Source organism: Protopterus annectens, chromosome 4.part0, assembly GCF_019279795.1.
Source record: "Protopterus annectens isolate FY-2018-M chromosome 4.part0, PAN1.0, whole genome shotgun sequence".
Lineage (NCBI taxonomy): Eukaryota > Metazoa > Chordata > Ceratodontiformes > Protopteridae > Protopterus > Protopterus annectens.
This window is the reverse complement of record NC_056733.1, coordinates 1,532,190,152-1,532,262,240: the sequence shown is the minus strand read 5'-3', so window position 1 is coordinate 1,532,262,240 and position 72,089 is coordinate 1,532,190,152.

Below are 72,089 nucleotides of genomic sequence, written 5' to 3'. Positions count from 1 at the left end.
CACAAATAAATCTCGCCCCATACATAGCTGTCCATTTCGCACACCTGTCAACTGGACACATGTAATCCGGTCTAATTGGCATCACAACATATTATTGTTGTCCTCACCCCTCTCTCAGGGGTTTGATTGTCCAAATCTACCTCCAAATTCAGTGTATATGCACAGCTGTTGCTGTAGAAGAAATGGGCAGCTATGGACCTTCCCTACACCCTTCCTGCACATCCCTAGCTATTTTCCCTACTGTCTTTCCCTCTTTGGGCCCCTTTTTCAACACTTTCCTATCAAACCTTTTTTCTTTTCTTTTAAAGAAATTAGCATGGGGTAAGCGGGAGTAAGCACTTTTAAGCAGCAGTAAGCAGGTTTAAGCCTGTTTGCATGGGTAAGCAATGCCTACACAGGTTAAGCAATTTAGAAGCTAACTGCGTATAAGAAACTGTAACCAGAAGATAGCAGTGTTTACCTCCGCACAAAAACACGTAAACATGCTTACAACTGCTTTAAAGTGCCTTAACCACTCTGCATCCAACGGCCCATGTTCTGTCCAGCAACAAAATAAACAACCTCTGCAAAGCTCAAACCTAGGACCCTGCACACCATAGACAAAGGGATTTACCACTAAGCCATGCCAGATATACATAACTTTGATGTTATCAGAAACATATCATGCAGCCCAGTCATGCAACAGTACAGAGAATGTATCCCAACATTTAGGTGTATGTGTGTGTGTAAATATATTCATATCTAAACAGATACAACATATCTATATATGTAGATATCTATCTATATATATATATATATATATATATATATATATATATATATATATATATATATATATATATATATATATATATATATATATATATATATATATATATATATCTTTAGAAATATATACATACATATATATGAACATATATACATGCAGATGCCTACATTGACACGTGTATATGTCTACACTTATATATCTACATATACACAGCCAGTTACATATATGTATGCAGATATATATCTATGTAGGTATATATGGACATATTTATATATATGTAAGCAGATATATATATATATATATATATATATATATATATATATATATATATATATATATATATAGAGAGAGAGAGAGAGAGGTATATATAGCCATATATCTGTAGATAGCAATGGTAGATTACCTAAAACATATATGTCCACATGCACTGTTACTGGAATTGAGAGGCCCCAAACAATATACATCTTGTATGAATAGGAATAGCCCCCCCCCCCCCTGCCAAACATGCCCTCCCTGCAATACACTACCAAGTGTTGCAGATCCCATAACCAGAACCTGACACGACATGGGCAAAAGATGTTAACAGTGCTACATCCCAACTGCATGATGTCAAGCTGGTTTTGGTAACATATCAGACTGTACAGTCTGGCTCCCATAGAAATTCTAAAATGTGGATGCTATCAACATCCCCAGGATACATATACACAGAGACATATATTCAAATACAGATATACATATATACATATATATATATATATATATATATATATATATATATATATATACATATATATACATGTGACTACACATACACACGCAGAGATATGTAAAGTAAGATACTCATGTAGTAGGCGCACACAATATGGAACAGCCACTATGCCTACCATTAACACCTTAAAAAATGGACACTGGATGAGCCACCCATACAAATGATATCCGTTGCCTGCAACATATACCCACAGAGAGGTCATAGGATAAAACACTGCACACAGGTTTGCAGAAATGGAATACCTTTATTTGTGTACTATTACAGATGTATATGCCATGCTGTTCATACACTGACATCCATAGCAACAGAGTAATGCAACTGTGAAACAGTTATACTAATACAGTAGTCTGGAAAGGTCCAAAACTGTTGGCAGTCCAGGCCAAGCCCTTCAAAGTGTACAATAGTAAAGACAGACTGGGCCACAGGATACCACACAATCAGCAGTAAGTGATGCAGGTGTACAGTCCAGCAGCCTCTATCTACACTCTGTACACAATCACTAGGTGGTACAGACTTCAGCTGGCCAAATGGGATGTAACTGTTATATAACAAGGCATAACTGACACCATCACAGGCACACTGGAAAACAGAACAGTCTGTATGGCAGGAGGCAGTAGGCTTGCAGTAACCCACTTTATGTAAGTAATGTCAAGATAGGTGAAATGTATGGTACTGTGCATCCAGATACCTTAAGGCAGCTCACCACTGATACCCCTACATTTTGTAACAGCCTAGGCTATGTATGGTGCACCCCCCCAGACTCAGTAATACAGGACCATATACCACTGTTATATACACTGGCCTCTGGAGTGCATATGGGCACGCATGTATTGTGTAGGTGAAGCCCACACATAAATAGCCCCAGCCCCACTGTATGTGTGGGAGATGCAACAGCAATGGACTGATGGCAGGAATGGCAGTGTGGTATACGTGTATGTGCATATGTATCACTATCTGTATATGTGTAGACATATAATGCTCTGTATATGTATATATCTGGGTGTGTATATGTATATCTATGTACATGTACACACACCCATCTATATATGCCGACATGTACATGTGTAATTATCTATATAGATATATGGATATTCATATGTACAAATATACTCACCATATGTCATGAACATGGAGTGTAGCCCTACCTCAGCCCCTATAGCCCCAACTCCATAGTGCAAGGGATGCCAGGTATGTATAGCAATTATATTAGTAGACTATTGCTACTGTAATAGGGATTGTCTTCACAGACATGGTGTGTGTGGGAGGTCACATCTGTTTTTCACATGTGTGCCATTGGCTACTGACAGACACCCTAAGGACATCATAATACAGTACTGCTGCAAGCACGTAATGTTCCTGTGGACTACAGCAGAGATATAGCCCAATAGATGTGGGCATTCTGACACACTCTGTACAGTCCAGAGGTATACACAGAACCCCTTAGTGCAGAACATGTGGACCAAGCCTGACAACATGGATGTTAACAGCCATGTAGATGGGTATAACACATAAAGACTGGTATACATTCACCCCATAGGTTATGCATTCACACACCCCTGTCTGTCCTGACACATAATAACTTCTGGCACAGAGGTGCCATGGCCACATACTACCCACTAGATATTGAAATACATCTGTACAGCATCCCACCATTCTGTCTGACATACATGACTGTTAAGGGAGGCCTGGCAGCAGTACATCTGGCAAGCATCTGCACATGACATCTCACTGGGTAAGTACACTAAGCTGCTAGGCATGTAACAAAGCACTGTGCAGGCTACAGGCAGACTGGCTCAACAGTGGCCTACATCTCCTATGGGGGAATGCATATGTACCTGCATATATAGCAGGCTCTACAGGGATGTCACAGCACAGGTTAAGATACACCTGAGTGGAAGTGCATTATCACAACCAATGTGAACACAGCCACAGCCACATATGGTAAGCTAGCATAATATTACAGTATATGGACTATCTGTTCAACACCATCCTAATATGTGCCACTCACACACTAACCCTACATATACTGGGCCACTATACAGTGTGGTCTGATGCCTGTCTGTGGTTTGGAACATGTGTGTATATGGCCCTACAAACATGTAAGGCAATAGGGTAACATATAGTAGAGCAGCATGTAACATCAGATAGGACAGGACCTAGAACGATGAAATCTACCACAGTCTGTACACAGGCCAAGGTACATATTGTCAATACACACACTGTCAACATTCAACATAAGTACACAGACCTCACTACTGTACAAACAACCACAGAATGTCCAGGTTATGTCATCAAATATAACCCCTACTGTACATAACATGATAGCAGTCTGATATCTCACTGGCCTGTTATCAGATATGATGACACTAATTATGGTGTACAGCACATATACACCTCTTAATGCATGACACATACAAAAGCTAACAGAGTTGTAGCTGGAAGCACATACACAGGGCCATTATTGACATGTTGCTGTGACAACCTCATACATTTACTGTTGTAACAGGGTTTGTCGCAACATATGTCTTATGAAAGATATGAAGTCAGTAACTGTCATGGCTTTCACCATATACAGACTGCAATCCTCATAGTACCTTCTGCAGTTCACAGATACATGCTCTGTGGGTAACACATGAAACCAATCACACCGCACACTGCCCAGTGTGCAGATGGCCCTACAGATGGGGAATCCTCATAAACATAGAACTGACATGACAGATATTCATAGGTTCATAGGTAGATACTAGGCTATTGGCCCAAGGGCCTACATAAGCCTAGCCAACAAGGTTCCATGGCTTACACCACCCAAGAAAGTTATTTTCCTGTGCCACTGTTGAGCAGTGACACAGAAGTGATCCCCAGGGTGTATTTCCTATTTCCCATCAGCTCATCAAGATCTTTCTTGAAGAGTGCTAATGAAGAACTTTGCTTGACATAAATGGGTAGCTTGTTCTAGAGTATAGGAAGTCTCTGGGACAGGAATCTATCCCTCCAGCATGTCCTGTTTACTGTGGTGACAAGGTTTAGCTCCCTAGAGCATGTAGCTCGGAGGGATTGGGATTTCTTTAGGTGTAACATGTCCAACAGCTCTGGGTTTGACATAGCTTTATATGTTAGGCAGTGATCACCTCGGAGTACGCGATATGCTATGGAGTAAAGCTGGAGTTTTTTGAGGTGGTCAGTGTACGGCATTTGTTTGAGGCTAGTAATCCTCTTTGTGAGGTACTTCTGTGGCCTTTCCAGCTGCTGCAGATGTCTTGTGATGCTCATGATTAGCTGGTGGCCTTAATTAATTCATGTAGGACAGCCATTTCAGCACACACCCTGTTAAACCAACATTACTCCAAATGCAGAATATCAGCACTTACAGTCTGTAGTCAGGTCAGGCACATTCCTCTCCTGTGTGTTGGCCTTTTTTCACACTGTATTTTGTCAGAGGTGAATCCCCAATCCATCTGAGATGCTGTTTTCCAAACAACAGATCAAGTTCCTGCTCCCAGTGAATGGAAAGGCCCAACAACAACATGGTGTTCCTAGATATTGGTGTGTGTTTACATGCAATTGGCTATGGCAATGTTACCATAGCTGATCCACTTGCAATCAGCTAGGTGAGGGCTGCAATTTATGCAGAGGCCATCAGCTAATCATGAGCATCACTTAAAATTGCACATGCTGCTGCCTAAGCAAAGCAGGTGTAGGTGTCCACATCCACCACTGAGGGAGTGAGAGAGGCAGATAGAGGCAAAGACAAGTCCGGGAGGGGTGGGAGAGTAAAACTTAAGCATGTTTGTGTCACATACCTACCAGCACATGTTATCAAACCCCTGACGACTATGTAGTACTTGTCCTCAGAACATATATGTGATAGTGAGTGACATCTGCAAAAGGGATATGGTAGCCATAAAGTAGGTGAAGTACACGTGCCTGTTTGCATGAACAGGTGCCAGCGTCAACACAGCCTCACTCTCACAGGGACACACACACATTGACACACTTGGCAGGGCCAGGGATACAGCTCATCACTAGTGAGATTGCCACAACACATTACTGTGCAGGTATCACATGCATCACACAGGTCATACGGAGGTTATATGGGCAAAGGGTATGGGGAGGTGTGTGACATCAGACAGCATACTTTATTATGCCACTGGGGGTTGTAGTGAGTGTGGATATGATCATACACATCATACAACACACACATAAACACACAGGGTGCCAGTACTGACATAAAAGGGTGCATTTCTGCATAGGTATGTTGTGGTCGACTGTGCCAGATGGCTATACAAGACTAGGTGATGGGTATACCTTGGCATCAGGCCACATGACAATGGTCTGCATTGTGGCTCAGGGCTGTGGTTTTTGCATTTGCCCACACAGGTGGGTATTGTATCCACCATCCAGTAACCTGGATGACTATTGCATGTGGCCAATGTTGTGCATCGCTTGCCATGTATGTGTTCCTTAGCCCATGACATGGATGGTGTCCTGGATATGCACACCTCCCACATGCATATACAGTGACTTGTGGAACTGCACCTGAGGTGTCAGGCCCATGTTGTGTACACAGATTATCAGCAGATGTGCCAGTCTTGGCCACCTGTGGCAGGAACTGGTAATGGACAGCAGGTTAATCCTGCACCTACATTGATAGTATGCTAACAGCATTCCCTGTTGTCAGTGGCATCTGTCCATACAGGACATGTTTTCAGGCATGGTATGTCCTTTGTGGGTCACATGTGATGGCACCACAGGTGTTGCAGGTGTCCAGTGGGGAACATGGGGAAGGTGCACTGTCTGCATGTATGTGCCTATTGGACAGATGGACAGGGTGACATGCCCTCTGTAGGCCACTGCAGTCATTCCATAGTAACTATTATTGGCCAATATGCAGTGTACTACACACATACTGGCTGTTGCCTCGGCATGTGTGTGTGTGTGTGTGTGTGTGTGTGTGTATATGAGACATGGATTGAGAGTGTGCTCTGGATTATATTGGGGTTGCTAACTGTGATTGCCTGGCCTTGATGTCACATGTATGGGTATGGATTTCCACCCCAGCCTCTCAGCTATTTCACATCTGTTATCCCTGTACAGTAGACATTGTGATATATACTAGGTCCACCATATAAGAAATTTGCAAACCCCACTCCACATTGGGCCTAGGTGTCACACACTCACCTCCACACAGGATATGAGTTACAAACACACAAACCTGTCATGTCTGGTAGAAGAACCCTTACCTAACTAGTTTATTACACTACAGCACTACATCGTTACAGTATGTGCCACAGCGATTACTGGAGTACTCTTTCCCCAAAGGTGTATATCACATTGGATGACATCAGCAGGATTGCCAAAGTAGGACATTCAAATTATAGTGAGTGTGGCTAGGCTAAAATGCATTGTTCCCTACACAGACAGTGACTCACACACAAGCCATCCACAACCAACATATGCATGCATAGAACCCCTAACAGAGGTCAATATCACGCTACAGTGTATAGCTGTTATGGGACACACCATGGGGATTACTGGGCTACAGCCTTCCCAGAGGTGTAATTCTAGGTGGATGACATCAGCAGCTTCACCAAAATAGAGCATATTAATTGTAGGGAGTGTGACCACCCTAAAAAGCATTGCCCTCTACACAGACAGACAAGGCTGGGGTTAGAACTCCTATTTAACTAGTTTATCACACTACAGTAGCACACAGTTATGGAACACGCTACAGAGATTACTGGGCTATTACCTTCCCAGAGGTGTATTTCTAGGTGGATGACATCAGTAGCCTTACCAAAGTAGAGCGTGTCAATTGCAGAGAATGTGACCACAAGGTATTGTCGTGTACACAGACAGACACACATGCAATTGCCAAGGCTGGGGTTAGAACTCCTACATAACTAGTTTATCACACTACAGCAATACACAGTTAGGGGATGCACCACTGAGATTACTGGGCTACAACCTTCCCAGAGGTGTATTTCTAGGTGGATGACATCAGCAGCCTTACCAAAGTAGAGCATTTCAATTGTAGGGAGCATGACCAACCTAAAAAGCATTGCTCTCTACACAAACACACAAACACGCAAACACAAACACACACAGTTGCCAAGGCTAGGGTGAGAACTGCTGCCTAACGAGTTTATCGCACTACAGCAGTATGCAGTTGTGGGACACACCACAGAGATTACTGGGCTAAAACTCTCCCAAAGGTGTATTTCACAGTAGATGACCTCAGTATGCTTGTCACAGTGGGGCTATGGGGAGAGCAGTGTGTGCATGGGCCATAATCCATTCATCTAGGGGTTGACCTGCCACATGTGGGCACAACATGGGTCATATTTCACAGGTACGTGTATACAGCTGCTAGATTACTATTTCCTTGAAGAGTCATGTTACCCAGCTGGCACGTACACCAGATACTCTGTAATGCTGACAGATAATGGTGGCTAGTATCTGCAGTGAGTGACATCTGACCCTTGTATGGTTGTGGCCCTTTGGCTGTGTGCTGGGTGGGACAGGCCTGGAAGGCTCCTTGTCACAGTCACCCTCTTCCACACATCTATAGATGTCTACCTTTGGCTTATTATAGTGTGTTGTCCTTACATATATGCCTGTATTCCTCTCCACTGTGTGTGGAAAGCATGTGTGGTGCATACTGAGGAGGGTCTGCACTAACATCTGCGGCTGCCAGATATGTCTGGTCCACTCGTGCTTGCAGACATGGCCTTCATGTGTTTAAGTGTGCATGCCCAGTATGACCTTTCAGTATGTTGTTGACTGACATTGCCTTCATTTCTCTAAGTGTGTGGGCATGCCCAGTATACCCGTCTATATTGAATGTGTGGATCGAGTCCAGGTAGTTTGTACTGCAGTGCTGACCTTTGTGTTGTACACCTACAGGTAGCATGCTGTCTCTGCAGGGTATCCGTTGAACATTTGGCATTGACTGTTATTACATTCCTGCATAGGATGGGGGGGCACGCCTGACTATTTCCACATTTCTACACAGGATATGGGGGGCATACCTGACTATTACTATATTTCTACATAGGATGGGGGAGGGGCACACCCAACTTTTTCTACATTTCTACACAGGATTGGGGGGCACACCTGACTGTTACTACATTTCTACATAGGATGGGGGGTACACCTGATTATTTCTACATTTTTACACAGGATTGCGGGCATACCTGACTGTTACTACATTTCTACAGAGGATGGGGGGGACACACCTGACTATTTATACTTTGCTACACAGGACTGCAGGGGCACACCTGACTGTGACTACATTTCTACGTAGGATGGGGGGGCACACCTGACACTTGTACACATTTGCTAAAACTGTACTGGTATGTCGGGTACTATATTTCATTCTGAGTCTTACCTATTGTGCTGACTAGAAGCATGCCAGTGTACTACAGATCTTAGCTTTTAATTACCTACATATTAATTTCTGACTTCCTACCCTTCAGAACTGACATCCCACTGCCTGACCTGCTGTAGTCTGCCTGTGTAGGCCTGGGGGGAGGTTACCCATAAGCATCATTCAGAGGCTATAGCACAGCCTTTTTTTGTATTTGTCTAAACCTGTCCTGCTGGCAGTGACTGTTGTTGGGTATGAGAACCCCCCTGACTGGCATGTGTGAGTCACTTACCTTGTGGGTGTCCCAGTATTGAGGGTGGTGCTGCAGGGCTGCCTATGTTGGATGCACATAGTACACTCCCTACACATGGCTAAGCACAGGTAGTGTAATGTTTGCCATCCCTTTTACTGTATGGGAGAGTCAGTGAGAGGTGTTATTCCCTGGGTCCCTCCTGTGTCAATGTATGTGCTATGCATTCCTTCTTTGCCAAGGCCAGGGCATACTGGGCACGCCTCCTTCTGTATACTGGGGCAAGCTCAGGTTGTTCCTCCTCCGGGTCACTCTGTACCTGTGCAGGCCTTGGCAATGGTGGTGGGCTGTGTGGCCCTGCCCCGTGCTGTTCCTGCTACAGCTGTTTCCACAGGATCATATTGTATAGCACGGCATATACAACGTCAATTTGGGTACATGTAGCTGGTGAGTACTGCAAGGCTCCACCAGATGTGTCCAGGCACCATAACCATGACTTGAGCATCCCAAACACACTCTCTACTATAATTCTGGTCTGTGCGTGTGCCTCATTATGGAGTTCTTGTTTGTGTGTGTGTGTGTGTGTGTGTGTGTGTGTGTGTGTGTGTGTGTGTGTGTGTGTGTGTGTGTGTGTGTGTGTGCATTTCTGATGGGTGTCATCAGCCACAGCTCCAGTGCATATCCAGCATCCCCCACTAGGTGACTCTCAGGGATATCTCCACTGGCAAATCTCTGGTACAGCTGCATCAGATGCCAGATGTGGGAATCGTGGTAGCTTCCAGGGCAGCCAGCACACACATTCATTATTATGCCCTGGGCATCGCACACAACCTGGCAGTTGATGGAGGGGAAGCCCTTGCAGTTGATGTAGACCCTACCCTGCTCACCATGTGGTGCTTTGATGCATATGTGCGTGTGGTCTATAACACCCACAACCTCAGGGTATTCTGCTATTTGGTGGAGCAGTTGCATATTGCAGGCCAATGCCTCACGGGTGTTGGGGAAATATACATGCTCACTGACATGTGCTGACATGGCATCCAGGAACTGGTGGAGTACCCTGGATGCTGATGCCTGTGAAATCTCCATCATATCCCCAGCTGGCCTTTGGAAAGTACCTGTAGCTAGTATTCGTAGGCCTACACATACCTTGGTATCCACAGGGATGGGTTCCCCTCTGTTAGTTTTGTGTGTGAGGCATGGCTGGCACAGCTCACCAATTTCCTGTAAGAGGTCCTTTTCCACCCTATAGTGCTCCACTATCTCCAGCTCATGTAGCCCCTGGTAGGCTACCCTGGGTCTGTACACTCTTCTCCATTTCCTCACTGTGGGTTGGTCGACAGCATTCACATCTTCACCACCCTCAGCCTCTTCCACAAGTTGTTGTATGATAGCTATTGCAGCCCCTATGATTTTGCTGTTATGAGTGTTAAAAGTTCCCCGCTTGTTTACACCGGTGATGTAGAGTGTAGGAAAAACCAGAGGGGAAGGTGTTTGCATAGTTTATAGTAGTGTTCTGGGCTGGACTGGTCTGCTGCCCGTGTAATTGGCTGATTCTGATGCATTTCACCTTCTAGTTAAGCTAGTTCTCCTTGGTTAGCTTCCTACTGCTGTTTTCCCTTCCCATTGCCTTCCTGTTTGAGCCCGGGATGCGCTGCACAAACAAAGTGCACAACTGTACACATTGCTGCTACTCCCTGGTTTAACTTTTGTTTTCTGCCTTTAAAACCTGGTGCACGGCACACACACCCGCTTAGGCATTGTAAAGCGTGCTAGGCAGGTTTACACCCCCTAGCTTAGCTGTGCTAAACTAGGAGCAAACCGAGCCACAGGGCTCCAATCCGACAATATGCTTGACACACACCCCCATGATGTCACCTAACTCCTAGGCTTGCACCAAGCTATTCCTACTCTAACACTGTTGGGACCTGACTCACATGCTGGAGAAAACTGGGATTCATTATCCTTCCCCTCATTTGCATAAGATTGCCTGCTAATGCATAGTTATATGTCTTACACTGAGCCTCCCCCCTTAGCAACCACTACTCACTGGCCATGTTGTCTTCTGCCTGCTATTGATTTGCATGGCAGAATACTGATTTTAGTTAGAATGCTTAATTTAGGTTAAGTTTGTTATTTTCCCTCCAATCCCGTTTGCGAGCCGCTGCCCTATGCTTAAACAGCTGAGATTGGCTAAAAAAAATAAATGTTGCTTTTTGTATTTTTTTTACTGTTTGCAATGCCAATGGCCTTATACTTGGCCATTGGCATGCTTACTACATGGTATGCAGCCTTTATTTGGAGCTGTCACAGCTCCGTTTTGGATTTTGCAGAAATGTACTCGGTTACTAACCGAGTACATTTCTGCAGATAGCACTAATCCTGCACAGACGGTTGCAAGCTTCCTGGATTGCAAAATTTCTACTGCAAATGGGCTGATTTGCATACAAGGGCTTAGTCCATGCAGGATTAGTGCAGGAACACTCGTGCACACCCCCTGCAGGCTGTTCCTGGATTACACGGCAGACATATTGCCTGCTTGCGCTCCTGCTATAGAGAATCTGGGGGCGGGGGGGGTCTCACACAGAAGTATATAACACCATCTAAAAATCTTGATATGAAGCATCTATAGTTAAAATCTGTCAGCTATTACCTCCTCCCAGTAAAAATGCAGTTATTCAGAGCTCTTTCAAAACTTTATCCTAATATATATATATATATATATATATAAATATATATATATATATATATATATATATTTATATATAAATATATATATATATATATATATATATATATATATGTGTGTGTGTGTGTGTGTGTGTGTATGTGTGTGTATATATATCCCTTAGTTCACCTTGTTTTTTTTCTTTTCAGGATATGAAAGAACTGTCTTATAGCTTTCATTCCTTTATACTTCCTGCACTTGTATTTTTTTGTGTATATAATCTCACTTTGACTCCTAGTACAGGCTGTTAGAATAGCTTTCCAAAAATACATCCAATCACAGTGTTTAATAACATGCTATTGATTAATGACTAAATGAATAGGCAACTTACAATTGCTAGGATCTTCAGCTGGTAGAAGGTGCTTTGATTGTTGTAGTTCAAGCTGCTATTCAAAACAACTTCTCCAGTAGTTTGTCTTATGAAAAAATGTGCATTGGTTGGTGTGATCTATAAAACCATGACAAGAAGCAAAGTTAGTAGTGATTAAAACAATTCAGTTTACTTAAAATATGACCATGTGATATCATGACAAATTTTCAAAGGACAGCAAAATCTGACTTCTGATATGAATGCGCATTTTCAGAAGCTGTAGAACATGCAAATCATTTTGGAAACAAAGTATGTTTTGATATAAGAATGGCATTGAACTTAAAGCAAATAATAAGAGTATATAAGGCTAGCTGCAACCAGTTCAAAGACACAGACAAATCTTTTTTGATGGGCCAAGTGCCTTCATAAAGGTCATTGTTTGCTCAGAGGCCTTCCATCCACATTATCTAACCCTAACAATGCAGCTCTCTGTTATGAGGCATCTTCTTAAGAGTATCTCTTCATCTCATTAATACCCCAGGAACTCTTTAGTAATGTACCAGAGTCAAATCTCAGGGCATACGTTATAACAAGAATCATTGAAGTAATATTCAGCATTTTAAAGGTTGTTCTCATAACTGTGTGCCTATGTTTGGTTGAGTTAAAATATTATGAGTTATACTTTTATGAAAATTAATTTTCAAAAAGTTCAACTAGTCATATTGCAGTTAAGAAAAAGAGAAAAATCCTGCAAAAAGTACTGTATTCTCACATAATACAACATATTGCAACCAAATGAACCATGGCATTCATTTTTCGACAAAAGGTCTAAGTATGCTGTTCATAACCATAAGTAAACTGCCAGAAAAAGAGGATAACATCACAGAACATGCTAAATCTGTTAAATTTGGACATTATTTTCATCATAATCATAAGCACAGCCTCAATATATCTTGATTTCCTTAAGGAGTAAATGTATGTTTTGTTGCTGTCATACATATTACAACAGGCTGGCAAGTGGCACATTCAGTAACCACTTTGTTAAACCCAGCATAAACATTTTCTGTTTCATAAGAAGTACAATATGCTGTACTCATACAGGTCCGCATTTATAACTGAACGCTTTTTGTAATGAATTTTATTATTTTATTTATTTTTTTTATTTTTTGCTATTCACTAAAGTCATTTTGTGGAATTTCGATAGCTGTGTAATTTCAGTGTAACATAAATATAAGGAAAAGAAGTTAGAATTCTGAGCCCAGTTCATTCAGACCTTTCAGCTGTACATATTTTGGAAGTATGTACCTATTTTCAGGCTTAATTTTACCCCTTAATATGATGTACCTATTTTTGGAGGCATGCCATATCTTCAGGCTCTAGTCCCTCTGCACGTGCTTTTCTTAAATCCCCTCTCTGTCACACTAAATTTTGAAGATATTTAATAGGCAGAAAACCAGACTACATAGCTAGCACACTGATAGCACCAGTAACATAACAAGGAAGGACCCACTCCATGTCTCCCTTTTTCAGAAAAAAAAACACAAATGCCTTAGTGACGTAGATTTTTGTAATATCAAGCAATAAAAATCTAAAGATGTCATACTGTCTATCATGATAGGCTTATTTTTTTGCATTATTTGACACTCTCAGCTTTTTGAAATTCTGTTTCTGAGACAGGGAGAGCTATGTAGAACTCAATATTCAGATTTTATGCTAATTTGCCATTCAGATTTTTGGCTGGATGTACCTATTTTTTCCCCCCCGAGTCATCATATGTGTTTTCTTTGTCTGGTGGTTGGGATGACTGCATATACTATAGATGTCCAAATTGGTAATATAATTGTGAATTCAAATAAGAGAAGTGCTGAGTATCTGCTAGATCCTAACATATAAAGTCAATGTTCAGCTACCAACATAGCCTGATAGGCTGCCAGGAGATTATGCAGGCCAATAACAAGATAATGTTGGTAAAGTTGTGGATGGCAGACGGCCTAGCATCAGCTTCCTGCAAGGTTTTGTTCTGCTGGTTATATAAGTGCTCTTTCTTCTACCTATAATAAATCAGTAACACTATTAGTTGAATTATCCATGATAGATGGAATTTCAAACCATATCCACAGTACTGCCTATAAAAACGCAATAATGGTGCTCCATTACTCCACCATTTTAAGATTACAGCTTGCTTTACTTTGTTATGCAGCCCTTCTTTTTTTGGTCAGTGCTGTTTTTCATGTTACATACAACAAGTCCACTGCCAACAGTGCTTCATGAAATATATTAATTTATTTTTTGATTGATTGATGTTTGCTAACTGGGTAAGTGGACTGATTTTATAAGTGTGGTCAGGATGTCACATCAAAAGTGACCATTTATTTTATTATTTATTTTATTTTACATTTGTTGACCGGGCTAGCCTAACTGGATATATGTCCATTTTCGGTAGAGGCCCGTGGAGAAAAGCTCCAGCTAGTGAAAGAACCTGTCTATAGATATACAAACATTTAGAATACAGGTAAAATTCATACAAAAAATACTAAAAAAAAACATTTTTCAAAGTGATCACACATTTACAAGTACGTGGAAACAAAAATACAAATGACTGGACTTGAATTAGTGCAGTTATTGAGGAGGTTACTAATAAATTGTTGAGTAAGGATAATAACTAAGACTATACAGAATAGAATGTAAAATAAGAAAGGAAGATGTAAAGGAAGAAAAACAGAGGGTGGATGAGTACTTGTTAGAGTAGTAAGACAAGTTACGATTTTAAGAATAAAGTAGTAGATAGGATTATGATGGAGAGGTCGAGTTGTAGTTGTTAAACTGGGATTATTACGGAGAAATGTAGGATATGATGAGTCAAGTAATTAGAGCCATCCCCTAAAGCAAATGTAATAGCCTACACTTTTGTCTACATATTCATAATATCATTAAAAACACCAAAAGCTAGGAATGCACTATACAGATACAACATTTCTTCAGTAATTCCACAAAAGCACCTCTTTCTACCACAAGCCTATTGCCTTTTCTTCTATATGATGCAGTAATCCTTACAAATCTACAGGCTTCACCTATTAGAAAACCTAAAACAATGAGATCACAACATAGCAAACTTTGCAGGTAACAAAATCTATTGAGCTCAGCACTCTTCCACTCTTAACACTGCAAAGCAGGTTTGAACTATCTCACCACCTGACATATATCCAGCAACTCATAACTCATAACATAGTACATAAATCTTTACCTTGCCCAGCTCTCAACACTACTCTCCATAACTATCACCCTAACAGAATTCTTCAGTCCGGTGATAAAATACTCCTGCTGTCAGCCAAGCTCAAAACTCTGCTGGAAGTACCTTGTACTCTAATTTTGTAGCCAGGATTTAGAACTCAGTCTCTGCTATACCTGGTTCATTGGACAACCTCCAGACCTTTAAACCTGCACTAATAACATTTCTAGCAAACCCATAGCTTTGCTCATATGCCACTTCTGGTTAAAATACCAATTAAAATTCACAGCCATTACCTAGTGTCATAATCAGTACCTTTCATCTTTATCAGCACTTTTTCATGACATATGGTGAATCTATTTTTTAATAGCTGATTTTATCTGTTTGTCAGTTTCGGCAAGTTATCCAAAATGTATACATTTCAGCACTTTCATACTGTCGAATTTGCCTAACCCATCCTCATTACCCCTCGTCCTGTTAGTTAATTCAACCTACCCCTTTTAAATAATCTCATACCTTAAATATGTATACTCTTCAGTATATTGTAATCATTCTCCTGTGTGGCACTGTATACTTTATAATAAATAATATTCAGCCTGACTTTCTGTATTGTATTCACAAACATCTGTAATGTCTTCATACTTACGTCCTTTAAACTGACATGATTACAGTAGCTACAATCATAATCTGACCATCCAAAATACACTCTGCAATTTTTACATCTGAATTTACCCTATGTGAAGCTCTGGCCTGCTGGATGACTGTACCCCTTACCAAAGTCTTTATAATGTCTATATACCTCATTAGTATTTTGTATATATTTATTTAATGCATTTTTCATTTCTTATATTAATTCATTTTTCATTAAAATTTCAAGCAGTTTTTCTCCATGAACCTCTGCTGATAAAGGGCAGTTCTTTCCAGTCAGACTTTCCTGGTAATCAAATGCCAATATATAAATAAATAAATAAGCTATAGATATGTAAATACACAGATACAGGTGCATTATCATACACTGAACGAACATAATGTTGACATCTGGTTGACAGAAACAGATAGCCGATGTGCACAGGTTGGGGAGTGCATAGTTTTCAATGATTTGAGATTCGATGATATGAGTTTTCGATGAAATGAGTTTTCGACGATTTGGTCTCGATGATTTGCAATTCGATGAAATGATAATTCGATGATATGAAGTGGAACCATATATATATATATATATATATATATATATATATATATATATATATATATATATATATATATATATATATATATATATATGTACATTCACAAACAAACACACATACACACATTCACACACACACACACACACACACACACACACACACACACACACACAGAAGCATTTATATCATTGTGACAACTGACAATGTACCTGTGATACACATAATTTTCTGGCTTCCTTTCACAGCTGAGAAACCAAATACTATGACTACCTTATTTGTGAAAAATAAACTTTTACACTATTAAAACAGTTATTACATGTGCTCTTAATTTTTAAGGTTATTTTGCATTTGATAACTATATGTTCTGAGAAGAAGGAATATGTGATACCATACCCTCAGATAATCATATGTTTTGTCCTTTTTTCACTCTACTGTTTTTATGACTATGATGATGGCAGTTAGTAGCTTCAGAGTTACAGGTGGGTACTCCTGCATTCCTTAACTTTTACTCTGTGTTGGCACAAGAAAGAATCAGTAGATACCGCTGGGAAAATAGAGCTATGAGACTATAAAGCTCTTCATACCTGCTGTGGTGAAATACATGACATTTTAAATAAGAATTAAATAAAAGTACCATAAAACCTATTTTCCAAGACCTGCTTGTTTGCAGAACAAATAGATATATTTTACCATCAGAATCCTAGTGCTACATTGGACCTTATGACTTGTAACCAAGGGTTGTGTATATATGCTATTCTGGTATGTAAAAGCTAAAGGCATAAACTGGTAAGCTAGTGTTTCATCAGCTCTTCACTGCAGAATGACGGGAAGGGGGATATTGCCAAAGAGTTTTTTAAAAAGTTTGAATATTATGATAGCTCTAGAAACAATATTGATAAACTGAAAACAAATCTGCGAGAATGATATGATAGCCCCCCAGGTGGTTAACTCTACTTTTTGCAGTTTCTACTTAGTCTGATTAATATGGATTTCTGCATGTTTCCAAAACAAAATTTGAGGATGGAGAAGAAAGTTCAGAGTAATAGTTCTATCTCATGGATGCATAACAGAGCTTGAAACTACCCTGATAAACTGAAAATAAAATCTAGAATATTTTGCATATGCTGAGTAATAAAGTTTTGCAACTGTTTCACAAAAGTCTTTGAAGCTGGAAGACGGTTATATTTTTCTTCAGGAGGTAGCTCAGTTCACAGGCACTTAATACAAAGGTAGTAAGCAGCAATGAAGGTCAAACCTTGAAACACCAACTGGTTAGAAATAATGTGTCATGATAATCATGAGTCTGCAAATTTACAGTGATGCAGTCAAACACACTTTATCTGCATTTGTTGGCAGAAAATGTTGGACAGCTTTTATGATATTTTTTTTTATCCACCCCCTCCACCTTCTTGATTCTGCCTAATGGCTGATCTTCCTTTCTCCCATTGGCCTGTTTGTTCTGCTTTTGGAGTTGGAACCAGGCAACTACTTGTATGAATGGTAGTCCTAAGATCAATTCATTCCCTCGCTGCAAGGCCTATTCATGCTCAAGAGATAGCCATTAGGGAGCAGGCCAATCAACTGGATCATGTGGACTGCCTTAATAACCTCCTGAAGATCCTAGTTCATGCTATGGCTCTATTTAGTTCCATGAATGCTGCCTACTCTGGCAGGGATGCATGCCTGTACACATTCATCTCTGACCACTACAGTGTACTACTGGGTAGCATATTCTCAGAAGTCAGAATCTCAGTCTTCGTTAAGGTGTGATCTAGGGCAAGAACCACATAATTTAATTAATGTGTTGGCATTTGTTTACCAGGAAGGTCTGGCTTTGCAGCACCCTTTTTCAGTAGTGGCCAGGAAGAAAAGTTCCTTTATACATGGACATACCATGGACATCATTGGCATTATTTCATCATTTGCAGTCGACTTGATTCATGAGCATCAGTTCCATTATTCAGATATGCTTGACATCAGTTACATAATGTACAAACAGTTTTGATTAAAAATGGTTACATGGGTTGTGTATGTGTATATATATGTATATATATATATATATATATATATATATATATATATATATATATATATATATATATGTATATATATATATATATATATATATATATATATATATATATATTTTTTTTTTTTTTTTGAATACAGGGAGGTATATGCAGTACGATATCATCAACATGCACATATTGCCAGGTTTTACATAAGAATATTTTTACTATAAAGACTAACTCAAAATCTAGGCCATAGGAAGATGAGATAAAGAGTTATAGCAGCCCGAAAAAAGGAAGGACTGGAGGAAGCATAAGGAGATAAAGGATGTGAGATGAAAGAGGAAGTTATAGTTGTGATAAGAGTACATTAGGTTTTGTGCAGCACAGAGTTATAGCACAAAATCATATAGGTATATTAGTACCATTTTAACCACGGGTTGTGCAGGTGTAGAGACATTTATCTTTTAGGTGTTGCTTCAGCTCCCACTTAAAGTCTTTCTGGTTACAGACTGTTCTTAACTGGAGAATTCCAGCTACTAGCAATGCAGTGTGAAAACAGGAAGTATTGTGCATTGTTATTAGGTTTAGTTATGGCGATTAATGCTTTGTCAATGGAGCGTAGAGGTCTTTTAGTAGTACAAGGTTGAATAATGGAGTGAAGAGATGGGAACTTTTCAGAGCTGTGCAATAGTTTGGAGGCTGTAATTAATTGTGAGTACAACAGAGAATTATTTAGTTTGAGCCAGTTTAGTTGTTTTAGAGAAAGGCATTAATATGATTTATATTGTTGGCTGGTTGTGAATTTGGCTACATTATTGTAGCATTGCTCTAGTCTGGATGACAGAAAGGAATTGAAAATGATTAGTATAGAAAGGCATATAATAGGTTGGGGAGTAGAAAAGAAATGGCTATGTTTTGTCTAGTACAGTCTGTTGTTGTTGGGTCTTTCGGCTTTTCCCGGTTAGGGATCACCACAGCGGAACTCCGGTCCGCTAATGATTGGCAGTAGATTTTTACATACCAAGTTGCCAGCTCTGATGCACAACCTTCAATGAAGGTACGCCCATTCAGGCACGTCTCCACACAGAAGACGCTTTAGCTGAGAATCAAACAGGACAGTGTCTTATTGTGAGGCGACAACGCTACCGCAGCACCACTACCACAGTGTTTTACTCCACAGATGCAGCCTAGATTTTGATGTGTCTTCTGTATGACTTGCTGAAGTTAGAGATCATTTTTCAGGTGGTCGACTATTATCACACCTAGTAGGTTGGTGTGGCATACTATGTTGATTTTATTGAATGACAGTATATTAAAGGTAGTTTGTTTTGGGAGGAGAAAGAAACTGTTGCAGAAAGAGGAAAACCCCAGAATACAAAAAACTCCCTTACCAGCCTCAGTAAGAAGCTGAGATCCCTTATAAAATCCTCCAAAGCTAGTTACCAAAATAAAATTGTCAAAGATTCCAAAGACAACCACAAGGCATTCTATAGTTATGTCAAGAATCTTAATGGCAATGCTCAGATATGCTCTGAGCTACAACAGAATGGCATTAAATTTACTGATCCCAAGGATATTGTCAATATCCTGGCAGATTGATTTAATGCCAATTTCACCCCCCTCTCATCCCCTAAAGGGCCCATCTCAATACCAAAAGATTGTCAAATTCCAGTAATCATGGCCACACAGGTAGAAACTGTACTCTCCAAATATAAGAATACAGCATCCATGGGACCAAATGACATCTCAGGCTGTGTACTACATGAACTACAAAATTAACTGGCACCTCACCTAAGTGTCATGTTTAATCATAGCATCACCTCAGGCTTCATGCTGACGGAGTGGTGCTCAGCTACAGTTATCCCACTCCACAAGGGGGATCCACCTTGAATCTTGGGAATTACCGTCCCATCAGTCTGACGAGCCTGATCCTGAAGGTCATGGAACGCATTATCATGGCACTTATAAACAAAGACATTGGCAACCTTCAAACACTGGACCCCCATCCAATATGGGTTTGTGAAGGGCCGATCTTGTCTTGCGAACCTAATTGACTTCTTTGAATCAGTCTCCAGAGCTGTGGACAAGGGTAAAGTGGTTCACACAGCCTATCTGGAGCTTGCCAAGGCCTTTGACACCATCCAACACTCTGGAATCATAGATAAACTTACTAAGTTGGGCATAAATCCCTACATCACTCGATAGGTTGCCAACTGGCTTACTGACAGAACCCAGACTGTAAAAATAGCCAACTCCAAATCCAGATCCAGACAAGTGACAAGTGGAGTACCTCAGGGTTCAGTCCTGGGACCGCTCTTGTTTGGCATCTACTTCTCTGAAATACAGGCCAACACTAAGGAACTCTGGCTAACAAAGTTATCAGATGACTGCAAACTGGGAGCCATTACTGAATCCCCAAATGATGTGGATATTCTACAAAAGGGCCTTACAGAAACAGATGCTTAGTGCCAGAGCTATGGGCTCAAGCTCAATGTCAAGAAATGTATAGTTATCCCCTTTGGGAAAAAACATGTACCGATGATTTGCCATATAGGTGGCAGTACACTAAACACTGAAAGTGGGATGAGAGACTTAGGGACACAGGTGGACAGTGATCTCACCGTCGATAATCACATCGCCATAACAGTCAACAAATCCTTCTATGTGGCACACCTCATCACTAAGGGCTTTTCATACAGAAAAAAGGAGATCATTGTCCCACTGTACTCATCCCTCATTAGACCCATTATAGAGTACAATGCCCCGTTTGGTATGTACTTCACAAGACATCTGCAACAGCTGGAAAGGCCGCAGAAATACCTCACTAAAAGAATCACAGGCCTAAAGCAGATGCCCTATGCTAACTATCTAAAAAAAACCCAGCTATACTTGTAGCATATCGTCTACTCAGAGGTGATCTCTGCTTAACATACAAGGCCATGTCAAATCCTGAGCTGTTGGACATGCTCCACTTAAAGAAATCCCAATCTCTCAGAGTTACACTCTCCAGGAATCTAAACCTTGTCATCACAATGATCAAAACATGCTGGAGGGATAGGTTCCTGATCCAGAGATTCCCCATACTCTGGAATAGACTGCCCATACATGTCAAGCAGGGCGCCTCCTTGGCCCTCTTCAAAAGGAGCCTTGATGATTGGATGGGAGATAGGAATTCACCCCAGGGATCACGTCAGTCGCCCTGCTAGACAGGGGTCCAGGGAAGTAAATATTGTGGGAAGAAATATCCAGGGAATTGTTATGGCTAGGCTTGTATAGGTCCTAGGGACGATAGCCTAGTACCAACCTATGAACCTATGAACCTATGAGAGTGAGTTGGGTGTGAACAGTAGTAATTTATTTATTTTTGTGGATTTAGGAGTTGTGAGTTGTCAAGCTAAGCTTCTATGGAGAAGAAGGATTTCTGAGTTAGTGTTTGCCACATGGGTAGTTTCTTAGCAACACATGTTAGAGCAGAGTTGTTGGCATATTGTACTATGGAGGCCTCTTTGGCTGCTGAGTTTAAGTCATTGATAAGTTAAACAGCAGAGGTCCTTGGATAGAGCTTTGTTGGACTCTGATGAATATAGGAAGGAAAGAAGAGAAATGATCTTGTCATTTTACTGCTTGGGACCTATTAGTATGGTAACTAAGAAACCAATTTACTGACGAGGGTGATAGCCCATAGGAAGAGAGTTTAATTAGGTGAATTTGATGACTGATTATGTTGAATGACATAAATATATCAGAAATCAGCTGAGATCAGAAGACCTACATTTTTATTGTGATTTACTACATTTGCGAACCTGACTGGATTTGAAACCATGCTGTGAGAGAGACAGGATGTTATGAGAAGTAATATGTGCAGGAAATTAATAGTGAATAAATCTTTCCAAGATTATGGATAATGGTGAGAGAATGGCAATTATTCTATTGTTTGTGTACTCAGTTGATGAGCCGCCGAGTATTATGTAGGATTATTTTTAAATAAGGTGGGGACATATTTTTCTTGGACACAGTGGTTTAATAGAATCAAGACAGGGTATGCAAGGCTATCTGCAGTGAGTCTGAGGTATTCAGGTAGAAGCTGGCTGAGGCAGTGGTTGTCTTAAGGGAGCATAAGTATTTTTTAATTGTACTGTAGATTTTGGCATTGGAGTGAGTGTGAAGGTCTGTTGTGTTTTCAATGATTGGGTTGGAATGTCTGACATTGTAGTTTTTTTTTTCTTTTGCAGATGGGAGGTAAATGTTTTTATAAAATTCAAGTTAAACTGTAACACAATGCTTTGTAAGTTATTGGTTGGGGATGTACTATTTTGACTTGAGTTTACAGGATTGAAAAATGTACTTATGGATTTCCAGAAGTTTTTTGATTGATGATAAATTTTGAGTGCTGTTATAATAAGCTTTATTCCTATTTTTTATACATTGTTTGCTATGGCTCTTTAACTACCTATATTTTTTCAGGGATAGTTGATACTTGGTTTGTAGTCATGACTGCCAGGCTTTGCCTCTAAGTCGCATGAGATGTTTTTTTTTTTTTTAATTAACCAAGGGACTAGTTTGTTTTTAAATCTTTTGATTCCTAATGATACTTGTTCTGCAGGATATTTAGAAATATTATACTAAATGTGACAAATCTTTTGATTCCTAATGATACTTGTACTGCAGGATATTTAGAAATATTATACAAAATGTGTCATCTGCTTTATCAAGGGGAAGAGTTTTAAGTGGAGCCCAGCTGATCTGGAGCAGGTTGGAAGTAAAAGTTTCTTTATTGAAATTACTGAGATTTCTGACTGTATTATAGTGAAGGACCATGTGGAGCTGTTTGGGGTGTCTGATTATGTAGCTTAGCTGGTGGTCTTTTAGGCTGTCAGGTAGAGTGCCACTCATGGTAACATTGTTTGAGGTCGATGTTAGAATCCAATCTAGGATGGATTATTTACATGCAGTCTTGTTAATTCTAGTAGAGTCTTGATTAATTGCTCTAGAGAAGCAGTGTAGCTGAATTAAACTTGCTGGGCTGTTTTTGTTCAGTCTGTGTTAATATACCCTAGCAAGATAGTTTCCAGTCTTATGCTGGCCAAGATCTAGGAGAAGATCTTTTTCAGGATGGGAATGTTGTTACCTACTTATAGTCCTATATGATTGCTAGAAATCTGAGTATTCAGTTTGAGGAGTGGGATGAGAAGTTCAGTATTGTTGAAAGTGGGTATAGTATCAGAGAAAGGGGAGAGACCTAAAACATTTTTGTCGAAAATAGCAATGCTACCCGCTTTTATAGTTCTATCTAGTCTGAGCATAAGAGAACCTGTGGGAGCATTTCAGTATGTTTGGTAATTGGTTTTAACCAGGTTCCTGTGGCTATGAAGAGATCAGGGGAGAATTGGACTACATGGGTATGAACATCTTTGACTTTGTTAAACATTTCTTAGGTTACTTTGTAGTATTTTAAGTCTTAGATGGCTATTGAAGGGCCACTTATATTAGGGACTGATTTTGTAAATGATTTTGAATATTGGTAGAGCATGTGGTGCTTGCTTGGATTTCAGGATGCTAATGTAAGTAACGTTGAGTAGGCAGCAGGACATATTAGAGAAACATGGTGTGGTGTTCTGGTTAAGTATTATGTGGTAGGTGTAGGTAAGTAACAGTGGGATATAGACTTGTGATAGCTTATGGAAAGTGTATTGATAGTGTGAGTATAGTGAGAAATGCTAGTGTTTAAAAATAAAGGACTAACATATTTGAGATTTAAAAGGAAGTATGGATATGTAATAAGTGTATGGTGGGAGGAGTGTGCCATCTTCTTCCCAATAATATGGGTAAGTATGTAACAGCTGCTCTGTTCCATCCAGCCTGGTCTGCTCACTCCAGGGCCAGTGCCAGTAATCAAATATATGTCACATGGGTCTCCATCTTGCCGTCATTCTTCTGTTCCATGGTTGTGGCTAGACGGATGGACATCTTCTATATATGAAAGCTTAACTGGACTACACTTTTCTACAGTACAGGTGCCTGCAGGTTATTTGAATTGGGTTTCATTTCTCTTTTATTTTCTGCTGTGCATTTTCTCATTTTTTTGCTTTTTGCTTGTTGAATGAGTGAAGTTGTTTAAATGTTTATTTAAGACAATGCACCTCAGTTTGCATTAATACCACTTCTGCCTTTTTAGTGTGGCTGTTCTATGAACACATAAAGGCCGAGCCATAGATTGCTTATCTAATGCCAAGTACCATTCTCTGATCTGGCACCTCTCGAGTCTAAGCTGAGGAGCAAAAAATAAATTAATAAAACTTCTGGTCTTCACCTTGAAACTATTGCATACCACTTGCTATAAATGCTCATCGTAACAAGCTATGTACTAGTTATAATACCATTTGATAAGTGCTTCAACATTTTGGTCTTGACTACAATTACAGTACTAGCATTCATTTTTGAACTAGTACTATAGTAAAGCACCCCGATCATGCTCCCTAACACACTGCACACAAGGCATGTGCCTTCTTCTCCCCACCATAGCTATGCTTCTGTAAATAACAATGACTCATGCTGTCTTTTTGCCTAAATAATATTTTTTTCTGATGCAGCTGAAGTGAATTGATATGTGACAAATTTATGTAAAAAGACCTGTAAGAATTTGTTGTTGAAGTACAATCTTGAAAATAAAGTGATAAGTTTTTAAAAGACTATAGACACTACAGTATGCGTGACATCTGTGAGGTAACTCACTAGCTAAGAATTGTAGTTATTTATTGCTTAGATGTTTAATTCTGATTATTGAAAGAATGGCTTGACTTTTCCCCAACATGCAGTACTGAAAATATTGATACTTAAATATTGTAAAAATGATGATACATTTCTACCTTGACAGAACTAAAACTACTGGTATTACAGTTTATCACCAGTGTTTAACATCTATAATGTTACGTACGAGAAGGTATCTGCAGCAAATAATGTTTCTGAGAAGGGACTCAGAAAGGCCAAAAAAAGCTTAGTTGTGTTTTGATTATGGGATAGCATTGCAATAACATATGTCCTGTTTGTTACCAATGCACATGTTTGTGAATTTTATATTTCAAATGTAAAGACCTAGAATTATCTTGAGATTCAGAAACTGTCAAACTGGTGCTTATTCCATTTAACACAGTAACCATATTGTGCAGATTGCAGAGCATGGTCACTATGCAGATTTAGTAAGGAGGAGATGAAGATTGTTACTGGCAGTTAGAGCCACCAAACCTCCCATTACAGCACTGAGCAATAAGGCAAAGAAAATGAAAGGTATTCGGTAAAAGATCCTTCGTTGAGAAGCACAGATGGTCTAAAAATAGCCAACAGATGAGCTTTGAAGTATAACTTTGTCAGCACAAAGGTATCTGACAGCACAGGGTTTTAATGCTCTCAAATGATGACAATCTGCTTCCTGCAGTCAAAACAGCAAAGAACCTGATGCCTTCCACCTCCATTTCCCAGGTCAATGCTGAAATGGGCCAGGTTGTCCAGAGGGCTTACTTAATTAACAGATAGATAAAGCTAAATAAAAGGTTAGGATAGAACCAGGCTTCATGGCCAAATCACAGTGAAATGGAGAATTAATACATGGCATTCATTATCAAGAGGTTGAACAATCCTGGATGAACTACTTAAAGGACTCTGAGTCTGAATAAATTGTGATGTTAAGCATAATATGTCTGATCATTTATTTTGCATGAGTGGATATAATGAACTACTGAAACACTTTTCCTCTATGTCATATAGTACAGGCACTAAAATAGACAATTTAAATGACCTCCAAATCCATAATCACAATCAGTTTTATTTTTGAGATGCGGTAATAAATCTACATCACTTTTTAGAAAGTTATTGGTAATGTAGGTATGTGTGTATGTGGGTTAACTGGTATGCATCCCTTAAAATGTTAGGCTATTTTTAAGAAAAATGTATATATGCTATGTAATGATTGCATTACCTTGGAGTATCCACCTTACTTAACAATATGTTTAAGATGGTGTATTACATACCTGCATTGTTAGCAGGGGCATGGTGGCCTTCATGGGTTTATTTCTATCTCCTGCTAAAATGCATTAAACATATAGTATTACATTCCAAAACTGCTGTTCAAACATTGGAATTAAACCTAGTTTTTCAAAGCTTCAAGACCTCTAATTTAATGTCTTGTACTTGGTACTTTTGTGATAGGGAGCCGTGTGTGTGTGGGGGTGCATTTGTGTGGTCTGTATGTATGTATGTATGTATGCATGCAAGCAATAAACTGCATCACCATGTTGTCTCAGTCATTCACCATACATTATATGCTGACATGATGGTATTGCCAACAGAGGGAACATTAAGGGAGCATGGTGTTTTATGATGCATTCCCCTTCTGAAACTGTGCCTCCTTCCTTTTAATGACAACTGTGCTGTAATCTTTAGGATACGCCATTTGTTATTCAGTGCCTTATTCTTATACTGAGACATTTTTCATGATGGATCGACCATAATGAACCTTTATAGGACACAGGCCACTATGATATGTACCTTATCCTGCAGTAATACAACCACTCTGCTGAATACTGCCTGCACAATAAAGTTCTCAATACCCTTTTCAAATACTGGAACAGTAATTTGTTTATGAATTATGCATTCTTGTGCTTCAGTAAAGACACATGCCATTTTGCTGATGGTTAGCAATATAGGAAGGGCATCTGTAAATAATACCTCATCTAAATCTAAATGAAACATTTAAAGTGCAATTCCACACTTACTGTTAAATAACTAGATGGAAAACTGTAAGTCTCTTCATTGGCTACCATATTGACCCCCTTATTTGCCCCAATGGTGAGAGCACTCCAACACAGTTATTCAAACACTAGGCAAGAATATATCATCCACTATTGGGTCAGGACTTTTCTATTTCTTATTCACTTAATTTCCATCTCCTTGTTGTGAGTATAACTTCTGTAAGGACTTGCTCACAGGGCATATGTGCTTTTGCTCTCACATATCCTGAACCATGTTTAAGGTCTTACAGCCAAAGGAGAACATCAAGAAGCTCAGCCACATCACCTAACACTGGGGGGACTAGCAATGCCCACCATTAACCCATTATTGAGGGAGACTAGCAATGCATCTCACTAAGATGACCTTTTCCACATATTCCTGGTGTAGATTTGTGATAACCAGTCCAATCATCCAGACTGATTTAATGGACGCTAGGGAAGTACTTTACTTGACACGTAAGGGCAGAAACAGGGGACACATTGGGTTATGTATCTGTCACTTCATCTGGTGTTGTTGATACATTACTGTAGGTTTAGGTCCCTAGAAGAACTGTATGTTTCTATTTTGAAGAGAGAGTTCAAAGAGCTCTGAGTCCCTCATAGCACAGAAAGCTAAACAGAATACCACTCTAGAGTCTGTATGACACCAAGTAGAGTGTCAGACCTTACAGTCTATCAGAGTAAAGAAGGGCACTAAGAAATGAAATCTTTTTCGTGTGGAATTTTTGAGGGCTATCAAGATGTATTAGGTATTTGGAGAGGTATGTATCAAAGGGTGCATTATTTTCAATGAAAGAACCTTGTAAGTGATGAAAAAAGTGAGACTATAACTTCGTTGGACCTTGAGGGGATACCATGAAAGACCTTGAGGAGATACCATGAAGGATAAACTGTGTGAAGTAAAAGGATTTCCTAACTAACACAGAGACATGCTGGTCAATAAGGAGACTGTTAACAATATATATATATATATATATATATATATATATATATATATATATATATATACATATATATATATATATATATATATATATATGTGTGTGTGTGTGTGTGTGTGTGTGTGTGTATACCCAAGTCCCTGATGACTGTGTCAATTTTATGTCTAATATTATCTATACATTAAGCAGTAGTGATCCTATATTTACCAAGGGAAACAATGCTGCATTTCTTGATTTTGAGCATAAGCTAATAATTAATATAACAGGCATTTTTTGATCCAACCCTTGATGGAGAATTTGACTGTCATAATAGCATTTGATAACTGCCCCCATTTGCATTAATCAGCAAACTTGGTTAACCATAGTCCACTGACATCAGCTTTTATGTCACAGAAATATATACCAAAGAGGAGACCCAGGACAAAGCTTTGTGGAATACCACTACTGACATTTTTTTTGTCTAGAACAAATAGCTCCATTGTTAACAGGATGGGTTCTGTAAAATGGCAAATTACCGTACTATGTATGGGTTGCAATAGAACTGACAGAGTTTGTCAATAATCTCAACATAAGGCATAAGGTCAAGATGAGCAGGCATGATTTGTCTTTTATAAAGCAAAACAGCTGTGTATCCAGGGATATAAGGTTGTCTTTACATATAAAGACAGACAGAGATGGGTAGCAACCCCATAACAGCAATCTATCCTTGTTTGCTATCCACAAGAACTTTATAACATGAGCTATGTCATCTTTTTTGACTCTAATAAACCTTTTCTACTGTGGATAGATGGCATTTTTCACAGATTTCAATAATGTCTATAATAAAAGAAAAAACATTTTATTATTCGTTTTGCAGTTTACAAACTTTTAGTCTTAGCTAACTTACGTTCACTGTTTTTGCACTTACATTTTGAAATTTGATCATACGTCACACATTCTACCCACTAGTCAGACTACACTTTGAAACTGCTGAGGATAAAGTGTTGTATGGTACAACCCATACCAATCCCTGATGGTCATCAAGGGGAGATTTGTCTAACATTTACAAGTTGATGAGACTGCAGATATTCAAGGAGTTTGCAGCTAGCATCCTGATTCAATGGCCAAGAGTGTGTGTTGGGGGTTTTTTGTAATACAGACTAAATGATTTGTCCCTCTGGTGGTTGGTTGGTACACCATAAGCCACCTATCTTTGCTTCATAATGCTGGAAAGTGCGTCTTCAAACCTACCACTCAGAAAGAATGCTTTAGCAGCACCCAGTAGATTCCAACATTTTGTGAGTCCCTCTGCATGGAGTGCACCCAGCCATTTAACAACTTCCCCCACCCTAAGAGGGCAGAGTTGTCTGACACTGTCAACTCACCCCCCACCCCACCCCCACAAGTTCTTCTAGCATCCAGAATCAATTATAAAATACAGGTCACTGAAACTGCATTCTGGGTGTTCTGCAATGCAAGCAGTATGCCATTTTGATATGTCATCTTTTGAGTCTGAATTAGGCAATAATTTAAATATATTTACTTAATTTGCCTTCAGTATCATGTACAGCAGGTGTAGAATATCTAGCCAAATCTATCCAGCATTCTCGACTACTCATCTAGGGGTAGGGAGGACAGTATGCTACCATACTTTTGGAACTTGCATGAAATTTTGATTCAGGTGGCTGCAGCTTATTTAGTTCAATTATTTCAGATTTTGACACAGTAGCACAACAGACCTTATTGGGTATGATTTGCTGCTAGTTCCTAAAAACGAGGCTTCTTTGAAAACTGTAGTTGGCATGCAAACCTGGATGTAGTGCTGTCAAGTGCTGTGACACTCTCTCATAAAATAGAATATGCTAATACAATTTAAATTTTATGATAAAAAAACAGAAGTAAAGGAATATAAACTGTCAGTATTCAAATTTTACTTTAGTTCTTTGAGCCTCATTTTAGTCCCTATATGGACCTGGAACTAAATAATGTCCAGGTCTTAAAATAATAAAGAATATTTTCAATGTAAATAGAAAAGAAACATAATAATCTGTGAAATGTTATCAAAAGACTGTGTGCATTATTCATAGTGGAATTGGGAGAGTAACATCAATGTTACAGTGCCTCTCACTCAATGATCTAATGTTATAATACCTACACATATCTACAGCTGTACTATCTTAGTTGTGGCAGGTCACTGTAATAGTCAGTCATAACATTTGAATAAAATTTACAACAGTAACATATTTTCTGGGAAGTAGGAAGATGAAAGAATATTTCACATCATGGTAAGTAGCTCTCTGAATATAACAGGAATTGCTTTGTGTAATAATTAGGATATTCATTATTTTGCAGTTTCTCTGTAGGATCAAATAATGAAAGTCCACACTGATAATGATCTGCCTGAGATAGTGACATCTCAGGTGGATGTAAAAGATCACATAGTACATAAGGAAAAGGGAGGAGGTTATTATAAGTTTCCATCACTACAATATTTGCACCATTTTTTACATTTCAATAATTCTTTTCATGTAAACCATATAGACATGTTAGCCAATTCTAGTTATGCTCAATATATTCATATTATAGTTTTTCTCATCAACTTCCTTTATTCTGTAACATTTCTCATAATCTTTTAACCATCTCACATTTTGTTATATAACAGTTCAGTTCATTTACTATACCATATAATCCATATCATATGCATGATAATTTTATCAACCTTATGAATTTCATGATTACTCATATCCTTATATACCCCATATATAATCACGTCCATAGTAATATTATGAAGACATTTTTGCCATTTTGTACTATTTTACAATATAAAATATGCAGACATTGTTTGCCATTTTGCACTATTTTACATTATAAAAGAGCCAGTTTTATTGTTTCTTCTAGTCTATGTTCCTAACATATTCTCTGTTTAGTCTTCATATATTTCAGTTTTGCTTTTATGTCACTGTATCATTTATAGAAGTTGATATAATGATAAAGTGATCAGAAAGTCATGCACCCAATAAGCCTTTACTAGATTTGCAAAAATGAGTGCCATTCTCATGTCCATGACAACTTTTTTAATTGTTGATAAATGTTGTCTTGGAACATAAAAAAAATATTAGTCAAAGCAAGATCTAATAAAAAAAATAACTAGTATTGATATGACTATTCTGTAATGACAAAAATTTACTGAGATTTACATTTACAATTTAATTTTTGCTTGGACTGGGAAATGGGAAGAATTGTTGATATTTTGTATAGATATAAATAACAGCATTGAGATTTTGAAAGGTACAGTCTGTGCACATGGATTCATAGTAAACTATATGCATCTGTTATTGACCACAGATACTGATAATCAATGCTTCCATAGCCAGTTGTTACACTACACCATTATGTATACCAGTTTCATGAAGTGGGCTATAGTAAGAGGGCAGTTAATATATCTCAGTAAGTTAATTACAATAAACTCTCAGTTAACCAGATCTCAAGCAACAGAAAAAAATTGAAGAAATACAGTACAGTATGAACAATTTTTCATATTTTGCATTTTCTATTTTCCCTTACAGATATATACCTTACATTTTTAGAGTTTTAAAAATAAAGATACAAATAAATTCCTTCTCTCCCCAACCTGAGAACAAGTCAAACCAAACAAGTCAAATCCTTAAAATGTCAACACTTGCGCTATACTCACTCAGTCAGTTTGTATCAGATTACACATTCTCTCTCTGGTGTCTCACACACACAGCCTCTTCAGCTTTCATACATGCATTCACTCACTCTTTCTCTCTCTAACCTCTCACATACACTCTTCAGCTTTCATACATCTCTCTGATCTCTTGCACAATTTTGTTTCTGCTTTCATGCATGCATTCACTCATTCTTTCTCTCTGCCCGATCTCTCACACACACTCTCTCTTCAGCTTTTAAACATCTCTCCGATCTCTCACACACAGTTGCTTCTGCTTTCATACAGGCATTCATTCTTTCTCTCTCTCTCTCTCTCTCTGTTCAGTTCATTCAATTCCAATCCACTCAGTGTGCCACTGGAAACCATTCCACATGCCATGCTTTCTAGTGGAAATATAAGTCTGAAATATTATTATTCCAGCCAGACTTTTAATTATTGTATTTCAACATTAAAATTAAATCAGTACAGTGTTTATGATATGGCATGATATAGTATAGGGTACAATAGTTGTCAGGTCTGTTTTTAATAGTAACTCTCAAGCAATCAGAAACTACACTTAACCGGCGTCTACCAATTCCCATGGGTGCTAGTTAATTCAGAGTTTACTGTAGTGGTCATGATAATTTTTTGAATGAAGTTAATATTTTAATTAAATTATTTGAGAATCATGGATATCCTAGCATGAAATTACAGGCTATTGCTGAGGAAGTTTGCAAAAACACTTGGACAGGTTTTTGCGTATTCTACTGCATGACTATCAAGCTCAGAATAAAAACTTAAATTCTACAGTTTTTCAAAACTCATTTGCATTGCCTATTTGCAAAGATATGGAACATGTCAAAAATATTATTAATACCCATTGGACCATCATTTTGGATAATAAGGAACTGGTTACCACAATAGGTATAACACCTAGTTTTACTTATAAAAATGTATTTTCCTTCTTTAATCGGACTAGTAACAACATCGATACTTCAGATGTTTTGACACCTTTTGGTACATTCCATTGTCAGTCTTGTACGTACTGCAGATATATGTCTGAAAATAGTACAACCATTGTGAAATTTTCAGGCAGAATTTTGGAAGTTAATAGTAGATATAACTGCAAAACTAAACATGTGCTTTACCATGCATATTGTGATTTGTGTCCTGCTTTTTATTTAGGAAAAACAAATAGAAGGCTTGCTGACAGAGAATATGAACACATTTTAGCCATCAAGAATAATGATGCAACAAATGCCTTGGCTAAGTATGCCATTAATTGCATCTCTTTAAAGAAATTAATTTTTTTTTTTGATAAATTGTTTGATAATCTTTGTGGTGTATATATATATATATATATATATATATATATATATATATATATATATAGATATATAGTTTACCTGAATGTAAAGAAACTTGATGGCAAATTATTTTAGAAGCATCCAGTCATATTATTATTTTTGTCTTCTCATGCTCATATACCTTTAAGTATGCACTTATTTAAATTATTCAGTGATGTCACATAATTATTAATCCATGAGTGGTGGATTTTTTGACATGACCATGATGAAAACTTTTAAATTGTTCTTTTACTTTTTGTCTTGGTCTGATGAAGTTTGCATTATTAAATGAACGCAAACACATATACAGTTTTTGTGACCATGGTGTGCTTTTGACCATTCCCATATTCTGAGCACTTTTAGTTTGTTTTTTTAGTGTTTTCTGGTGCTTTAAGGCACATCTGTAAAACTGTAAACTGCAACTGGGAAAAACTATTCCCTTGAACCTCATACAAACCTTAGGTGGTGAACCAAAAGCTGTTTTTAGAAGGGCACGTAATATTAAGAACATAACAGAAAGTTCATCAGACATTTCTATAACTTGCAATGGAAAAATGTCCAAATTTGGGATGTGCTGACAATGTATGTATATTTATGACATAAATGTCTCAGTTAAAAATTTTAAGAAGACAATCCCTTGTCCTGGCAGATGCAACTGCAGCACCAGTGCAGTAGCAGTGTCTTTGCTGTGATGCATATTAGGTTAGGAAAGCAGAACATTCCTTTAAATAAAGGATTTATGACATATTGCAGATATTAAGAAGGGGAATGTTAACACTGTTCTGTTTAAGCATTATCTTATTTACTTAAACCAGAAGAAGTTTGTGTTTTTGTTATTAGCAAAAAGAATATCTCTGAAAGGGGATGTCCTTAGAAATGTAGATTTGATCAAGAACTGTTGTGGTAACTCAGACTTAATACCACAACGTTTCCAGGAATCAATAACAATGTTTCAATATTTCCAGTCTTAAAACTAAAATCTTTGGAATATTAAATATAGACAGGTGCACATATATAGAATGGTATACACACAATACCATTTAAGTATTTCATAACTTTAAATTTTATTACATGCTAATCATACGTGCTGATATTGTTTGGCTATTTCTGATGACATGACTGAATCTTAGTTTTTAATGTGAGGTTTTGAATGTTTTTAACAGTTTTGATAAAGTCCATTTGTTGCTTTAGGATGAACATGCTCATCTGTTCTTTTTTTATTAATAAAACACATTCACTTGTAAAGACAAATGGAGGAGTTATTTTGGTTATTAAAATCAGCATTCCCCAATGTTAAGAGTTTCCAGTTTCACGTTTTTTTTTTCACATTTCCTTTTGTATATTAATTTTACAGCACTTTCTTTATTTATTATAGCCTTTTCTAACCATTCATTAATTTAGTCCACAATTCCCTTTCTTCAATCCATTGTTATCCTTTTTATACAATGTATATCTTAGTCTCTCTGGTCCTTATGCGCTATCTGTGTTACCATTTTGAATTACTTTATTTAATTCTTAAGTTGTTATGTTTTTTTCTAATATTTCTTTGGCTTACTTACTAAATTTTATAACTTACCAAGTTATCTTATTATTATTATTGTTATTCTGTTTTCTAGCCATATTGGTCAACACAGCTTTTATAAATTTTTATTTATATTTTAATCTTTATACAATCTGCCTTCTTTGTCTTCTCTGCATGTCATTTTTCCCTTTTTCAGAATTCATCCTTTTTCAAAAAGTGAATAAACATCTTCTCTTCTTTTCATTTAATAAAAAACTTCTGCATTTGAATCATTTGTTTTATTTTTTCTCTCTTACACTCTCTGTTATACAAATATTGTTCATACATATTCAAAGCTTTTTTATACTGTGTTACTAGTTTGTGATGATTATTTTTCTTCTTTCAAAATGTTTTTCTCATATAATAAAGTATGTTGTTATATATTTATTATTCTTATCCACTATTGTAGAATAGATAAATAAAAGTGTTTCATTGTAGGATGAACTACCTAAAACTGTTCTTTAGCTGTTTATACTCCTACATCTTTAATGAATCACTGTTATTGTTGTGTCTTTCGGCTTTTCCCGGTTAGGGGTCGCCACAGCGGAACTCCGATCTGCTAATGATTGGTAGTTGATTTTTACGTGCCGAGTTACCAGCCCTGATACACAACCTTCAACGAAGGTACACCCATTCACGCATGTCTCCACGCAGAATCGAACCAGACAGTGTCTTATTGTGAGGTGACAACTCTGCTGCAGCACCACCACCGCGGGACAATGAATCACTTTCCTTCCTTCTTTATGTCCTCATCATTACCATATATTTCAAAAATATCTTCATGGTCTAAACAATAACAGATATTCTACCACCTTCCTTTTCCTTTAAACCTGCTGCAATTATCACATAGTAAATTTATATTTGTAAATGCTGTCTTAAATATGTATGCATGCTTTCTTTTTCTAAGGTAATCTGTCCATATTTTATTATGTCTGTGCATATCTAAATATTTTTATTAGTCTTTCCATGTTCTTTCTGAAGTTGTAATTAAAATAACCAATGACTGCAATTTTCATTTTCATTAATACGTATTTCAGCTCTTCAGATTTCCTGTAACTGTTATATACACATATGCATAAAGTATTATTAATCATTTACTCTGCTATTCTTAAATTACAGACAATACATCTTCTGAAATGAATGGCAAAATGATTCAATGTGTTTATATTCCTATTTCTAATTAAGACTGCAATGTCTGAACATAAATCCTTTCCAACATTGTATATTAATACTTCTTTCTACCTACCTTATGTTTGCCCAATATTCAAGCTTTTTATATCTTTCAAACATATAACATCAAAGATTTGTTGTAGACATTATTGTAGTGCTTAAAATGCTCTGTATTTCATTTTAACACAATTCTCATTTAAAGCTAGAAATGAAAAAAAAATCATCCTTTGCCTTTATGTATTACTTTTTTTGTAATAACACTATTTCTTTTTGCAAACTCTGCTTTTTCTTTTCTAGCTGTGTGGTCATGCACATTTACTTCTGAACCTAATATTTCATATTCATTATGGACAGACATTAAATTGCAAATCTTCATCATTATGATCCATGTGCCTTCTGTGAAGGTTGGGTGCCGGACTGGCAACTCAACACAGTAAAAATCCACTTTCAATCAATAGGGGACCGGTGATCCGCTATGGCGATCCCTCACTGGGAAAAGCCGAAAGAGCATCATTATTATCCGCTTCCACTGCATTCAAGTTATCATCTGTAATGAGTTCATTAAATGGCACAGTCTCACTAATATATTTCTTCTGCATTATTTTTTTGTTAGTATAAACATTTGCATTGAAACTATTCAAATTCAAACCAACAGTGACCTTCTTTACCACACTTTTGACAATATGCTTTGCAATCACACTTTGCACACTGAATTACCTCCTTTAAACATTGTGAGAATTTTTTTTTTGGGGGGGGGGTTGTGGCTTAACAGTTGGTTCTACTCCTCATACTTAATAATACCCTTGCTGTCATTCACAAAAATTATACGGTGCATTTACTCTTCTTTAATTTGTAAATTAACCCACATAATGTTGCTTAATTTAGTCTCATTAATGTCTGTAGTTTGAAACGGAGCAATTATTTTCTTTTTTTAACATCAGATTGTGATTTGAAATTATGTAATTCTGCTATGGTTTACAGAAGGGTTTTACATCATATGAAGCCATGAATTTCTCAGCAAGATCTTGCGATTCAAAAGTAGCATCTCTACATGATTCTTTACGAATATGTATTAAAGCTCAAAAATCATCTGTTTTGAATCTCAATGGTGCTATCATTTAATCCCGTATAAAATGCCTATTTTAGTCACTTCTATTTTCCATTTTCTTTCTTATTCTGATTATTTGCAACTTTCTGAATCTCATCACCACCATGTTGGCTCACGTATAACATTTTCAGTATAGCTCTTGCAAATGTTTTATTGATTTAACATTGTCATTATTTATCACAGTCATATTCTTCATTATTTTTAAAAGTGCTTGCATTTTGTTGTCAATTGTCTCTTCCTTGTTTTTCAGTTCCTTGAGTTTCTGTTGCTACACTATTTTCCTCTACAAGAAATTGTGTACTTCCACATTTGGGAACAATTTACTGCAGCCTCACTAGCCTACTTTTCTTCAGTAACTAACCACTGTAAAATGTCAACATCTTTCTTTTTTTGGAGTTCTCTACTTATGATGTTTTCTTTGAAAATTAACAGTATCAAGTCCATTCCCACAGCACTTGTAACATACAAAACTGGATGTGGTACATTTTAGAGGTTTTTCAAACATTTTGATCCGATGCTGGCCTGAACTAATATCATGAGTAAGCACAGGACTTCAGTCTTATTATTTTCCATGAAGGAAGAAATAAGTTATTTCCAAACTTAAATGTTCAAAGCTGATAAAGTAGTAGCTCTGACAGGATCCCCTAGCAATGATTATATTTACCCTTTTACTTCCTCCAACACTTTTTACTTCATCACCATTATGTTTCCTGGATTTGTTGCACTGATGGATGCCACACCTCATTCTCCCCCTATACTCCCTTAACTCTCTCTTAGATGATTCCAGGTTACCAGCAGATCCATGTGAATTAGGGTTCCACCTCATCTGTGCGTGCTCCCTCACAGCAAAGTATGTTCCACCACTTGCTGTGCCAATATCCTTTCCTCTGATTGAGCCCCACACTTACTAGTGAATTAAGATGTTCCCATTTTCTTAATTTAATATCTACATATAAACTGTTCTAGTCTGTACATCAGAAATGTTTTCTCATCTTGGCTCAGTCCAATGACCTCTGTCCCTGTAGAACAAACCCTATTTCCTCTAAGGTATCACTTCCAGATTTTTCAACTATTTTGTACTCACTAGACTGCAAATTCTTTTGAGTCACTCAGTATAAAGCCGGATGGAAAAAAAATAGACAACGCTTATTAAATAAACTGAGTCCTTTAATTCAAAAATAACTGGATAGTGCATGGTCACCCACAAGATCCATCATGGGATTTGTGTCATTCCTCTAAACCTCATTAAACCTTTGCAGCTACATCAAATTGCCATGAATACCACACATAGATTGACAGAAATGATTAAATATGAAAATGGGATGTACTGGAAATCTCAAAAAGAAATTAAACAAGTACTATGAAAAAATAATAAAGGGATTATTGAAAAGATAACATTATATGAGGTGAATTGAAAGAGAAAATATTCTCATTTAATAGAGAGAGGTCAGTGCAAAATGATACATGCAAATGAGATGATACTGCAGAATAACATAGAAATACTTGAGATAAAGTAGATATTTCTCTTTTAGCAATGGGAACGTGCTTGCAAATGTTTGCTGCATGGAAAGTGGATGATAAAGCAGGGCATAGCACAAAACGATGAGATAATGCAAGAAGACTTAAAAACCTCAGCTTTGGCCAGCTAAGATCTAGCTGTATTCAACTGGACGTATAAGAGAATTTAAGTGCCTTTATCTGCACTTTTTTTCAAATAATACAGTATTTAAATTGATTTAAAATGTGTTGCATGAATATTAACTGAACTGGAAGTTTTGACTCTGTTCTTCAGTTAGTGCTTGCTTGAATTTTATTATCTGTTAGTAATTGCAGGTGTGGGGGTAGCCACATTCTTTGATTTCCTGTCATTGCCTATTTAAGTGGTACAGTTTGAAATATTTTCTGCTTAAAACCTCAGCTTTGGCCGGCTAAGATCTAGCTGTATTCAACTGGATGTATAAGAGAATTTAAGTACCTTTATCTGTACTTTTTTTCAAATAATACAGTATTTAAATTGATTTAACTGTGTTGCATAAATATTAACTGAACTGGAAGTTTTGACTCTGTTCTTCAGTTAGTGCTTTCTTGAATTTTATTATCTGTTAGTAATTGCAGGTGTGGGGGTAGCCACATTCTTTGATTTCCTGTCATTGCCTATTTAAGTGGTACAGTTTGAAATATTTTCTGCTTAAAAACTTCAGCTTTGGCCAGCTAAGATCTAGCTGTATTCAACTGGGCGTATAAGAGAATTTAAGTACCTTTTTCTTTACTTTTTTTCAAATAATACAGTATTTAAATTGATTTAACTGTGTTGCATGATTATTAACTGAACCTGAAGTTTTGACTCTGTTCTTCAGTTAGTTTTCCCACCCTCCCTGTTTTCTGTTTTGGTGTTAATCTTAGTGGCTTTGAAACTGCCCACCCCTCTTGTAAATTTGTGTTTGGATACTCCTTCTGGGCCCATCTCATTTGCTCACTCAACTGAGTGCAGTGAGATCATATTCTGATTTCAGGCACTCCTACTGTGTACAAAGAGAGCATCTGGGAAAGAGAACAAAAAAAAAATTAAGCTTGTTTCCTGCCTTTCCTGTTAAGTGGTCTAGACTGTTTATAGGCTTCTGTGCCCCCAAGCCCTTCTAGGTTGGAGGGAAGCCTTCTAGCTTAGTTTTATAACTGGCCAGTTTTCTAGTTTCAGCACTCAAATCTGTTTCTTTGAACTCAGCACTTGTTCAGGACTCATTGTAAGCACTACATAAGCTGTAAATTACTACAGTACTCAACTTTCCTCACTTGTCTAGTAGAAAGCAGTTTTTAGTACTTAATAAATAAGCACTTATCCAGGCATGTCTAAGGGTCAGCTCCCAGTGATTTCTCCTGTCTACCTGATGAATCTGGGCATCTTGGGGCAATGCAGCAATTGCCTCATGTACACAGCAAACCCTCTCCTCCTACCACCCAACACTACAACCTGTAAGAGATTCACTTATATAGCCAAACTAGAAGCAAAGCTCTCTTCACCCAAGACTGGACTAGACAGTCAAGAGGAGAAGGTAAACACTTGCACCACACCACACTCATCGCATAGTCCCTCAAAACCTACACCACCAAAACACACACATAGAAACACAAAACACACACCTACATTCACAGAGGCTCTCAATAAAAACCTGCCCAAGCATCAGGGACATCCAAAGCATAAACACAAGCAAACTCCATCCCCCAACACAACCCAAATGACACATAGCCCACAAACTCAGTGTGCCACTCAACCACAGCCCATAAGGCATAACAACGTACCCAACACTCTAATCATAGGTGACTCTATAGTCAGGCACACTGATGTTCCACTCACTAGACTAAACAAGGAGAAAGTTACTGTCAGCTGCCTGTCAGCTGCCAGGATCTGCCACATAATGCATGCACTCAGGTCACTCCACAATAAGTACAAATATGACACTGTCATTGTCCATGTTGGTGTGAATGACCTGAGACGTACCTCCCTGGACTACATGAAAAGAGACATGGAGGAGCTCTCTGATCTTGTATCCCAGGCAGGTATGACCCTAACCCTGAGTAGCATCCTGCCATCACCCAGAATGATACCACAGTACAAGGACAAAATGACTGACTTCAATAACTGGCTAAGCTTCTGGTGTCATTCTAAGGGGATCCAGTATTTGTCTGCCTGGGACGACATGATCGACAGACCATGATGCTTTGCCAGAGATGGCCTGCACCTGCCGCCCTTAGGATTCTGGATACTGGCTAAGGCTCTTGCCACCTCTATAGTGCCTTTTTTAGGCAAGGTTCAAATGACAAATTCACCACCATAACAGGTACAAGCAAGCAAAATTTGAGGGTAATGCTACTCAATGCTAGAAGTCTAAACCTCAAAATGCACTCAATCGAGGCACTCCTTAAAATGGAGAACATTGACATCTGTGCAGTGACAGAGACCTGGTTCAAAGCTCCAGAGAGCACCCCTGCATTACCAGGCTACAATTCATACCACACCTTTCGGCCACCTAACCCAGAATGAAGCACTAAAGGTGGTGGCGTCTCCATATTCATTAAGGATATCCACACCTCCAGGCTAGTTGCACAGCATAATGCATCCAAGATTATCCAAGTGCAACTAACTCTGGGCAAGACCACAATCCAAATTGTAGCTTGCTACAGTTCCCCACCATGCCCCAGGATTCACACTCCTCATTTCTTGATACACTGGAAAGTATTAAGGTACAACCCAACACCCTAATAATGGTCAGTTTCAACTACCCCACCATTAACTGGGAAAACTACTCATGTACAAACTCAATTGCTAAATGTTTTCTAGAATTCATAAATTCCAACACCTTGGATCAACTTATTCACACCCCCACCCAGGGGCAGCAATATCCTAGACCTGGTCATTACCAAAATGGAAAACTGGTGTTCTACACCAGAGGTCAATTCCTCGTTGGTCAGATCCGATCACAAGCTAATCAGCCTAGACATCCACATCCCACCCCCACCCTCAATTAGGAAAACCATCATAAAAAACTTCTCCAAAGCCAACTTCACACTTCTTAAGACAGAAGTGGAAAACTTCATGACACCCATGCAGATGGACAATAGAGGTATGACTGCCAAATCCTACACAAATGCACTTTATAAGCACTTACATGAGTGCATGGATCATGCTATCCCTAATAGAACCAAGATGTTATCCTCCAAAAAAAGGAAGCCAATCTGGTGGTCCTCTGCCATAAACAAACTCTACAACAGAAGAAAGAAACTGTTGCAAAAAAGAGCAAAATCCCATGACTGGAGGAACTCCCTGGTCAACCTCAGTAAGAAGCTGAGATCCCTCATAAAATCCTCCAACGCTAGTTACTAAAACAAAATTGCCACTGACTCTAAAGACAACCACAAAGCATTCTATAGCTATGTCAAGAATCTAAATGGGAACACTCAGATCTGCTCTGAGTTACAGCACAATGGCACTAAATATACAGAACCAACTGATATTGCCAACATCCTAGCAGATAGGTTCAGTGCTAACTTTACCCCCCCTCTCACCCCCTAGAGGGCCCATCTCTATACCGGAAGAATGCAAAGTTCCTATAATCATGGCTGCACAGGCAAAAAACACACTCTCCAAAGCCAAGAACACAGCATCCATGGGACCTGACAATATCCCAGGCTGCTTTCTACATGAACTACAGAATGAACTGGCACCCTACCTAAGTACCATGTTCAGTCATAGCCTCACCTCAGGCTTTGTACCCACTGAATGGCGCACCATGATGGTTATCCCACTCCACAAAGGGGGAGCCACGACGGACCCTGGGAAATACCGCCCCATTAGCCTGACGAGCCTGGTCTGCAAGACCATGGAACATATCATCTTGGAACTCATAAACAAAGACATTGGTAATCTCCAAACTCTGGACCCTACCCAGTTTGGATTTGTAAAAGGCAGATCATGTCTCCTAAACCTGATTGACTTCTTTGAAGCAGTCACCAAAGCCATAGATGAGGGTAAAATGGTTCACACAGCTTATCTAGATCTCGCCAAGGCTTTCAACACCATCCCCCACTCTGGAATTATAGATAAGCTCACTAAACTAGGTATAAATCCCTATGTCACAAGATGGGCTGCCAACTGGCTCATGGACAGAACCCACACTGTGAAAGTAGCAGATTCCAAATCCGACATCAGACCAGTGACAAGTGGAGTACCACAGGGTTCAGTCCTGGGTCCTCTCCTGTTTGATATCTACTTCTCTGAAGTGCAGGCCAACACAGAAGGTCTTTGGCTAACAAAGTTTGCAGATGATTGCAAACTAGGAGTCATAATCAAAACTCCTAACGATGTGGACAAACTACAAAAGGGCCTCACTGAGACAGATACCGGATGTCAAAGCCATGGCCTGAAGCTCAATGCCAAAATGTGTATTGTCATCCCCTTTGGTAAAAACTCTGTACCCATGAACTACCACATAGCTGGTAGTCTACTTAATGCCAAAAATGTGATGAGACCTTGGGACACAGGTGGACAGCAGTGTCTCCTTTGATAATCACATCACCACAGCGGTCAGGAAATCCTTCTACGTGGCTCATCTCATCACAAAAGGATTCTCATCCAGAAAAAAAGAGGTCATTGTTCCCCTCTACTCATCACTCATTAGACCCATTATAGAGTACAATGCCCCTTTTGGTATGTACCTCACAAGACATCTACAACAACTGGAAAGACCACAAAATACCTCACAAAGAGGATTACTGGCCTCAAACAGATGCCCTATGCAGACCATCTCAAAAAAACTGCAGCTTTACTCCATCGCATATCGCCTACTCAGGGGTGATCTCTGCCTAACACACAAAGCTATACTCAGAGCTGTTGGACATGCTCCACTTAAAGAAATCCCAATCCTTCCGAGCTACATGCTCTAGGTACCTTAACCTTGTCACCACAATAAACAGAACATGCTGGAGGGATAGATTCCTGTCCCAGAGACTTCCCATACTCTTGAACAGACTACCTATCTATGTCAAACCGAGCTCCTCATTAGCACTCTTCAAGAAAAATCTTGATGACTGGATGGGAAATGGGAAATTCACCCCAGGGGATCACTTCTGTGGCTCTGCTCGACAGGGGCACAGGAAAATAATTTTCTTGGGTGGCGAAAGCCAGGGTACATTTTTTGGCTAGGCTTGTATTGGCTAGGGCCAATAGCCTAGTACCTAACTATGAACCTAAGATTTTTGAAATTCTCTTTGGGAAACAATGGGTTGGTAGAATTCAAAAGTGAGAAAACTACATGGTTATAAAAGGCCCAAGAGATGAAGAAAATGAAAACTGACAGTATTAAAATCTAAAGGCTGTTAACCTCAGGACAAGGAGATATATCACACACCTATTTTAGGAAAATTAATCAAATATGAAATAATATTTTTGCATACACTGAGCAAACTTTATATCCTGGAAAGTACAGTTGTGTACCTATCATAAATGTAGATGTTCGAGTGTATTCACTGTTGCAGTCATTACACTTGGGTTATCCTGCTGGCAGGCTACCCGCAGTCGGCCTGAATTCCAAAGTTCTGGTCCAGCATCAGTTGCTGTCACCTCTTCCCTGACATCAGTGCGTTAGGGGTATAAAAGTTGCAGCCGACGCCATTTTCTTCAGTTTTTCTTGCCCCAGATGTCAGGTGCCCCAAAAAGGTAGGCTAAAAATTCTGCTAATAAAAAATCATGCAGTAACATAATCATTACCTTCATCTACTAGCAAATACACCGCATAGGTTGTATAGGATAGAGAAGTATAGATAAGTCCCAGCAAAGAAAGGGGGGATGGAGGGAGGGTAACCTGGAGTGCAACAGTGAATACACTCGAACATCTACATTTATGGTAGGTACACAACTGTACTATGTTCATCATGTTTCGCTGTTGCAATCATTACACTTGTGTTGAATCCCAAAGCTGAGGTTGGGAGGCTGGGCCTAAATAGAATTAGGAGTGGCTATGAGGCCCTGCAGAACTGCAGTGGCAAAGCCTGCTCTGGATTTAGGTTAAAGAGGTAAGTGGTAGTGCTTTGTAAAAGTGTGCACTGAAGTCCAAGTTGCAGCCTCCAAAATATCCTTGGTTGGTACTCCTCTGAGGAAGGCTGCAGAAGTGGCTGCTGCTCTGGTTGAATGTGGCCTAATGCCCTTAGGCACTGATTTGCCATGTTGTGAATAGCAGAAACGAATGCAGTGGCCTATCCATTTTTAAATAGTCTGCTTTGAAATAGCCTTTCCTTGTGATCCTGCAGCATATGCCACTAAAAGTTGCTCAGTCTTTCTGAAAGCTTTAGTTTTGTCCAAGTAGAAGCATAACTGCCTGTGTATGTCCAAAGAATGCAGAAGTCTCTCCCCTTTATTCTGTGAGTTTGGGTAAAAGGTAGGCAAATGAATGGTTTGGTTAAGAGCCACACTGGACACTACCTTAGGCTTAAATGTTGGGTTTGTCCTTAGAGAAGCCCTGTCCAGATGGAAAATAATAAAAGGTTCCACAGCCATTAATGCCTGTAATTCTGAGACTCTTCTTGCTGAAGTTATTGCTAGGAGCAGAGCTGTTTTCCATGATAAGAATTTTATCTCAGCTGTATTGGCTGTCTCAAAAGGAGACAGTGTGAGCTTTTCCAAGACAAAATTGAGGTCCCATGCAGGTACTGGTGCTCATCTTGGAGGTCTTATATTTTTGGCCCCTCTGAGCTACTGCCTTAGCAGTGGATTTGAAAAAAAATAGGTGGGTCCATATTGTAATGAGCTGAAATGGCAGAGGCATGGATCTTAATTGATGAGAAGGATAGGCCTTTGTCCAGCATCTCAGTTAGGTACTGTAAAATCTGAGGAATATTTGGTACAAGCATGTCAATTCCTTGTGCCTGGTACCAAGCACAAAATCTCTTCTATTTTTCTGTGTAAGATTTTCTGATGCTGAGCCACCTGGCCTCCAAAATAACATCCATAACCGCTTTAGAGAGAGGTGTGTTCTTAATGGTTACATTATCCACCATGCAGCCAGATTTAGGGTTCTGAGTGGCTGTGCAGGATCTGATTGTATTGGGTCAGTAAATGAGGAATTTGAAGCAATGTTCAGGCTGGGCCTTGAGACAAGCTCTTTAGGATTGGGTACCAGTGCTGGCATGGCCAGTCCGGGGAAATCAGTATCATTTTTGGCTTCTCTTGTCTGATCTTTAGGAGTACCTTAGGGAGGAGAGGCAGTGGAGGAAAGGCATATACTGTAAGGCTTTTCCAGCTGAATGACAGGGCATCCACTTTCCATGCTTGTTTGTGATAAGTCCTTTTGCAGAATCTCTGTAGTTGGCAGTTGTGAGGGGAGACAAATAGATCTATGTCTGGGCATCCCCATTTCCTTGTTGTCATGCTGAAGATTTGTGGATCTAGTTTCCACTCATGAGGATCCATGAGGTTTATGCTTAGTTCGTCTGCCAGAGCATTTGTTTTTCCTGGCAGGAATTGTGCTTGCAGGTGTACTTGATAAGTCAGTGCTGTGTTCCACAAAATCATGGCTTGTCTGCAAAGGGGGGTAAAAATGTGTGCCTCCCTGCTTGTTATGTGTGCCTCCCTGCTTGTTTATGTACCACATGACTGTGGTATTGTCCGTTTTTATCAACAGTTGTCCTGGATGAAGTAGATCCTTGAAGGCTGTCAGGGCATTTTGTACAGCTAGCATCTCATTTTGATTGATGTGAAGATGCCTTTGGCTTGTGGGCCATGTGCCCTGAATAACAAACTTCACTAGTTCACGAACCCAAAAAAAACAAAGCACAATGGGGTAGGAACCACAGAGATATTATCCACTCAGCATATTTCAAAAGTTCTGTTTATTAAATATTTCCATAAAACACCAGTACGTAAGCGCTTTCATTTGGCTGCTGCCAAACTTTTTCAAACATTCAATACCCTTCATTTTCAAATTCAAACGCTTATATAAGCGTAATTGACTAATTAAGTTACGTTCACTTAATACATTATCATTGTTTAAAGGGAAAGTTAATACTTTTAAAACAAAATACAAGTTTAAATATTCAAAGTTTTTAAATAGTGTTCTAAAATATATATTGTTAAAAAAAAAATATATATATATATATATTAAAGTCTTTAAAGTGCCTTCTCTCTAATATTCTAAATATATAACATATTATGTGCCTTCAAAAACATTTCTTAGTCATTCTATGTATGTATTTTAGTTATAGTTCCTTATTCATTGTTCAACTATTTTCATCAATTTTTGTGATGTAATCTGTATATGTGTTATTTAAATATATGTATATATATCCCGCTATTCAAGAAAGGGAGCCCAAAATGTATTTAGAACTGAAAATATATACATATATAAAATATATGTATATATATTATATGTATTTATGTATAAAGTTAACCTCTTCCCTTTGTTTATTTTTCTCCTCTCACCTCTCCTTGTATGTAATTATAATTCAAAATGTATGTTTTAATGTATGTTATATTCACGTATACATTTTCTTACTAACTGTTTATAAATTATTATTTATAATAATTAGAATTAATATTATTATTAATAATGAATGGCATATCTATATATAGTCCTCCCATGACATTTTATACTTATGGAACATTTCTAATAATTTATATCCCGAATTAACTTAAATTTTAAATTATTTAAATATTATAAATACATTAATAATAAATAATCTATTCTTATGTTTTCCTAAGATGTGAATAAATAAATAAATAATCCATCTCAAAATTCATAATATACTTAATAGTTAAAATATATGTAATAATTAATTAAAACTTTTAACTCTATCAAAATAATATTCATTTTTACCTTAATAATGATTTCAACTTTAAAATGCTACTTATCGAGATATGGTTATTCATCCCTGGCCAATTATTTGAATTCAACCTAAGTTGCCACTCCAATTCCGCCTTTTCCAGCATGTATTGCCATGCCCCTCCCCTTATATTATGTTTAATCACATCCAATACAACAAATTTAAAATTATGCCCAGGATTTGTTTTAATATGTTTTGCTAGGGCATTTAGTTCATTTTCATCCCTAATGGCTCTCATGTGTTCCCCTATTCACTCTTTAAACTTCCTCTCTGTTTTTCCTATATAAAACATAGCACAATCTGTGCACATACTACAGTAAACTACTCTTTCTGTAGAACAACAAGCTTTATGTCTCAATATAATCCTCATATTTGAAATTGTTATTTCAGATGTTTCAAAAATATACTTACAAAACTTACATTTTCCACATCTGTAAGTTTTACCTATTCCATTATTTCCTTTAACTTCAAACAAATCTTTCATGTTTTTTCCTTTTTTGTATACTATTGTAGGTCTTTCATCTACTATATTGTGAAGGGACATGTCATTCCTAAAAATCTGCCAATTTTTATTTAATATATCCACAATTTGGTTACTGTGAAGACTGTAATTTGTAATAAATGAACTTCTATATTTTTTGTTGTTTTTTTTTCACATTCATTGTCTTGCATCCTAATCTCAGTTATAGCCTCTTCCTCATTATTAAATCCCTCCGGTATTAGGTTATTGAGTGACATCTCTATTCTTCCTTCATTTATATTATTCAGTAATGGTTGATATATCAAATCCTCTTGTTTTGTTACAACCTCTGCCATTACATTTCTAATTAATTCCTCAGGGTAACCTCTATTTCTAAACATATCAGATAGAATATTACATTCAAGAATGAAGTCTTCCCATCTACTCACCATTCTTGCTGCCCTCACATATTGTCCTTTAATAACTGCTTTTTTCTGCACAAATGGGTGACAGCTACTATAATGTAGTAATGTATTACTATATGTATCCTTACGATATATTTCTGATTTATAAGTACAATTCTCCTTATCCTTTTTTAGTAAAATATCTAAATATGTTGCAAAATCTACATTAAAATTCATTGTAAATTTTAAAAATGATGTTGTACTATTTAAATAATTAAAAATTCATCAATTTTGTCTATAGGCCCTTTCCATATTATAAAAATGTCATCTAAAAATCTCAAATATAATTTACAATATTTAAAATATTCAGAATTAAATACATTTCTAAGTTCCCACATATACATAGTAATATTTGCATACAATCCTCCGCACGGGGATCCCATTGCCACCCCCTCTTTTTGCAAATAAATATTATCATTAAAAAGAATTAAATTATTCTTTAACACCACATCCAATAGTTGATCATACAGGTTTATAGCATTTTGTTCAAAACCTTTGACATTTAGATAATCATTAAACCATGATATTCCTTCTTGATGTAAAATAGTTGAATACAAATCCTTTACATCAATAGTCACTAGGATGTCATTCTCATCATATTCAACAGTATTCATAACTTTTAAAAAATGCCATGAATCTTTCAACAGGTGTTTTTCTGTATTAATATATTGTTTTAATTTATTATCAATGAATTTTGCAATGGGATACGTTATTGATCCCTGTGCGTCTACTATTGGTTTAAATGGTGGGTGTTCTATGTTTTTATGTATTTTGGGCACTCCGAAGAAAGCTGGGGTCCTTGGATAGTCTGAATTCAAATAATTGAATTCATCCATGGTTATGTCTCCATCAATGAATAAGTCATACAATATACCCCTAATACATCTTTGTGAAATATTCATTTCATTTATTGAGCTGATAGAGTAAGTTTCACTTGTAAGGATATTCTCCATTTCATTATTATAGTCACTTGTATTAAAAATAGTCATGCTGCCTCCTTTATCAGGTTTTATAAACCTGATAGTCTTTTTATTTGTTAAGTCTGATAACATATCTTTTTCAACTTTTGATAAATTATAACTAGAGTTATTAATATCTTTCTTTAAAGTTGATCTAATATCCAATTCACACATTTTTTCAAATATCTCTATGGTCGGGTGTAGTTGAGGGTTAAATGAACTAGAAATATAAAACGGGTTAACTAATTCTTCGCTATTTTTAAACATATACTTAAAGTTCAGTTTCCTAGTATACATTTTTAAGTCAATAATGCTTTGCACAATGTCCCCTTTACGACTTGGTATAAATGTCTGACCACGAGATAACAGTTCACAAATGTCTTCATTAAAACTGAGATCAGAATAATTATATACCATAAAGTCTCCCTTTTTGTTTTTGTATATAATTGGGCCGTTGTTACCATTAGGCAATTCTAATGCCGCCCTCTCCATGCTCCCCTCTGTGGTTGTATTCTCCCCCTCGTATAGACTCCATGGCCATTCTGCTGTTGTTGTTGTGCAAAGTTCATCTTGTAATTGCCCTGCTGCCGTTGTGCAAGTCTCTCCGATCTTCTTAGGGGTGGAAACGCACTTTCACCTAAAAAATCAGATTGTTCATCCACAAATTCGTCTATAGACCCAATGGTATCCATGTTGTTGTTATGGTTAGTTACAAATTGATTTCGACCATTTCCCCACTGTTGTGAGGTGGGGGGCTCGGGGTATGCATACCCTTGACCGTAAGCTTGTATGTCACGGTCCAATTTTTTTGCTTTCCTTTCTCTTATTGTCTTAATTTTCTCATCAATAGAAGCAAAAATACGGTGATAGTCAAAATCAAATTTGCTAAATGCTCTATCCTTTTTAATGCATTTATCTAAGTCACTTGCTTGTTTGAATAAGTTAGATAGAGTAGAGTTATTATCCTTAATCACTAATTTTGAGTAGAGTAGATGGGAAGACTTCATTCTTGAATGTAATATTCTATCTGATATGTTTTTCATGTGCCCTGAATACATTTTCCTGCCATGTGCCCCCCCCCCCAGGCATAATCTTATGCATCTGTTGTTAGTGTTTGCCTGGCTGTGGGTAAAGTGAATGGCTGTCCCTTGTTGTGGTGACAGGCCTGTACCCACCATCGAAACTCCTGTTGCAGGCAGGGAATGAGGGTAATTACTGTTTCCAGGCTGTGGTAATGTTGAGTCCAAACACTTTTTAGATACCATTGTAGCTTCCTCATATGTAGTCTTGCATATGGAATTAGCAGAATGCAGGATGCCATGAAACCCAAAGCCTGCAGAATTTTTCTTGCAGATAACTGGGTCTTTGTTGCCATGCTTTCGAAGTAAGAAGTCAGTTGCCTTTGCTTGTCTGGCGTGAGATAAACCATCTGGGCAGTTGTATTTAAGCTTGCACCCAGGAATATTATCTCTTGAGAGGGTACTAGTCTTGATTTCTTTTTGTTTACTGTGTACCCTAGGCAAATTAGTAATCTTTTTACAAATGTCAGATGCTTTAGTAGAATGTCTTTGTTCTCTGCTTGAATAAGGCAGTCGTCCAAATAGGGATATATTTGAATTCCTATTTGTCTGCAAAATGCAATTACTGGTGCCAGGCATTTTGTGAAGACCCTGGGCACAGTAGATAAGCTAAAGTGCAGTGCAGAGAATTGGTAGTGCATTGAGCCAGCTATGAATCTGAGGTAACTTCTGCAAGATTGTCTGATTGGGACATGCAGGTATGCCTCTTTGAGGTCCAAAGTTGCAAGCCAAACCTTCTTGCCCAGGATGGGCAGAAGCTGCTGCAGAGTCAACATTTTGAATTTTGGAACGTCCAGAAAAGTGTTTAGGATTGACAGGTCTAGAATTGGTCTCCAGACTTTGTCCTTTCTAGGTACTAAGAAAAGTCTTGTGTAAAATCCTTGTCCCTGCTCTTGTTGTGGTACTGGCTGAATAGCCCTCATGCCCATGAGAGATGAAACTTGTTTTTGTGCCTCTGCCCATTGATTGTGTGGCAGGTCTGGCATATCTTTTGCCTTTGGAAGGGTGTGACAGTGGAACCTGTAGCCCTGAGAGACTATATTTAAGACCCATTTGTCCTGGGCGATCATGTGCCAATTTTGTGAAAAAAGTGCTAGCTTTCCCCCAAGGGTGCTGCCAAAAGATAAGTGCTTGGCATTGGCAGAGGAAAGTCATTGGGACTGTTTCCTATATGGCTGTGATTTGTCTTCTCTGCTTTTGGAGGTAGAAGCTCCTCATTGTTTGGGCCTGTATGAACCCTGGGGCATTTGTATCTGCCTCTTTGTGGCCTGTCTGACATTGGAAAGGACCAATTCTTAGAAGGCCAGTTCCTGCTAAATCTGGGTGGTAGTACCTGTAAAAAAGTCTTTACTGTCTGCATAGATATCACCTTATCCTCCATTTTCTTTAACACCTCTTCTGCCTTGACACCAAACAAAGTATCATGCTGTAAAGGAGCATCCAATAATTTTGCTTTAACATGATCAGGCAGATTCTGTTCTTTTAACCAAGCATGCCTTCTAATGACAGAACCTGTAACAGGGGCCCTGAAAGAGGCCTCCAGTGAATCAAAACCACATTGCAAAGTATGCTTTCCCATTTGTTCAGTTGCATGCAATAAATCCTGCATTTCCTTGTTTTCAGAACATTCAGAATTTGTCAACATTTTCTGTTTTAGCAGTGACATTAACTATTGCTGATATTTAAGTATATGAAACTGACAATTTAAAGCCCTTACAGCCAAGGTAGCAGAAGTGTAAACCTTTTCCCCCCATCTGTCCAGTGCCCTAGAGTCCCTATCTGAGGTGACAGGGTTTTTTGCAGTAGAGGCCTTGACTCCTTTGGGACCCTGAGATATAGTTTCTGGGTCAGCAGCAGGGTTTTTATATAGAAATTTATGAGAGTCTGGAACCCTGTAGTATCTGTCTGGCTTAACAGGTGCAGGAGGTAAAGAGTCAGGAGACAGGCCGGACTCTGAAAATACATCATCTACAATGTCTAGAACAGGTGGAATGCAAGAGGTCTGTGCTGAGGTAGTAGAAGAAAGTCTCTGAGCCTTTTCTTAGATTCTGAGTAATCTTGGCTCTCCCAGTGGAAATGCTCCCTCATGGTATGCAGGGTTTCCCCAAAGGAATAATCCTTAGGAGGAGAAGCTGACGGAATAGATTCTTCAGCATCAGAATCCTCATAGGGAGGAAGAGAGTATCTCTGTTCTGAAGAGGAGTCAGAGGAAATGAAAACCTGATCAGAAGAATCATATTCTGTGTCTTGCCTAGGCCTCTTATCAGGAGGGGGATGAGAACCCCTGATCAAAATAATTAGGTCGCCGGCCATTTTAAGCATCTGTTTCTTAGGCATGGAAGTCTGTCCAGGAGAATGCTGTACTTGTTTCTTTGTCTTTAAGGCTGTTTTAATCTTTGCCTTGGAAGCTGAGGTTGGCTTGATATATAACTGTGTAGGTCTGAAAACACCCTCAGAAGCCGATGCCTGCTCAGTTGCTCTGGACCCATCTGAGGGAATAGTTTCCAAGTGTCCAATACCTTGAGTATCCAGAGGCCTAACTGTCTCCATGTGGAAGTCGGAAGCAGCCTGTGTCTCTGAGGTAGCGGGCGTCAGGGGCTGCAAAAGCACCTTACCGGCGAACCAGCGACTGGCCTAGCAGAGGCCTCGTTGTCAGTTTTGGACCTTGGATGCCTGTCCTTTTCCTTTTCTTTGCACTTTTTATGAACTCTGGTTGTCGGCTGTTCCGATGGCATTATATAATTAAACCTTCGGCCAAAGTAATGAACTGACGCTTAATAGTGCGTTGGTTAAATCTAGCACAAAACTGACAGCTAGCAACATCGTGGTCAGGGCCTAGGCAAGGAATACAGTAAGAATGAAAATCCTTATGAGGTATTTGCTTCCCATAAGAAATACAATTGTTAACTTTTTCTGACATCTGTCTGGAGCAAGAAAAAAAAGTTTCCCCAACGGGGTACTTAGCTTTATTGAAGACTTCGGATCTGAAATTCGATTTCAAAAATCTCAGGAGTCGGCCCAACCGGCACTTTTGAACTGCTTTTGCTTCGGGCACCGCACGGCAAGAAAGACTGGAGAAAATGGTGTTGGCTGCATCTTTTATACCCCTGGCACACTGACGTCAGGGAAGAGGTGACAGCAACTGACACTGGACCAGGACTTTGGAATTCAGGCCGACTGCAGGTAGCCTGCCAGCAGGATAACCCAAGGGTAATGACTGCAGCAGTGAAACATGATGAACATCAGCTGGTCAGTGTGTTATTTGGCAATAGTTAGTTTTACGTGGAAAGACAACAGAAGTAGATTAAAAAAATGGTGGATCATTATGCTATTATCTACAGACATACAATGATAAATCTTAGTAAACTGTTACAGAATAGAATGGAAAGTATAATGACTGTGTAGACCAATATATGTGTATGTACCTTTAAGAAGCTATCCAAGGGCTTGCACAAGTGTATAAATACTGAGCACTTGCGAGCCTGACTGCCATTTTGTAGTTAGCTGTTGAAATGTAAGCATTTATGTATATAACGTCTGTCTGCTAGCTAGTGCATTAATATTTCATGATGCTGCTAGCCATTCTGATGTGTTTCTATGTATTAAAAGTATCTAAACAAAATACCCTGCCTGCTTGTCCTCTATGTTAGAGAGAGATGAGTGACATTGTATCAGAAGCGGCATGTCTAAAGTGCATGAAGTTAGAGGTGGCATTGCTAAAACAACTTAAGGAACTTGCTTGGAAATGGTGGAATATAGAGTGAATCATCCGTAAAATGTGCATACTTCAGAAAACAGGTCAGAAACAAATTTCAGATACTAAAACTTGCTCAGAACTATTTCTTATTCACAAAATATGAAACGAGGCATATAGAATGTTCTAAATGATATTCGCATAAACTGATATATATGATATTGATAAAAATATTCAAATTACTATAGAAAATGTTTGAAATAAAATCTGAATTGCATAAAATGAATAAAGTAAGGAGAAACAACTGCATTTTCATAAAGCATGTATTTTTTATATTTTTCAGAGTTATCCAAGTTATCAGAAGTGTATAATGTGTTTGCATGTTTGTGCAGTGTTACAGTAAAGTTATTTCACAGAATGCAGCTATTACAGAACATATTTTGCAACGTACAGTATTTCATAGAGTTTAGTGTGCATTTGAATGTTACAAGTTCACAGAACAGTTTGATAGTACATAATTACAAGGGCCATATTTTCAGTGTGTTTGTACATACTTTGTGGGCACAGCAGATAGATTTTGAAAACCCAGTGCACTTGTGCTTGACAGTAATATTGCTGAGAACTGGAGAGTGTTGGAGGAAAAGTACAAGATTTTCATAGAGGCTGCATTTTCTGATAAAGATGACCACACAACAGCTTTATTCTCCTTAATTTAGCTGGGTCAGAAGCCATAGAAAAGAAATGTTAATTTGTGTATGCATCTGCTATCTATACAGGAGAGGAAGAAAGGCATCATATTGTTGTACAGGCTGAGTCAAGGGAGGACCCAGAGTGCTTAAAATGTAAATTTAGAGAAATGTGTAACCCCCACCCAAACAAATGTTACAATGGAAAGGCACTAATTTTACACAAGGGATTAAAAGCCTGGTAAAACTTTTGCAGCATATATAACTGACTGGAGAAATAAGGCTAAAATGTGCATAGGTTCATAGGTTCATAGGTAGGTACTAGGCTATCTCCCGAAGGCATTTATAAGCCCAGCCAGAATGTATTGGCTTTCGCCGCCCCCTTAGATTAGTTCCCTGTGCCTCTGTCCAGCACAGCCATTGAAGTGATCTCTGGGGTAAACCTTCTGTTTCCCATCCACCCGTCAAGGTTTCTCTTGAGGAGGGTTAGCGAGGAGCTCTGCCAAATGTAGATTGGAGTCTTGTTCCAGAGCATGAGAAGTCTCTGGGACAGGAATCTATCCCTCCAGCACATCCTATTTATTGTTGTGGTGAGGTTAAGATCCCTGGAGCATGTGGCTCGAGGGGATATGGTTTTCTTTAGGTGGAGCAAGTCCATCAATTCTGGGTTGGACATGGCCTTGTATGTCAGGCAGAGATCACCTCTCAGTAGGAGGTATGCAACCGAGTACAGCTGGAGTTTTTTCAGTCGAGCTGCATAGGGCATCTTCTTGAGGCCAGTGATCCTCTTGGTGAGGTACTTTTGTGGTCTTTCCAGTTGTTGCAGGTGTCTTGTAAGGTACATCCCAAATGGGGCATTGTACTCTATGATGGGTCTGATGAGTGATGCATAGTGGGGACCAATGACCTTTTTCTATCTGGATGCAAACCCTTTTGTGATTAGGTGGGCCACATAGAAGGATTTTCTAACCATTTTGCCAATGTGATTATCAAAGGAGAGGTTACTATCTACTTGGGTCCCCAGATCCCTTATTATGTCTTCCGTATTTAGGAGGCTACCACCTATGTGGTAGTTTGTGGGTACTTTGTTTTATCCAAAGGGGATGACAATACACTTTATGGCATTTAGCTTGAGGCCATGGTTTTGACACCAGGTATCTGTCTCAGTGAGACCCTTTTGGAGGATGCCTGTGTCAGCCAGAGAGTCAATTATAGCCCCTAGTTTGCAGTCATCTGCAAACTTGGTCAGCCATAGTCCTCCTGTGCTTGCCTGTACCTCTGAGAAGTATATGCCGAACAGGAGGGGTCCTAGGACTGAGCCCTGGGGAACGTCACTTGTAACCGGTTTGGAGTCAGACCTAGCTCCTGCAACTCTTACCCTGTGGGTTCTGTCCGTGAGCCAGTTGGCAACCCATCTTGTGATGTAAGGGCTTATGTTCAGGCTGGTGAGCTTGTCTATAATACCTGAGTGGGGAAAGGTGTCAAAGGCCTTTGCAAGGTCTAGGTAGGCTGTGTGGACCACCTTTCCCTTGTCTATAGCCTTGTTAACTGTCTCAAAAAATCCACCAGGTTTAGGAGGCATGATCTGCCCTTAACAAAGCCGAACTGGGTAGGGTCCAGTGTTTGGAGGTTTCCAATATCTCTGTTAATGAGACGCATGATGGTGTACTCCATAGCTTTGCAGACCAAGCTAGTCAGGCTTATAGGGTGATAGTTCCCAGGGTCCATTGTGGCTCCACCTTTGTGGAGTGGAATAACCATTGCTGTGCACCACTCTGTGGGCACGTAGCCTGTGGAGAGGCTGAGTTTAAACAGTGTGTTTAGGTGAGGGGTTAGTTCATCCTTGCGCTCATGAAGAACGCAGCCTGAGACACCGTCCAATCCCATTGATTCTGTGTTTTTGGCTTTGGAGAGGGTTGTTTTAACCTGAGTGTCTGTGATTTCTGGGGCACTACATTATTCTAGTATAGTTATAGACCCTTTTGGGAGTGAGAGGGGGGTGAAGTTTGCACTGAATCTGTCTGCCAGGATGTTGGCTATATCAGTCAGTTCAGTGTATTTTGTGCCATTCTGCACTAACTCTGAGCAGATCTGAGAATTACCACTTAGATTCTTGACATAGCTAAAGAATGCCTTGTGGTTATCTTTGGAGTCCGTGGCAATTTTTCCTTCGAAGCTAGCCTTGGATGATTTTATGAGGGAATGTAGTTTCTTGCTGATACTGATCAGGGATGTCTTCCCTTCTTGGGATTTTACTCTTTTCTGTACTAGTTTTCTCCTTCTATTATACAGCTTGTTTATGGCAGGGGTCCACCAGACTGATTTCCTTTTCTTGGAGGAGTGAGTCTTGGTTTTGTTTGGGATAGCACGATCCATGCATTCTTGTAGGTTCCCATAGAGTGCATTAGTAAAGGATTTTTCAGCTTGGAAAGCATTATCCTTTAGCATGGGGGCCTTGAAACTTCCCACCTTGGTCTTAAGTAATGTGATGTTTGCTTTTGAAAAGTTTTTCATGGTGGTTTCTTGGACCAAGGGTGGTGGTGGAATGTGGCTATCCAGAGTGATTAGTTTCTGGTCAGATCTAACCAGTGAGGGGTTGACCTGCGGTGTGGAACACCGGTCGCCCATGTTGGTGATGACCAGGTCCAATATGTTGTCACCTCTGGTGGGGGTGTTGACCAGTTGATCCAGGTCGTTTGAGTTTATAAATTCTAGGAAATGTTGGGCAAGGGAATTTGTACTTGAGTACAGAGAGCAGAGAGCAGAGTTGGTGATTTAAGAGATGAGATGATAAAGGACATACTTGTGTCTGGTATTAAAGACAATGCTGTGAGAAAGATTTTGCTTTGTGACAGTGATTTAACCTTGAATAAGGCCATTAAGATTTGTCAGATATACGAGCTCACAGAAAAGCACACAGATATGCTTACAAATGAGAGCAGCTGTAGAAGGCATGGTGACAAATCTCATGTTGATAGTATGCTGCATGTAGTTAAAAGAAACTGGCTGAAGCACATGGCAGCAACTGTCACCCCTGCAGCACTCACTTGTAAACCCCAGAACTTTCTATCAAATTCCAGAGTTTGCACAGTCTTAGTGAAGCATTAGAATGAGTCAGCAAACTAGTTTCATTGCCAACTGTTGTAATTGTGGTGAAGTCATGAATCTTAAAGGGAAAAATGTTTAGCTTTTGGTCAATGATGCTACAAATGCAATAAGTGGAATCATTTGAAAAGGTTTTGTAAATCAAAAGGCCCACATTCTTTTATTAAAAGGGAACATTTTAAGAAACAAGTTGATCAATTACAGAGCTGCAACCCTACTCTTTATGTTGATGGTGTGTCAGTGCTTTATGAAGCAGTCAGTCAATGCAGTAGATTTAAGGGCAAAGAATGAAGCATTTTGCACTGTTTGGATAAATGGAAAACCTATAGATCTCAAAGTTTATACAGGTTCCAAGTATAATGTTATGTCAGCAGAAACATTTGCTAGAGTGTGTCATGGTGAAAGGCTTGATTTGGCAAGGTGTGAGGAGCTTGTTGCTTATGTTGTTAAAGAAATTCAAACCGAAGGCTCAGTAGTGCTTTCATGTTACTCTTCTGGAAGAAGCTACACCTTGTTATTTTATGTAGTCAAGAGGCACAGCCAGTCATTATTAGGGATCAGAGACAGAGTGAAAATGAGACTGCTTTCATTTAATAAGGAAGTCCATCATGTTAGCTTAAAAGACCACTACTCTTATTTCACCCAGTACATTTTTCCACCTATGCTGATCTCTTCGAAGACAAACTAGACAAACTTCCAGTTGTGTACTCCATGAAGTTAGACCCAGAGGTCAGTCCAGTTATCAGGCCAGCATGTAAAGTTCCAGTAGCCATGCAGGGCAGACTCAAAGCCGAGTTAGATAAAATGGTGCAACAAGGTATGATTTGTTCAGTTGAAACTCCAAATGAATGAGTATCTTTCCCAGTAAACAAATGTTAAATAAATAAATCTTCCATGCTGGTAGCTCATAAGCCAAGCTCAGATGACATCAGAATATGTACTGATCCACGAGATTTGAACAAAGCACTAAAAAGACCTCATTATCCAATGCACACTGTCAAAGAAGTCACAGATCATGTTAAATGCCACTGTTTTTTCTGTCTTAGATGCAAAGAGTTAATTTTTGGTAAATTCAACTTGACAAAAAAATCATCATTGGTCACTAAGTTCAGGTATAGATTTTTGACAATGCCATTTGGGATAAATTCTGCAAGTGATGTCTTTCAACGTGTAATGAAGCAACTTTTTTCTGGGTATCCTTATGGTATTAAACTATCCGACATACTAGTATGAGGTCATGGTGAAGCTGAGCATGACAGAAACCTCAGAAATATTCTAGAAAGGCCATGTCAAGTGAATCTTGAGTTCAATACCAGAAATCCAAATTCAGGCTACAAGAAGCTGGTTGTTGGTCATTTATTTATAAGTACAGGCCTATGACGAGACCCTTCAAAGCAAACATCCATTCTCGAGATGCCAGCTCCAGACAAGGTTCAAGCCCTGCAATGTTTTCTTGGCATGGTCAACTACCTAGCCAAGTTCATTGCAGACTTGAGCCAACTTTCAGCACTGCTCAGAGAGCTGACACATAAAGATGTATCATGGTCTTGGTAAGAGATACACCAAACAGCATGTGAAATCCTGAAACAGAGAATTGCTAGTCCACCAACTGTTAGGCACAATGATGTTCACAAGCCAGTAACTCTTTCCTGTGATGCCTTAAAGTTTGGTCTTGGTGAGGTCTTTCTACAAGAGGATCAACTTACTGCCTCTGCATTGGGAAATCATACCCAAACTGAGATGCAGTATGCCCAGATTGAAAAAGAGCTTTTGGCAATTGTGTTTCCATGTTCAAACTTCCATGATTATGTTCATGTAGACCTATCCAGATCGAAACAAACCACCAGCCTTTCGTCACTATCTTAAGAATGCCTGTGCATTCAGCTCCAACCCAACTGCAGTGTACTATGCTGAGATTGCAAAAGTATAACTTCAGTCTTGTCTACAAGAAAGGCAGACTTCTTTATATTGCTGATACATTATAAAGATTGCCCAGAAACACCAAAGAACAGCATGAGAATGAGAATCCTGAGTTTGAAGTCATGGAAGTGAGAAATTTTTCTTCCACACATCTTGATGAGGTGAGAGATCATACAGCCACAGATCCAGATTTACAAACACTCAACCACTTTAGAAATTAAGGATGGTCATAAAAGCAATCTAGTTGACCTCAAGAAGTGCAACCTTATTTTCCATACAGAGGTGAGATTTTGTCTGGCAAAAATATTGTTATGAAAGGTCCTAAAGTAATTGTTCCAAAGTCCTTATAACAAGAGTACATTACTATTTTGCAAAGTGGTCACCCGGCAGCCAACTCTACCAAAAGAAGGGCAAGAGGACTAGTGTTTTGGCCTTCTATGTCACAAGACATTGACAGAGCCCTTTCATCTTGTTCACTACGTAATAGTACAAAGTCACATCAACAGAAGAAACCACTTCAGCTATACCAGATTCCCAGACTACCATTTATGAGTCCTCAGAAAGTTATATCTGACAATGGCATGCAGTTTATAAGCCAACAGTTCAAAATATTTGCTAAAGAATTGGACTTTACTCATGTCATGAGTAGCCTTGAGTACTCACAGTAAAATGGTTTGACAGAACGTGCAGTTCAAAGTGCAAAACAGTGACTTGAGAAGTTAAAATGAGATAATAGTGATGTTTTTCTGAATCTCTTGAATCTCAGAAATGTTCCTCGTGATAAACATTTTGGTTCACTAAACATCTTAGTTCACCTGCTCAGAGACTTCTGTTGAGACAAACCAGAACCACATTACCAGTCAGTAGTCCATTGCTGGTTCCATGTGTCAAGAAAAACAGGTCAGTGAAAACCAAACTATTGAAGAAGCATTTAACCTCAGAAGTCCTACTATGATAAGACCAATAAACTGCTCAATCCATTACGAGAAGGAGAAGTGGTAAGGATGCAAATGTCCAGAGGTTATGATAGGTTTGATGTCATGGAGAATATTTGTCCAGAGCCAAGATCATACATTGTGGAATCACAAGGACCAGTTTTTAGGCAGAATTGGAAGGATTTGAGACCGGTGTCTGAGCCTATGCCACAGCACATAGCCTGTGAGAAAGACTCTTTATCTCAGCGTGAGTTGTCCGGTGTTCGAATTCCTGAAGAAGTTCCAGAGAACATTTCCATTCCTGTGACAAATTCTGATACAAGATGTGAACCTCAGACTGCGCCAGTTGCTAAATTTGGTCCAGATTGTTATGTTACGAGATATGATTGCATCTCTAAACCCTGTAACAGATATAAAGCAACTTGGACATGAACAATGTATTTTGTTTCTAATGTCTATAGTAATGCATGTCTAACTTGTTTTTACAAAGGGCAATCTTTTTAAGATGGAGGATGTAGATCAATGTGTGTGTATGAACCTTTAAGAAGCTATCCAAAGGCTTGCACAACATAATACTCACCACATGAGCCTGACTGCCATTTTATAGTTAGCTGTTGAGATGTAAGCAGGTTGTGCAGCTGTTAGTGTTGTTGCCTCACAGCAAGAGTTTATTTGGATCGATTCTCGGCTGGAGCACATTCTGTGCTGAGTCTGCATGACCTTCCTGCAGTCGAGTGAGCTTTAGAGACATGCAGGTAGGTGCGTGTGTGTGTGTGCCTTCTGTGAAGGCTGGGCATCAGGCTGGCAACTCAACACTGTAAAACTCCACTGCCAGTCAATCTGTGGACTGGGGATCTGCTGTGGCGACCCCTAACCAGGAAAGGCCAAAAGACATTGCTTGTTGAGATGTAAGCATGTATGTATATAACGTCTGTCTATTAGCTAGTTTGTTTATATTTTGTGATGCTGCTATCCATCCTGATGTGTTTCTATGTATTAAAGCATCTAAATGAAATACCCTGCCTGCTTGTCATCTATGTTAGAGAGAGAGGAGTGACAGATAAGAATTTTGAAATGAGCACCGGAAACAAGTAAAGTGATATAATAAACTGGCTAACATATATTCATAAAGCATGTCATACTAAAATGCATATAGTTCTAAAAGGCATGTTAGTCACTTATGGATTTCTTATACATTTTATATATAGAGTGTGGATATGTTTTAAGCAAGGGGCCTATAATGAGTGGTTAGAGTGGAGAGACAGTAAATACAGACAGGGGAAAAAAACAAACAGCTCATGAATATCAGACTCTGTTACATCTACATATCTGGGTTCATATATATATATATATATATATATATATATATATATATATATATATATATATATATGAGAGAGAGATAGATGTAGACATGGGTATATATATTCTGTACCTTTATAAATATATACATGTGTTTGTGTGATTATGTGTGCATATAGTGTGTATGATCTATAAACACAAACATTGATCAGTTAAGTCAGTAACAGTTCTTAATCAAATAATCGAGCTCCTTCAATCTACTAAGTAGCATGGAACTTCATTAGAGTAACATCATTTCTTTCTATTTTTTTTCTTTCCTACCATCCACATTTTTTGTATTTTCTTACTCTCTACCATCCACGCTGATTTTACTACCAGTTTAAGAATCAGAGTGAGTTTTATGAATAAAGTTTGGAGAAAAAAAAAACTTTTTATTTATCTTTCTTAACAGATTGTGCCAGACCTAGGGAAACCTGCTGCTGTCTGTAGGATTGCATTCTGGAACTTGCCTGAGGTGTGATTTATTTTAACTAAGAACAGGTAGAAATAAACTGCAAAGAAGCAATGTTACTTTATTCTGATGAAGTTTCTTCCTCTCTTCCTATATGCATAGCTTCATAGGAAAGCATTAGGTTAGCTGCCTTGCAGCGCATTTAAAAACTTGCCAATTTCCCTTCAAAAGGAGAGAATCAAACCATGTATCTTATGCCTGTGAGATAAACACCATAACCATGCACACATGCATGTAGTGCAAAATGGTGAACTGAGATGATGTACTGTTTTGCTTTATTTAATACTGAATTCACAAAATTGTAATTGCTTATTAAATGCAAAACTATATTAAAGTCAAACATTTCTGTGACTAAAATATTATGTTTGAATGATTACATGACTGTGGTTGTTTTACTGCTTCTCATTGTATTTTGTAGTATGTTATTGCCTGACAGTTTTATTTGTTGGGCTAGCAGTGATTGCAGTCCAGGGGAGACGTCACCTTCTTTTAGTGTGTGCGACTATAAAGTTGGTATATGTGGTGCGGGAGTGGGCTTACCCTGCTGCATAAGACACTTGTGTAGTAAGGTGCTTTAAAATAGCTGATGTTTATAATATTAATCACTGCTGCAGTAGCCTTAGTTATATGGGTTACATCCTAAGAAGGATATAATAGCTGGCCAGCTTCCAAATCTTCAGGGCACCTTCCACATGACAAACTGGCAGGCATCTCAAGGTGAATTGATCAAAAGACAAGTTTGGGTGTGAAGCCCTTCATAAACTTACTGCTGCTGAAGGGTATGCTCCTTTGATGCTTTTGAGGATCAATGGTCAACTTGTGCTTTCTTTTTCTGGGCAGATAAGTTCCCTTTGGGGAAAAAAAAAACTTCCATTTTCTTAATTTGTTTGATGTTTTATTACTTTCCTTTTTGGGAAAGTTATTTTAAAGATAGGAGTACTGTGTTTTAATGGACTGTCTTGAGGCTGTATCAAACTTCTAAATGGAGTGCTCATTATTTCCTTCAGTTTAAAAGTGGTGTAAAGTAACTGAAATATTTTTTTCTGTAGAGAAATTGTGTTTATTTTGCATTTGTGGGGCTGGCATAGTCTTTTAAAATGTTTTATTGTGTTTAAATTGGAACGTCCACAGAGGTTTCTCACTAAAAGAATACAGAGCATAAGAAAAATGTCCTGCATAGACCTCCCCAAGGCCCTATCCCTGTATTATATCTCCTACATGCTTTTGAGGGGACATCTATGCCTGACATACAGGGCATTGTCAGACCATACTCTGATGGACCTCCTGCATATCCACAAAACAAACAGCACCAAAATTACCAGTTCTAAAGACTTAAACCTTGGCTGTGATATAAATAGGACCTACTGAAGAGATAGGTATGTAGCCCAGAGACTACCCCATCTATGGAACAGGCTCCCCATCCATGTGAAGCAGAGTTCCTCCCTAATGCAATTCAAGTGCAACTTGGACAGTTGGATGGGAAATGGAAATTCATCCTTGGTTTGGCACCTATGTCTCCAATAGACACAGAAAACCTGTAAATGGTTCATCTCCCAGGCCCATACTTACACTTATCAAGGGTATCAGAACTTTTCAGAGATTTGGGATGCATGTCTAGGCTTAAAAAGTCCCTTGTGGTCATTAGCCTAGTAAACACCTATGAGCCTATGACCCTATGAAAAAAGTAACTTTTATGAACTGGTAGCTTTTACCGTCAATTGCTGCTTGTATTCATTGGGAAAGAGGCACCATTTTTGGCTTGACCATGAAACAGACTGCCAGTCTCATGGTTGGTCCTTTTTCTAGCCACAAAAAGAAAAAAATTAAGCAAACAGCCTTGCCATCACAGCAAGCTAGCAATTTGCCTCAGATGCAAGTAGATGACTCTGTTGTAGCTATCTGTTGAACCTCAAACTATTCATATTTAGCCAGGGATCCCTCTGGTGTAGCACTTACAGCCACTATGGACTGGGCATTCGCCAAGTCATCTGTGGCTGTTGGAGTGTAATCAGTGGGTAAGAGGGAGGCATTCTCTTTGTTCCTGGAAGACAGAACAGGGGAGGCTTCCTTGTTGTGTTAGAATGCTGTGCCCATCCCTGGGGAACATGCTGGTGCCACTAATGACATGGTTACCCCCACTTTAAATTAAACAGAAAACCAAGCATTTATCTACTCCTCCATAATTTTCTTTGGAATGGAGTAGATTACTGGGTCTGGCTCAGGGTTTAATTCAAGCTATTGATCCTTCTTCTAAAGTAGTTTACAGTTAAATAAAGAGAGGTTCCTCTTTTTATAGGCTTATAAGTTCATAGGAGATTACTAGGCTAATGGATCAGGAGCCCTTACAAGCCTAGCCAGTTTCACCCAGGTTTTCCCAATTTTCTATCCCTAGGGGAAGATAACAAGGGTCAGCAAGTGGGGGTTTGACTATTTTTACAGACTGCCTCTATCCATAAAGGATATGGGTGCCACCCAAGGAGAGAATTTGTGATTTTCCATCCATTGGTTTTCACTGAGCTTGAAGATGGTCATGGAAAGGCTCTGCTTCACATAAATAGGAAGACAGACCCAGAGGAAGAGCAATCTCTGGAACACATATCTTTCTCTCCAGCAAGATCTATTCATGTCAGAGATCAGGTTTAGATCCTTAGAGCGGGTAACCCTCATGCAGTTAGTTTTACAAATAAACAACATTTCCATTAGGGCTGGGTCAGAGACTGCCTTGTAGGTCAGGCACAGATCACCCCTAAGTAATCGGTAGGAAACTGAATACAGTGATAAGGCTTTTAATCATTCTGCATGTTACATGGTTATACCCTGTCTTTTTTTGGTGAGAAACCTCTTAGGACACTCCAGCTGCTGCAGGTGCCTGGTGAGGGACATGCCAAAGGGTGCATTGTACTTGATTACTGATCTGATGAGGGCTGAGTAGAGTGGTACTATAACATCCTTAGATCTGGATGCCATGCATGATTCTAAATGTGAACAGGAATATGCGGGGACAGATATATTTTTTTTCCTCAGATTTCTGATTCAGCCTCAGAGGAGAGCTCAGTTTCTGATTCTCCCTGTGCGGGTTCTCTTCCTTTGAGTAAATTGCTATAATGTGCAAGTGTTTTCAGTGGGAGAACACTGAGATTTCTCAGTCCTCCCCAAAATACAATGAGTTATTACAGAAGGATTTTCCAGAACCTGCACCAATTCCACCTGTTCTCTCTGTTTTAGACGATGTGTGTGTTACCACCTGCAGCTTTCCTAATATCCAGCCAGCTGCCCCTAAAAATGCAGATAGGATGTATAAAGTTCCTCAGCTTTCAAATTTTTATACACTGTTCCTAAATCTGACTCCCTCCCAGCCTGGCCCCTTTTTTCTTTCAGGTAGTCTTAATCTTTATTTTTCTCTTTGGCAACAGATTGATTCGGGCAAATGGGTTTTGAAAATAATTCATCAAGGTTACAAATGACAGTGTGAGGAAATTCCTCCTTTCCAGGGGGTCATTCCTCATCCTCCAGATCAGACTCTTTTGTTTCCACCTGTTCTTCATCACGTTCTGTTCCCAAGGAGTGATACAACCAGCTTCTCATTCCCATGTGTGGAAAGGTTTTTTATTTCAAGGATGTTCCTAGTGCCAAAGAAAAAAAATTCTTGGAGACCAGTTCTAGATCATTCTTTCCTAAACCTGTTTGTGATAATTCTTAGTTTAAACTGATGTCACTTCACAACCTGTTACCTCTTTTTCCTATTTCAAATTGCTTAAAAGATGCCAATCCTCACTCCTTATTCATCCAGATTTTAGGGATGTCTTAAGGGTTGTGTGTCTGATCACATTACTAGGTCTCAGCCTTACCCTTTGGACTATCCACTGCACCAAGAGTATTCAGAAAGTGTTTAGCTCTAAATATCTCTCATTTCAGGCTACAGAGCATCCACATCTTTCCATGTTTAGAAAATGTGCTTATCTTTGCAGAGTTTTTTTCAAAGTGTCAGGAATCCCTCTCTCTCTTTGGTAAAAGATGTCTTAGACAAGCTTGGATTCAAAGAAAACATTCAAAATTCTTTCTTTAGTCCTTCACACAGGATTATGTCCTAGAGATGTCAACTAGAGACCTCAGTTTGAAGAGCTTGTCTAATACAGGAAAAATAGATCTTTTTCTAGATATATTTCTAAGGTTTTTCAACTTAGACTTTGGTCACTGAGAATACCTCAGGATTTTGGGTTTCATGTCATCTATGATTCTCATGATACTCCTGACAAGGCTTCACATGAGAAAGATACAGTGGAATCTGAAATCTCTTTGGTCCCAGCATCAACACTCTTATCTTTTTCTCAGTGATGGGGTTTACCAAAAGAGAAATTTTTGATGGAGAAAACAGATATCCTTAAATCCAGGCGTCACCTTCTCTTTCACTGCTCCAAAGCAGTCAGTCACCATAGATGCTTTGGAATTTTCTTGGAGAGCAGTTTCAGGAAGGTTTTAATTGCAGGGGCTGTGGGACGCCAAGGACAGATGCAAGTACATACATATCAGGGAGATGTTTGCCTTTATCAAGGCACTCAGCTCTCTGAAACACCTTTGGTCCTTGGGACCAGACAATAGCACAGTCATGTTGCATCTCAACAAGCAATTAGTTTGTACCCCTTTTGCAGACTAGCCATATTAGTTTGGGGTATAGCTTCACAGAACAATCTCTCTCTGTAGGCATCCCACATTCTGTTAGAGCAAAACTTTGTGGCAGACAAGCTGAGGAGGCTGAGGGTAGACCCTCACGAGTGGAAACTAGATCAGAGGGGATCTTCCAAGATTTGATCCATCTGTGGGAAGGTCCACATGTAGACCCCTTTGCCTCTCCCTGTACAATCAACTGGCAAGATTCTGTTCCGGGACTCTATGCAAGAAGGTTTGAAATACAGATGTATTTTCTTTTCCTTTGACAAGAATGTTCCTGTATGTTTTTCCATCCTTTCTACTAATATCCAGAGTACTTCTGAAGATTCAGAAGGAATCCACAAGATCATTGTGGTGACTACCTTCGACTCCAGGCTGTTTGTGACACTCCTTTCTTTTGGAAAAGTTCAGGGGTGATTGCCACAAGATTATTCGAAAAACAGATCTACTCACACAACAACAGAGGTGTTAGATACACCCCGACATCAATAAAATTTAATTGACTGTCTGGGTTATAGGGTCTTTATGTACCTGTTTTCTGAGGATGTACAGCAGGTACTAATGGAGCCAAGAAAGCCTGCTACTAGAAAATTACACTTTAGTAAATAGAAAAGGTTTTCTAGCTGGTGCCAGCAACATAACCAGCACCTGTTCAGGGCTTGTTGTTCTCTGGTTCTACAACACTTGTGTGAGTTATTATCTTATGGCCTTTATTATTCCTCTAGCAAAGTTCATTTATCAGCCATTTCAGCATGTCCATCCACTGAGCCTCTTCTTTAAACACAGTCTCATTTCAAAATGTTTTTGAAAGGGGTTTTGCATAAGTGGCATCCAAGAAAACCAGTGGCACTTCCTTGAACTCTTAATTTTATATTAGAGAAACTAACACTTCCTCCATTTGAAACAGCTAATCTGGCTGACTTGAAGTTCTTAACATTGAAAACAGTTTTACTGATTGCTCTGACCTCTGCAAGTAGGGTATCTGAATTGCAAGCTCTTATGGTGAATCAACCCTATCTCATTTTCCATAAGGACAGGATTTTTTTCATAACTAATACTTCTTTAAAGCCTAAAGTGGTATTTGAGTTTAATTTAAGCAAAATATCCACCTCCCCATTTTCTTTCCCAAACCTAAAAATGAAGGAGAAAGGATACTCTATACCTGGGATGTCTAAAGCCAAATCAGATCCTACATTGGCAAAACTAAATTCCCAAACCTAAAAATGAAGGAGAAAGGATACTCCATACCTGGGATGTCTAAAGCCAAATCAGATCCTACCTTGACAAAACTACATTTTTCAGATCATTGGATCAATTGTTAATTTCTAGTGAAGGTAAGAAGAAAGGACAACCTTTGTCAAAACAGTCTTTTCCAAATGGTTGTCTAGGACTATTACCTTTCATTATACTCACCATAATAAAACTATTACAGACAGGGTTAAGGCTCATTTTACTTTGACCTTGGCCTCATCTATGGCTTTTTGGAAAGGGTTGGTTTCTAGATGTATTCTAAAAGCTGCTGCTTGGTCTTCTGTACATACATTTACAAAGCACTTGACTCCTTCTCTAGGTCCAGACCAAGCTTTACTAAGATGATTTTCCAGGGGCTTCCTGCATCACCTCAGTAATGCATGCTAACCTTAACCAAACCCCTGCCCTCAGCCTAACCACATACCATACATTAAAAAAAACATCCTGTAACACTATCACAGCACAAGACACAGTTATACACACAAACATGCATCAACACACACAAGAAACATAATATCTAACCCCATAACCAACCCTGGCCCTAACCCTGAAGCAAACACACTCTTGCATGCCAACAAACAACAGCTATACCCTTACCTAACACTTAAGCTAACCCAAACACACACGTACACACTCTAATCCCCTCCCAATCCCCAATTACCACTTTCTAAGAAAGATCACTGTCAGATATTAAACATTTGACTATCTGAACGTTTGACAATCTCAACGACTCCTAGCATTTGCTGAACAAAACATTATATATATATATATATATATATATATATATATATATATATATATATATATATATATATATATATATGTGTGTGTGTGTACATACAGACACACACACACACACACACACACACACACACACACACACACACACACACACACACACACACACGTATCATAGTATGTGTGTGTATATACAACATATAAAATATAACATATTTTTTGGTGTTAAGCTTCAGGCCATGGTTGTGACACCAGTCATTGGTCTCAGAGAGGCCCTTTTGTAGGATGTCTGCATCACTTGGGAGTTGATAATGACTTCTAGCTTGCAGTCATCAGTGAACTTGGTCAGCCAGAGTCCTTCTGTGTTGGCCTGGACTTCTGAGAAGTAGATGCCAAACAGGAGATGGTCCAGGACCGAGACCTGTGAGACTCCACTCGTGACTGGTCAACAGTCTGGCTTGGAATCCACAACTTTCACTCTGTGGTTCCTATCAGTGAGCCAATTTACAATCCACTTATTGATGTAAGGATTGATGCCTAGTTTGGTGAGTTTATCAATGGTACCCAAGTGGTGAATGGTATCAAAGGCCTTGGCCAGGTTGAGGTAGGCTATATCCACTGCCTTACCCTCATCCACAGCCTTGGTGACTGCCTCGAAGAAGTCAACTAGGTTCAGCAGGCAGGATCTCCCCTTGACAATGCCAAACTATGTGGGGTCAAGAGTTTGGAGATTGCCTATATCTTTGTTAAGCAGGTCCATGATGATGCGCTCCATAGCTTTGCATACCAGACTCATCAAGCTAATGGGGCAATAGTTCCCAAGGTCTGTAGTTGCTCCCCCTTTATGGAGCTGGATGACTGTAGCAGTGTGCCTTTCATTGGGGCAGCCTGAGGTAAGGCTGTGATTGAACAAGGCACACAGATGTGGTGCAATTTCATTTTCTAGCTCATGTAGGATGCAGCCAGGGATATTAACAGGTCCCATGGATGCTGTATTCTTGGCTTTGGACAATGCAGCTTTCATCTGTGCTGCAGAAATGGTGGGTACCAGACTTTCTTCTGGTATTACGATAGGGCCCTTGGGGGGATAGGTAAAGTTGACATGATTCTGTCGGTCAGTATGTTGGCTATATCTGTTGACTCAGTTTAGGAAGTGCCATTGTGCAATAACTCAGAGCAAATCTGGGTATTGCCTTTGAGGTTTTTGATATATCTATAGAAGGCTTTGCAGTTGTTTTTGGTGTCAGCTGCAATTCTGCCTTCATAGCTGGCATTAGAGGATTTGATAAGGTATCTCAGCTTTTTAGAAAGCACAGGAAAACTGTAGAGAATGCCACCAAACACTCACGAATTGCTAGTTACAAAAGTAGGTTGCATATAAAATCCAAAAGACTTGATAATTAGGTAGTTATCTTCGGTTCCAATACCGAACAGAAAAAAGCCAGTAGAAAAAGTCCAAGGTGCTTTAATTTAATAGACCACAATGAAAACAAGCGCCTGGTGTGTCCCAGGCTTTATCAAGTTACAAATATAATGTGGCCATCCCCTTTATTTATATCATGGGATAGGCCAGTCAATTAATTAATTAACCATTTCCACCATTAACAAGAAAAAAACATTTCATAATATCTTAAATTGTAAAATGTATATACCATATTTAAAATGTAATATATAAAATGCACAATAATAAATGATCAACATAGATTGTATACTAGTTACTAAATAATAAAAACATATGTATTTAAATTATGCATCGTAATACCTGCCTATAACATTTATAATAAATGTGTACCAGTTAAAAAACTCTACTCCACACAGTATTAGATTAATTAAATAATCAATAAGACATTGTTTTGTCAAAAAATTTTAAAAACCATGTATTAACATATAATGAACCATAACTCAACCAACGTTTTTCACTTAGTCTACCAAAAAACATGTCCTTCCTGTTCAGTGTTGTCCCATGTTAATATTAAATAATTACTAGTTGCAACAAGGAATCAGTGCACAATCCAGTTAAGCACCAGGTACTACTTTGTTTTTACCCAAAGGGATAGTGTCAACCCTGTCGAAAAATGGACATAATAAAACTCCATATTAATAGACCTATAGTTGTTTACTTCTGATTTTAAGTACACTTTTTAGACTGACTGCATCATTAAGGCCTGGGAATCTGGTAGCATCCAACTGTAATTGCCAAATCAATTCACGATGCTCAAGAAAATTTTCCCAGTCTCCCCCTCTAGGGTCAGACCTGACCCTCTCCAGAATAAAGAATTTTATCACCATGTTGCTACACTTTAAAGTATGCCTAAAAAAGGCATTACTTTCATTTTTCTTTTCTATCTCGTATACATGTTCATAGATTCTTTTTCTAATAGTTCTAGTAGTCTTTCCTACATAAAATGCGGAACATGTGATACACGTCCCCAGGTAAACCACTCCAAAAGAGTTGCAGTTAAAATGTTCCCGTGCCCTCAATGTACGGCCTCTGGATGGAATGTGTATTTGGCCTTCATTTATTAAGTAAGGGCATTGTTTACATAGCCCACATTTGAAGGAACCATTCCTTCTACATGTGTTGTTACTGTTGTTACTCATATGGTTATGACCAGCCTGCTCAAAAATATCTTTTAAATTCCTGTCACGTTTCCTAATAAATTGAATTTTTTCGGGGAGCCAAGGTTTGATATCATTTTGGGACGTGAGTATTGGCCAGAACATGTTCATTGTATGCTCAATACATTCTGCATCACCAGAATAGGTGT